Source organism: Onychostruthus taczanowskii, unplaced genomic scaffold (genome assembly GCF_017590055.1).
Source record: "Onychostruthus taczanowskii isolate IOZ18803 unplaced genomic scaffold, ASM1759005v1 scaffold31, whole genome shotgun sequence".
In the NCBI taxonomy this organism is placed as follows: Eukaryota; Metazoa; Chordata; class Aves; order Passeriformes; family Passeridae; genus Onychostruthus; species Onychostruthus taczanowskii.
In genome coordinates this window covers 3,238,536-3,310,624 of record NW_024500461.1, presented here as the reverse complement: position 1 = coordinate 3,310,624, position 72,089 = coordinate 3,238,536, and the positions used below count along the sequence as shown (strand labels likewise).

Genomic DNA, 72,089 nt, shown 5'->3' with positions numbered 1-72,089 from the left:
TAATTATATTTAAACTGTAATAAAATGCAGGTATTATATGGTTTACATTTTTTTCTGCAGGGGAACACAAACTGTAAACTTCTGTCTAAAGTGAGAATTAGGAATTCTGAGTCCCTCTGAACACTAAAGTTGAAAAATAAAGTTACCTGTAAAATTACTCCGTAATTTAGTGGATTTAAAAATCAATTTTCAAGTTAGTTCAGATTGAATTTTGCAGGCTATTCTGCTGCATATATACGTGCATACACCTGTTTAACTATCACCACACCTATTTGGTCATAAACTTTAGATATAAATGACAGATGCTTAAGATGTGTCATTTTTCAAAGAAGCAAGAAGTGCATTTTAATATATTGTCCTCATTTTGAGCTTTTTAAAGCAGTTGCTCTTGGAGAAGAAAGGCATTTACATCAACCTTCTTACTGTGTAATTTTCCTGTGCTTCAGTGTTTTTTTTGGTCATAATTTCAGATTTGTTGTTAGCAACTTTTTCTCCAGACAATAAAATTATGTTTCTCTTTCTAAAAAGCAACTGAAGAGCATACATATTCATGTTGATTTGGATTACAGCAGCTATTCATGCGTTGCAGAAATTACCATTTGTGTCTTAATTTGAAAATACATGATATTCAATGAACCACAGCACAGCTAAGCAGATGGTCTGCACTGATCTGTATTTCCAATGACTAGTCTACACTAATTGCCGTGGTATGGATGCTGCGAGGAGGAATGGATTATAGGAAGAGCGAAAGTTAGAGGAGTGATATAAAAAAACAATGATGCTGGCCAGAGCCCGTTATCAGAGGCGGCTCCCGGGCCCCTAATGGGTACAGCCGGCGGGAGCTACGCGGCTTCACCTCCTTGCTTTGGGCGCCTCTTCGGGCTGCGGGAGCGGCGCAGCGCGGGCGCCCAGAGGGGCTTCGGGGCCGGGCGGAGCGGGGCGCGCCCGGCCGAGGCGGCGGCGGGCACTTACCTGAGCAGAGGCTGCAGGAGGCCAGGGCCAGCAGCACCACGCACACCAGCTGGACTCTCATCCTTGCCGCGCCTCCCTCTAGAAAGTAAAGTCCATAAATCCTAGGGAGAGACGGAGAGAGAGAGAGAGAGAGACAGACAGAGAGACAGAGACAGAACCGCGCCGCTCCTCGCCCTCCGCACGCGTGCTGACGGGCGGCTGCAGGCACCAGACGGGGGACCCAGACCCTTCCCCAACTATATAAGCCGCGGGGTGATGTCACGGCTGTACGGCCATCGCCTCCTGACGAAGCTCCCTCCCTCCCTGCCTCTCCCCCCTGCCGCTGCCCCCTCCCCGCCGCTCCGCGCCCGCTGACGCCACTCTCCGCCTGACGCACGCGGAGCCCCGCGGGGCGCGCAGCGAACCCCGCACTCACGGCCGCGGGGCGCGCCCGGCGCGGCTCTTCCCGAAGGGGAACTATCCTGGGATTTTTTTATTATTGTCATTATAAAAAACGTTTCCGCAGGTGCTCCGTCCCCAGCGCGGGGCCAGGGGTGGGGAGCGACCGCGCCGCCGTCCTCGTGCGGTTGACGCCCTTTTTCTTTCATCTGTAGAACCCTTTGCCTACAGCAAGGGAAGGAACCGCGCACGGGGGACGGCAGGAATGTTAAACCGGGGATGGGCAGGGAATGCCTGAAATGGGGCACGGCAGGGATATAACCCTGGCCATGGGTAGGAGTGTTGCATCGGGCACGGGTAGCAGGAAAAAAGGGGAAGAAACAAAAAGGGAAGTCTGAATGTGTGAGAGATGGAGCAAGATAACGGGAAAAGCCACCTGATAGAGTGTTTCATAGATGCGCAAAAAATTGAGACCCGACCAGGCGAGACTCCCTGTTAGTTCTGAAGAGCGCTTGCCACAGCCACCCGCTGCAGTATCAAGAGAGCGAGCGCTACTCAGAGACATATCTCTCGGGATGTACTTCTCACTGTTGATTTTTCCACTAGGTATCCTTCCTCAAAGACTAGCACAGAGCAGGCTCCGCGCCAGCAGCCCGAGGTCGGAAGGGAGCGGGACACGCCGGGACCCCAGGCGGAGGCAGGGCGGCGGCGGGACGGGCGCGCTCGGTCCCGGGCGGGGCGCGGGGTCCCGGCTCCGCACCGCTCGCCCTGCCCTCCGTGCCTGCCCAGCACCCCCTGTCTGCTCCGGGCTCTCTTTCTGCCTCTCAGCTTCTGAGCCGTAAAGCCCAGAAAAATGACCCGAAGGTGAGGGCAGGGTAACCTCCAATGTGTGAGTATAAAAACGTAAAGCTGAAGACTGGCGTCAGCCTCCCTCGCGCTACTGCTTTTGCTGTGAGGTTTTGGGGGTTTTTTGGGTGTTTTTTTTTTTTTTTTTGGTTTTTGTTTTTGGTTTTCTCTGCTGAGATACAGACGAATGCTCCATATGTTGAATACAGATACAGATACAATGCAGAACATTTCTGTCTCTCTGAATACATTTAAGGACAGATACACGTGTCACACGTAGCAGGAACACACGCTGTGAGTAGATTTTTCTGTCCTGGATGTTCCCTTAACCACAGAAACGTTCCTTAAAAAAGCAAAGAGCAGAGATCGGTGTTGTTTTCCTCCCATACCCTCTGCGACTGAATAGGTGTCGCAGGAACACCCAAAATTTTCGAAATTCTGCCACAAGGAACACCTGGTGAAAAAAGTTTAATCAACTGAGTTTTTTCTTCCCCGAAAAATCTTTTGCAGCACAACAAAATTTAAATTCAATTGTTGCTTTGGTTTATGCTGAAATAAATACACACAGAAATGGAGAGCACTGGGGTGGTATTAGATGCTTTAATAACACGGATTTTTTTGCATGCAATTGGGAACATATCCTTCTGTCCTACTGAGAGAGAAAATAAAAATAAACAAGACCCCCAAACCCCCAAAACATATTTATCACATTTTACGGGCTGTGCTAGTCTACAAGAAAGTTTCAGCTATCATTCATATGCCTGAGAATCCAGGTTAGATGAGGTAGACACTCACACTTCCCTCTAGTCCTATTTTCTATGATTTCCATGATATAGAAAGACCAATCTGCAGCTAATTTTGCTCTGTGGGTGTTCAATAGTTCAGAAAGCTCTATGAATGAGAATCATATTTCATAGATATTTTCTAGTGCCCACTTTCTGTCACAGAGTTCTTCAATAGCCTAATTACCCATATTCTTATGTAACTGGAATTTAAAGGAATGATTTTTTTTCCTCAGGAAGAGACTAATTGCCATTTTCCCTGCCATTAAAATCTGTGATTGCTTAATTGCTGCCTTTTTGGTTTTATTTTTTTTTTTCTTTTTCTTTTTTTTTTCAGAGGTAATATTTCCTAGTGATTTGAAAAGGACAAATATATGGTATGTTTTGAACCATATTTTTTTGCCATTGGTCTCTTTCCATTCTCTTTTTCTTGGAAACTGACAAGGCAGAAACTTCAGTGTTGAAAATCTTCTTTGCTTTCATACCATGTTTTATGTTCTGGATGTATTATCTTCAAGTTCCCTGGATCAGGCTCAACTGAGCTTGGACAATTATATTTTTTTCAGTAGAACTCAGCTGTCATCTGATTCTCAGATACTCCTTTACTTACTTTTTCTACCTCTTTCCTACATCTGTACCTTGTACTGCTTCCCAAAGAATTGTATAATAATAATTTTAACCCTTTCAACAGTTAATTTCCTAAATCACCTCAACTTCAAGTCATCTTCATATCACATTTCTCCCAATGCAGAAGAAAAACTTATAAAGAAAAAGCCAGATCTTTGCAGATCTGTCTCTCTCTCCCTTCTATTTTTAAATATTCTTGGCTAAAGAAAATATTTATAACTATTCATTAGTGCAAGTCAATTTCAGAAGCTCAGTTTATCTTTACTTGCTCTCAGCATGTGATTTAGACAGCCTGTCCAAGCCTATAAATCAGGTCAATTCACAACTATGAGGCACTAGAGATACGGAAACAATCAGGTAAATGGCAGATTCATGGAAGAACAGATACATAAATCTCTATTTACCTTGTCATAAAACTACCATCATAGCATATGGATAACACCGAACACAAAAGCTGTAATCACCAAACAGAAGGAGAGTACCATTCTTCCAATGTTCCTGCAGTAGAAGGTACTGGGGATTATAATAAGGAACTCTCAGTATTGCAGTTACCAGTCTTATGTCTTTGGAATAGAAATAAACACAAAATGAATGGAAGAAAATTCAAGATTCTCAATCTTGCCATTAAATACATTTATGTCTCAGAATTTTAAATTTTTTTTAAATTTTTGAACTAAATTTAGCAGTAGTTATATAAGTATGAAAACTCCAAGGGCAATCATTTTGGGGGTGGTCATCAAGAAAGTATTTCATACAGCAAACTGGCTAAAGATACTCAGAATCTTAAAGTTGATTTTAGTTGTGGTGATTAACCTGCTTTGTCCCTACAGCATTTTAGGTTAACATGCTGGGCAGAAAACTGACTCAAATTAATTTCTATCAGGTCAGGTCAAGGGACAAGCTCAAGCAAAGCAACAGGACAGACAGTCAAGGGAATTCAAAGCACATTTAAATCAAGAATGTAGTCAGACACTGCAGCAGAATTTCCCAAGCATTGTGAATTCTCAGCATCTCTTTTCCTGACCTTAAAAATAAGTCAAGGGGGTCTATTGTGTTTGGTCAGCACAGTGATGCTCAAAATTTGATGGTGTATTCAACTGTTGAAAGTCCTGGAGACCTCCTCTGCTGCAAAGGATATCAGAAAGATTTCAAAAGTAAAAGGCAGATGGTGCTTTACACATTAGATCATTTTTAGTAAGTAAAACATTGAGCATCCTCTCTACTTCAAAGCTAATCTCCTTTAGTCATTCTAGGACTCAATTTTTTAGATTTGTGAGGTTGTGCACTTTGAGGAATCCTTGAGAAGTTGACTGAGTAGTACCAAAGAGCTTACTGATACAGAAAGAAACCCAAACACATAAGCAACTACATTATCGTCTGAATCAGAAGAATTTCTTAATATGCAGCACATTTCTGCCACATTTTAAGGAGCCACAAATCTGTAGAAACTTCCTGGACGTCCAGTGAGCTCACCCTTCGTGTTTTAGAGTTCTGGAATCTAAAACCATGAAAGTGGCATTCTGTGCAGCTTCTCCATATGGGGTATGCATGCATGACAGAGCTTTTTTTGGTGCTGTGGAGTTTCGAACAGTGACACCAGCTCAGTACCCCAGGGAATCATGATCTTCAAATCATGGAAAGCTTACAAGTATCATTTCAACAGAATAATTTGAAGTATCTTTTCTCTTTTAATTTTTTTTCCCATTAAAGCACCGCCATTACATTTCCAGAACTTTAGGATTCTCTAACCCTTCTCATGAAAAAATAGATTCTATAGTTACTTTACTTTATAGTAAAGTATAGTAGTACTTACTACTATAAAGTAAACACAACATGTATGCAACAACACACCAACAGTTAAAACAACTGAAAATGCAAAATTTTAAGACATACACGTACACACACATCTATAACCATTTGGAAATTGTTTAATAGAAGTCAGTTTGGATTAAAAAAGGCCATAAGAAAACAGTATTCACTCTTACTCCTAGTGTCCATTTCCTTTTAATTTTTTTTTCCCTTTTACTAAAATGCTTTTATATGAGAAAGCAAACAATGCAGTTAGAAGTGCCACCACAGTGTGTCATGGGAGTTATGCTTCGGGCACCTCCTCCTTACTCTCACTTCTCAGCAATTCATTCTCAGGCTAGAATGAATCTTTCTCATTTCTCTGATTACACATTTTCCCCAAATACCTAATTTAATATTTTTTTCATTTCTCTCCAGTGAGCTATGAAGATTTTAATTTAGGTTCCAGGGTATAATTTATACAAGAGACATGGGTGAAAAGCCTGATATAACTTTGTTGAGTATTGAATATTCATGTAATCCACTGTTCATCAGAGTGATCATGCTTGGAAATTTTGTGTTATAATAATGAAATAGTTAAAAATTGCAAAATTATTGTCTTCATATTGTTACTCTTGGACTCATAACAATGACTACTGACAATTCCTGAAAGAGCAAAATGAAATTGATTTCAGAGGGTTGACTCTCTTTGTCCCATGATATTCAGTTTTTGTCAGCAATTATTCTTCAGCATTCCATGGAACATGGTAACTGAAGACATAAGTATGCACTGTTATATTACCCTGGTTCAATTATGCCATATAAATAAGAATTGGACTCCACACTCTGCAACTTTTGAAATCATCTCTCCTGCCTCCTTCACAAATTTCTCAAAGAACTGTGATTTTTACTCGTACCCAAAAGAGAATTTACTTTAACTAGTTATTTAAAATCACACAGCCATGAAGAGATTTTGAATTAAAAATACTGAGGAATATTTCCTCTTTGCACAGTAAAGAGGTAATATATTATTAGTACCGTAAATCACTGAGAATGTGCTGAGACCTTCAACTTGATCAGATAAGAGCTCTTCACCAGAAGTCCTTAAGAGATTTCCAAACAACCAGTAGCCTTTCCTTTTTATTTTCTTTTTTATTCTTTTTCTTTTCTTTTTTTAAATAATGGTAGCCTCAAAGAGTCATGGTCATCCTTCCACAGTTCTTCCACTGCAACACAAGCAAATACAAAGAATCACTTAGAAGTGTTTTTTCCTTTTCAGTTTGTTGGTTAATTTTCTTCTTCAGAAAATTTCATTAAGCAGGGCCAAAGCACCAGTCTTAAATTAATTCTTAATATATAAGTTTTTTTGATTGACCATTTATGAGTAAACAATTTAGAAATTGTTAAATCTAATTGTTCTGGATTTAGGAGTGATAGTCAGAAACAAAATATGGATTCAAAGAACTGTGGTTTCAGAACTGTGCCAGCATGCACATACCAAGTATATACCACTTCTGCAACTTCCAGTTTTTTTACCTAAGAGGGATGGAAAGCTTTTATGTAATTTGCACATCTGTGAACTGAAATTTGCATGCATAGTATTTAAGAAATTCCTTGGAGACTGAAAAACAGACATCCCAATAAAGACAAACAAAGTGGTAATAAGAATACATGTTACAACAGCAAACACAGGCAACCAATCATTTGCAACATAAGCAAAAACATCACTGACTAAGAAAGCACCCTTTCTGAAAAATAAAAAGAGGCTTTGCATCTGAAGAATATTTTGCATTTGCATAACACCTTTCAATTTCAGGGCTTCATAAACATGAATTAACTATAACCATGTCTAAACTAGAATGCAGCTTATAAATATAAACTGTTCTAGAAAGAAAAGTTTGTCATCTGTGGCAGCCTACAGCAGCCTAGATTGTGCTGTTAAGGCAATCAGGCAATGCTGAAGAGCTGCAGTGTTTATCCCTTATCAAAGCCATCCAGAGCAGTGCATCCTCCTGGGTATACGTCCTGACAGCAGTTCCACATCTGTGATCACCATCCATACCATAATGGCATCAAACCTTGGTGCACTCACTCCTCTCTCCCCCTGCCCCCTCCCAGCAGAAATATGTTATACTGGCAAGAGAACAGTTGCACTGTTATAACTGCAGGTAAGTGAAGGGATTCAGCGAGCACAGAGCGCTCACACCCCAGATTAACACGCTGATGTCAGCCATGCCTTGTGCTGTAGACATGATCTCAGCTCCAATTCACTGTCCTGGTGCATTGATTTGTGCTGCTGGAGCCATATTTAATTGAGACCCAGAGGGAACTGTTTTCTAATCACCCGATGATGTAGCCCTGATCCTGAAAACACCTCCATACATGCCTAATTTTAAGAAGATGAGCAGCATGACTCAAATGCTAAAACTTAAGCTTGTCTGTATCTGTAAATTTCATGTACCCATACCAAGGGGAGCATGGCTTGTTGATTTAAACAGTGAGGCCTGACTTCCAACTCTTGATTTTAATTGAGATACGTATGGAATACTTTGGGCTTCAACTGAAAATATTTAGCAGTCAAAGATTACAAGCAGGTTTGAAGAGCATTATACTGACCTGAAGGTATCCTGTAGCATTTTGTATTGTTGATTTAGGTAAAACTAAAATTTTTCAAAATCAGGAATAAATACTTAGTGCAGACAAAAACTTCAGTTTCTTCCAGCTTTTCTCCTCGTTGTCACCAGTCTCCCTTGGATAAACAATTGGTCCAGCTGCATTCATGGTAACTGATGAGACAGTCACTGCTAGGGCTAAGAAGTAAATGGTACCTTTGTACTCATGTAGCTACAATGGTCTCTCTCCATAGGACTATATTTTTAGGAGTAAGGTAAAACATGGGAAGTGAATATCTCTGACCCTATTTCAGTGAATATCATGAAAAGAAAAAGGTTTATTTACATAGATGAGACCCCTTTGCTGTGTGAATAGCCAGCTGAGGGATTGATGCAGAAAGAATAATGTTAGAGACCACCCCTATACACCCAAGGGGATTTAGAAGGTGTGAAGGAGTTAAAAAAAATAAGCAGATATGGTGTATTGCTTCGGGCAGGCTTACACAGGTCCATCAGACAGCAGTAACTTCCTACAGTCTGAAGCTTCAGAAGGGGGCTGTCCATCACAGAGCAATGCCTCACTTCAGAGATTCAGCTGTTACTGGAACCCTGGAATCTTTTAGGTTGGAAAAGTTTTCAAGTCATCAAGACATCAAGTCCAACTAACAGCTTAGCACTGCGATGTCAGCCACTAAGCCATGTCCCGTATCCACACATCTTTTAGATACTCCCAGGGATGGAGACATTGTTACTTCCCTGGGTAATATATTTCAGTGCTTGACAACCCTTTCCATGAATAAATTTTTGCTAATGTCCAGCCTAAATCTTCCTTGGCACAACTTGAGGCCGTTTCCTCTCATCCTGATACTTGTTACCTGAGAGAAGAGGCTGACACTCACCTGGCTACAACCTCCTTTAGGGTGGTTGTAGAGAGCAATGAGTCTTATTTTCTCAAGGCCACAGCTTCCTCAGCTTCTTCTCATAAGACTTGTGCTCCAGACCCTTCATCAGCTTTGTTGCCCTTCTCTCAACATGCTGCAGCATCTCAATGTCTTTTGGTAGTGAGGGGCCCAAAACTAAACATAGTATTTGAGGTGTGTTAAGTACAGGACAACACTGACAGTTTACCACTCAACAACGTTTCTCAGGAACGTGGTGACATGGTTTAAACCCAGACAGCAGTCAAGCCCCATCCAGCCCTTCACTCACTCCCCTACCATTGGGAGCAGGGAGAGAATCAGAAGGGAAAATGCTAGGAAACTCATGGATTGAGATAAAGACAGCTTAATAGGGAAAGCAAAAGCCACACATGCAAGCAAAGCAAAACAAGAAATTCATTCACTGCTTCCCATGGGCAGGCAGGTGTTCAGCCATTCCCAGGAGAGCAGGGCCCCATCACACATAACAGTGATTTGAGGAGATGAAGACAATCACTCCAAATGTCCCCCTCCTTCCCCCCACTTTATATACCTTAATATATGGTCTGGATTAACCCTTTGGTTAATTGGGGTCACTTGTCCTGGCTGTGTCTCCTTCCAACTTCCCATACACCCCCAATTCCTCCCTAACATGGTAGTACAGAAAGCAGAAAAGGCCTTGGTTCTACCTAAGCCCTGCTCAGCAGTAACAACACGTCTGTATTATTCACACTGTGTTCAACACAAATCCAAAACAGCCCCATACCAGCCTGTGAAGAAAATTCTTTCCGTGAAGAAAATTATCCCTATCCCAGCCAATACCAGCACACCTAGAGACAAGGAATTGGCTACTATATACACATTTGTTTATAACATTTAGTTTTGATATAATACTGATTTCATCTGATAGCTTGTGCTGGGTGATCCTGCTCACTATCTTTTTGTGTGATAGGACAGTTGTGTTTTGAAATTCTTACAGTGTGTAGACACCAGCATCATCACAAGATAGCCTACAGCCCTGGTATCAGGGTGAGACTGTGTGTATTTCTAACAGTAACTGAGGCAAGAAGAGAATAGTATATTTCTCTGTATGCATAGCAACCATTCCATTTCTCTCTTTCATAACACATTACTGCTAGCTATCATCCATATTTGCAATGCAGAGTATGTCCTTTTGAATATAAACTTCAGTAGCAGCAGTTTCTTGCCAGATCATAATCTTATACAGTTGATTCTATAGTAGTCCTGGTTATAGGTTTATGCTCCCAACCAACTAGGTCCTTTTGGAGTAAGGCCTTGAAGCCATCACACAAGCCTGCACAGTAAGCCACAGTCTGGCTTCTATCCAGTCCTACATCTTTTAGCAAGAGAGCTAGGTTTAAATAGTAATAGTATCCATACATACTAAAATCAGTGGGAGTCAATTATGTAAACGACTTTGTGGATTTGGACTGAGTCAATACTAAGTCAAAAGTCTTTATGCCTTTTACTAAATAACTCTGTTTCCTTTATACTGCTTCAGGAATTATGATACCATCAGCTAGCAGAACAGAGAAGAAGCCAGTGGAGTACATTCCTTTTATTCTCTAGAGTTTAGGTGCCTGGGCCTCAGGGAATAATATTGCTGAAGTAATAATTAACAATTTAGCAGTGAAAAAAACATGTACTTGACCAAGAGGCACAGAAGAGTTTCACAGGAGCAAGTATCCTTCACTGTGAGGCATTCTACCCCAGTCCAACACAGGAGAATATCTTCAGGAGAAGACATATGCCTTGGCATGCGCACCTCTGCTGTGTAAACTGTCTCATTCTCCTGCTTTGTGTTGCTCTGTCAGATGCAAACATGCAGCCCACATGGTTTTCTGCCCTTTTTAAATATTTCTGATTACAGTTGATCTAAAATGCCATCTTTGGCATCTGTGTCAGAAACATTCAGGCATCTGAAATCCACCTAAAACTTTCATTAAAGACCTAGGTTCCTTACTGGAACTAAAGTTAAATCTGTGAAAGAGCATATTTCTCAAGGACTCAAATAAGTTTTGATTGTATCATTAGACTTGAAATAGACAAAGATGCTAGAAAATGCTCTATAAAATATTTTCCCTTTTGGGAGAGTAAGCTTCATATACTTTTTGTTGGTTTTTTGTCTCAAATTGTTTTTATTTAAATTGTTTCATTCCGAAGTCAACACCAGGTTTATTCTTAAGCTAATGTTCTGTGCAATAAATCTGCTTTCTAGTTAGGATAAAAGAAATTCTTTTGTATAGGAATTGATGAACCATTTCAAGAAATTTTCATTGATTTTTCTTTTATTTACTTCTAATGGAGACAAACCACTTGTGATTCACTGCCCCACACACCACAACAAGACATCAGTTTTTCCTAACACATTTGCAGTTGGTCATTTGTGCAAGAAGACTTTGATCAGGCAAAACCCCCACTGATTTCGATGAAAAAGCTTCAAATAAGCACACAAAAATATGAATTTAATTGTCTTCAGGTATTACACCACATGCAGATTCCTACCCTGCTGGTTTTAAGATTTTATTGTTAGAAAATGAGTGAGAGATAGATTTAGAAGCTGCTTCAGCCTAGAATTTATCATATGTTGTTTATTAGAAGATTACTTATACTTCATGATGCCCTTATCACCTTTAAAAGTAATTAATGAACTGTTATAGTGCCAGTATGAGATTAGGAAACAGCAGTGTTTTGCCACTGTGGAATTTTCAGTGATGTTTCCACACTTTCCTAGATGAGAAAAGATGAGTGGAATACAAAAATTTGTTTCTGTTCCTCTGAAAAACAGGCTGGAGGGATGGATTAATTCTACCATTTCAGTAGGGTTTGAGTATTTTTCATGCATGGCTGGAATCTAGCAAAGGAAGAGGGCTCATGTTTTAATGTGTGTCTGGCCCATTTGAGAGACAACATGTGGAGCTCTCTGTCTCTCTGTGCAGGAAGACGAGAACAGGCATGCTGGAAGCTTACACAGGAAAACAATATCAAGGATTTTGGTGTAAAGTTGCAAAGTGATAGGCTTAATGGGTGCAGGTACTGACAGGATCCCAGGGACTGGCATTAAATAAGAACTCCCTCTGTAATGACTGGAATAGTGTACACCTCCAGGGGACATTTGTTTCAGATGTTTGTCTCTAAAGGATGTTCTCTTTTAACAGACGAGCACACTCAGAGGCTTGTTTCTTTCTGAAAATCATTTTCAATTGAAAAGGTCAGTTCCTCTAAATACTGCAAAACCTACTTAAATTACCTAAACATTAGTTCCTCTTGTGAAAGATTAAATAATGACCTAAAGTTAAATAATGAATCAATGGATCCAGCTCAATCGAGCAAAAGCTTTTGCAACACAGCCACAAGAAAAATGTTTCATCTGTGTATGTGTGTATTTAAGGAATCATATCTGACCATGAGTGTGTCAACAGTTTATCTTTAATTCCAGTGGCAATGATAAGAAGCAATTTAAAAATATATCTTTCAAGAAGAGAAGTAAATTCTATACACGGGTTGTGAAGGCTCCTTATCTTGGAGGCTATCTGGTTGATAGGGGGTCCTAGTCCTTCCTTAAAGCTTGCTTATCTACAAATCCTGTGATCATATTTCCTCTAATGCTGCAAGAACTCACACTGATTATCTTTGGGTGTAGGCAGCATAAGTGGCTTTTTTTCAGTAGTTTATAGCACATTATGCAAATTTAACATACATCTATTGGAAGAAAAATGTTTTTTATTTAGAAAAAGCTTTATTAAAGATATTCAAAACCGTACACTATATTTGTATCAGGAAAGCATTTTTGTCACAATTCTGAAAAGAAAAATATTTTGTCTCTCTTCAAGTTCTAAAACCATCCAGGCATAGAAACTTTCTTTGATGTAGCCAGTATCTTTTTGATATGTCTTTCTCAATGGATACAGTTCGAGCTAGGGTTGTTGGAAGTGTACTCAGATTAGTTTTAGGTTTGGTGATAAAATCAAGTCTTGGTCACCAAGCATTGCTGACCCAGCAGCTTGGAACATGGTAGTTCATCTAAACTGTTCTATTTGATTGAGATGCCACAAGTCAGGCAGTTAACACCAAAGAATATAGCCACAAAATTCTATTGCAACATGCTGCAAAAACTATTATGGTAAGTAATAGTATAATGTACTTCACAGGAGGATTAAAAAAAATACAGTTATAGGTAAATCATTTAACTCTGACTGCTGTTTCCAAGATAAACGTGCAAATCTGTAGGAGCTGAGAATTTAGTTGATGTCTCTTAACACATTTTTATCAAATTGACAGTCAGGAAAAAGGAGAGCTGGAGAAAGGACAAAAGGAGAAATAATTTTCATGCTAATTTTCATGTTCCATCCAATCGTTAACAGAAAAGCTGCTCTAGGAGATCATCTCAAGTATCTTGCTGGCATCATGTCCTGTCTCTGATAGGTGGGCACCAGCACATGTTTAGAGAAGAATGTAAAAGCAAGGCAAATATCAGGTAGGCTTTTTTACTCCCAGCATCAGGTAATCAGTGATTCAAAGATTTAGAGCTGAAAGCTTATTTGGACCATTATATTTAATAAACCCCACTACAGACAGAAGGATATTCTGCTCACTTAATTTCCTTCAGCCTTTTATTGCAGACTCTTCAAGTACCTAACTGACGAAAATTTACACCATTACAGAAAGAGTAGGAATACATAAGGGAAGAGAGTTTGGAGATGGAAAAATGGTAAAACCAGTCACAGGACACCATCCCAGCACCTAATGAAAACAAGAGAAAGAGATTAGGGGCTGGATAAAGAATGGGTTGCCTGTGATTGTGCAGACAAAGAACTTGACTACAATCATATCTGGGGGTTTTTGTCTTGCCTATGCTTAGGAGTACTTGGGGCTTTTGGAATATAAAAAACTAGTTCTGTATCTGCAACACTGGATAAAATCTGCTTGCAGGGGATCAAACTGGCTGTTTTGCTCATTATTTTATTAAAGCACAGGAAAACCTTTACATGGAAGTCCTCTAGAAGAGGGCACAGCAGCCAAGGTGATGCTTCATGTGGACCCAGTCTGCAAGTCAAAAGTAACCTGTGAGGTTTAGTGTACTTTAGGCCACGCCAGTAGCTAGTGAGTTGTAGGGAAAGGAAAGGAAAAGAAAAAGAGGTTTGAGATACAGCTGGATTGAGGTGAAAAAGACACAGAACACAGTGATTTTTCTGACTTCTCTTGGTCATAAGATCCATGGTTTTGTCTAATCTCTCTTTTTTAACTATTCCTACCTTTTTCCTTCCCAAAATTTGCAGTCAGATGACAGTTCTGTCATTATTTGCAGCCAGATAGCACTTCTATCTTCAAGTCGTCTACTTAAAAGTACAATCTTTTTATGTGTATTTATTTTAACTTTGGTTTATGATTTTTTCTTTCAGCAGGTCCTTATATTTACACTGTGAGAAATAATTGTTTCATGTTTATTTTCTGCATGATGTAAACTATCATAGAGCTCTTTTAAATTAATCAGATATTCACATTCCTTCTGAGCCAAGAGTCTTATCTCGCTGCTTTCACATATGAAACTATTCTGTATGTCAAGACTCTCCTCCTGCCACGTACTCCATATCCTCCTTCAGATGGGCTACCTCTGTTATTCAAAATGTAGACAGAGTGAAAGTTTACAGTGGCGTAACAACCTTTTCCAATTCATTCTGCATTCCTTTCTCATTAATTGTTAACTCTCTCTGTTTGTTTTGGTTTAGCTTTTCTTTTAACAGTATAGAACATTAACTTAAGGCTTTTCATGGACTGTTCCAAATAAACTACATTTCCAAGATGTGACAGTTAATTTAAAGGTTTGTTTAGATTTCCTTCTGAGTATATTGCTCCACACTCATCAACATGATCCTCATTTGCCATTTTATTATCAGCCTCTAGTCGCCTTGAGTTCCTTATGCAAATCTCAAGTAAATTGAGCAGGGCAAATCCTCAACCTCTCTTTTCTGATTTTCAGTGGATTATAATCCAGATATTGACCTTTCCCTCTTACACTACTGGACCATCTGGTCTAGTGTCTTTCATTCATATATTTGGCTGACTTAAGCAGACACAATATTTATGGGGTTTAAAATGAGGAAGCCAAGGTACCCGAATCACCCTATGCACAGAGCAAGGAATGGGCAATTGTCCTTTTCCTAAGGTAACTTTTGCTGTCTCCATTGCTCACTGCTGCAACCAGAACAAAGTTACACAATGTGGCTGAGCCAATCCAGCTGCTCAGGGCTGCTCAGACAAGACATCTTCCTCCCACATCTCTCTTCCCACATTCTTGGCCTCATTGTCCTGTTTCTCTCCTCACATACCAGATCTGCCAATTGTCTGATACCTCAAAAAGACAATTTAACTACCTAGCTAACAAAAAGCTGTTTATTTGCTTTCCTCTGTCAAGTCCCTTTTTCATCCATTTAAAAAGTTGAATGGTGTAAGCACAAAGCCTGTTGAAAACCAGATTTGGCACAAGGAAAGGGTCAGGAGTCTGTGGCTGGAGAAAGTAGTAAGACCTCCTCACTTTTAAAGACAGTGAGCCATTAAGATGTGATGAAGTCCTTTCTTGTGAACCCACTCTTAGAAGAGGTTAAGCTGCCAAGCTACCTTACCACTCAGCCAAAGGAGGTCTTGCTGCTTCCCCCTATTTCCAGGTTCTCCTTTCTTTCCTCTCTTTTTTCTCGTACTATTCCTGGTTTTGCATGAGCTCTGGATATCACACTGCCTGACTGAACTTTTCTGATCCTGAGGTAAGTCAACTCACCTCAGCAATCAGCCAAAGCAGAATAAACAAAACATTTTTGCTGGGTTCGAATTTGCATAGATTACATCAGTTTACAAGGAGATCAGATGAGATCCTGGAGACTGTTTAAGATAAGCACTGGAGCTGAGTGGTGGGTAAGAGAGGTGAGAAAGGGCAAGAAGGAGGAGTAGAACTCCCATTCCTTGTTGCATTTAAGAAGTTAATTTGAAACTATACCCATAGACTGATATGGTTAAAGCTGGGTTCTAAATCTGAATTAAAGGTGGGGTTTAAAGCATTTCTGTGCTGCAGTATTTTTGCAGAGAAGAATAAAACACTCAGAGTGACCTGTTATGGAAGACAGCAGGTAATACACTAGTGCTTATAGTTTCCTTTCCTTCTACTTTAAATAGAAGAATGAATTGTTGACATGTCTTTCTGAAGATCTCAAGATCCATACATATGCATTTTTTTCAAAAAATGATTCCTGCAAAACAGACTGCTTGCAATTCATTAATTACTTCTCCTAGAGGGAAGATACTGTGATGGAGAACAATTTGGTGAGCTTGGGGGTGAAAAATGTGATGTGGCCAGCTAGTCACCTTCTAGCTTTTTGCATGCAGAAAGTATGATTAGAAGGCAATCATACCCAAAACTTGAGTGGTTGTTGCTTTTTATGTCAATGCAGCATGCCGGGAAGTGCCAGGGCCCTGGTCTGGAATGTTAGTACAATATTCCTGGAAGATCAGAGCTGCAGTTTAAAGAAAACTAAGGACGTGTACATACAGATACAGATAATTTGAGGCACTTTGGAAGGTTAAGGACAAGCTAACTGAACTGTTGTGTCAACACGGCCTACAAAATTAACCTGTCTCTCTGCAAAGTTTTGCTACTATTCTACCCTATCCAGAAACTAGCTTACGTGCTGAGGAATGGAAATTCAAGTTCCTTCTTTTAATAAGAGCAAAATCCATGCATTTTTATGTGGTTTTGAATGTTTTTCTACAAACTAAGTAGGTCTTTTTGCCCCCTATATTACTTCTCTTTGGGTTCTACAGATTAATTGAATATTGGAAGAAAGTACATGTAGTCACTCCTTTATGGGGTACTAAACATCCCTTACTCTTGTTTTTAGGAAAGGGCTATGTTCCTCATTCTTAAGATTCTCTCCTTTATTACTCTGTAAGACTTTATCATACACTCACATACTTTCATCCTGGTTTTGGCTATACTAATTGTGGAAGTGCATAGACTGAAAGGTCTCTTTTTCCCTCAGTTGTGGGGAAAATATTTGCTTATTATGTTGGAGTCCTTTCTATAACTCTTTGCATAGCTGCATGAATGTAACAAACATTTTGATTTACTTGTGTAGAGGGATACACATTGCATATATTTGGTTGAAATTGATTTTGCATTTGCTAGAGGAAGAGGAACAATTTACATGGTATTTTAATTTTATTTTAATTTTTGAATAAATTAAAATTGTGGGATGACTCTTCAGAAGTAACAAAACCATCTACAAATATCTTCGCGTTCCCATTTATTTTCATAATTAAAAGTGAATATTATTTTGTAGATAAAGCTATTTCATTTTAACTTCCCAATACAAATAATTACTTGAATACTAATTACTTGCTAGGAAGTTCTACATTGATTTGATTTTTATGCCAAATATGCCTTGAAAATCTCTTAGGTACTGGAAAATTTTCCCAGTCCTTTGGATATAGGAAAATTCCCTCTTTGTGCCATATATAACCTGATTCAAAGCAAAAAGAAAGAATTCTATGGACTTAATGTGTGCTTATCTTCATAATGCTGAAATCAGACTATTTCAAACCTGTCCTGGCAGCAGGATAAGAAATCTGAAAGTTATTTTATTTCAGGTTCCCTATTTTTTTGTGTTATTTGAATGAATACACAAACAAGGCTTCTAAGAGGCTCCAGTCCCTCTCTTTGTAGTTACAGTTCAGAGAATTCAGAGGCGTGGGACTGAACTGAAAATATGTGGGGTATTCCTAGAGCTGCCAGTAATAGGTAAACTATGAAACGGGCCTTTGCTTTGTTTTCTTCAGGAAAATTGAATTCTTGAACAAGGGAGGAAAGGGGAAATTTAGAAAAATACTTTTTTTCAGATAAGCTCTTACTCTGGAAGGCTTCTATTTAATCATTGCCCCTGGTTGATAAAACAATTCCCTATTGTGCTGTACCTTTGGGCAGCTACATAAAGAATCTGCCCAGCAAGGGAAAAAAAAAATTACTTACATCTAATGTGTAGCTGTTAAATTACTACAGAAAGGAGAGGGCTACGTTGTGCTAGGGCTGTGGACAGAAATTCCCACCTGCCCTGGGACTTTCACCCGCTGGCATCGGCCTTTTGGGCACAATGGCTCCTCTTTCCCCTGCTCTGCTCCAAATTGGAGGGCGGGGGGGTGGGAATAAAAGAATTTTCCTTCTGAAGCTCTACTCCAAATCTCTCATTCCCAGAGGGCTGCTGTAAACAGGAACCATGGTGTGTGTTCACTTCCCTTCTGGCAAAGCCAGTTTAAAATAATAACAAAAAAGGTCGTGGAACAGCTTAGTACGAATCCAGTCTTTCATGTTGCTGCCTCGCTTGTTCTCTGCTAGGCCACATTTTCGAAGGTGCATTCAGTCGGTAAAGGCTTTCATGCAAATAGCTCGTTTACTTAAAAGTCCAGGGAGAGCAGAGGGGCCACAGCGGTCTTTTTCCCTTCATCTTCCCCGTACTCGTTCAACACCTCGTGAAGAAGAACTGAGGTACTGAAAAGGCAGATTATTATGCATTGAGAACTGGTGTGGCAACTGTAGCTTGTCCTTCATTAACGCGAGTTTAAGCTGAGCGACTTGACCTGAAGTGGCTGGAGCCGCCCGGGGAAAGTTTTCAGAGCTTTTGTGCGTGTGTGCGCGCTTTTACGGAGTTCCACACGGGAGCAAAGCCCCCTCTTTCCCATTTGCTGCCTGCTGCCCTGAGGGTGACAAGGCTGAAAGTTTAGCAAGTTCTGTGCATAACTCCACATCAGAGGAGCAAGTGCGTATTCCCCCCCTCCCTTTTCCCTGCTTCTAAACACCTCCTTCAAGTTCGCAGCTGGGCAGGACTCCAAAGGTGCAGCAGCAGCAACAAGCTGGAGTTCAAAGTTAGCAGTAAATTGCACAACTTCCAGCTCATCGCTACGCTCGGTGACTATTAACAAGCTGGAAGGCGCTCAGGCAAAAATATAGGGGAGAAGGGAACACCCTCGAATTGTTTGGGGATCGCTGATGTTATGCCGCTGGGATCATGGCTCCTTTTGGAAGGAATTTATTAAAAACCCGGCATAAAAACAGGTAAAGTGCGTGGGTATGTGGAGGACAAGGTAGGGCGCTATGGGATGAATGATTTTTTAAACTTTTTGTCTGGTTGTGGGGGCAGGATGTGTTATCCGGACCGTGCCGTTCTGGGCAGCCGAACTCCGGGACTCACCTGCGAGCGGCAGCCGGGCCGGGGCAGCGGAGGGCAGCGGGCCGGCGTGTGCCGAGGGAAGGGGCTTTTCCCTTGCCCCCTTCCCCCGGACCTGTCGTGCCCCTCTTCGCTCTGGCTCTTTTGACTCCTGGGCAATATTTTCCGTGAGCGGGAGGTAGCTCTTCCGGACTCGGAACCTTCCCCGGCTGAAGAGGGGCGAGCAGCGGCGGTGCCCCGCGCTGGGAGGGTGAGGCTGCCGGGGCCGACAGAACCGGCTGCGAGCCCCACGTTCGCGTCCCGTCGGCGGCCAGGGGGAACCCGGAGCTCTTCCCCCACCCCGGCACAAAACTCGCCGAGTTTCTCACAGGAGGGCCGGGCTCCAGGCCCCGCGCCTTAGCCCCGTTGCCCTGGATGGTAGACCGGCAGCCTGCAATCCCTTCGGATCAAGCCCGTGCCTTATCTTGTCCGCTGGCTGTCAGCCTGGGAGGTAGGGGAGCATGGAACTCTCAGCCTGGGGAGGCGCGGGCGGGTTGGGGGGGATGTTTTCAGTTTTTGTTTAGCCTTTAGTACAGGATGGACTTGTATTGTGTATACTTTTTTTTTATTAGAAAACTCTTCAGTGGGACTGCTACGGTCCTTTGGTCTGCTTGTGCGAAGTTTCTTTATGGGGACTTTGTCCCTTACGCTGTACATGCTTCCACATGCCCCACACGCGGGCTGCAAAAAGGAGAAGGAGGGTTATGTAATAATGTCAGGTGCTAGGGTGGTACTAGATTTTTTTAAGAGTGAATTTGCTTCAACCCTATAGAATGTACAGTGGCTGAGCCCATGTAGCTAAAGCTGAACAGGAACAGGTCACTGGAATTTTGCTTCAGTGAGAAACTCTAAAATCACTTGTAATCTCATCCCCATTTCACCTAGTGCTCTTCAAAGAAATTCAGTTTGTATTTAAAGGAATGCAAAGGGTGATCTTTTCTATGAGGAATATAATTAAACTCTAAATAGTCTTGTAAAAACGTCCCATTTCTCTTCCATGTTTGGCTTTTGGTTTGCACATTTGATGTATTGAAAATTATTGGGGGGAGGCCTTGTGTTTGCTGTGGTTGTGTAAAAATGTTGTTAGCATATTATATTGAAAATAAATTATATTGTAACAGTCAATGTTTAAAAATTGGATACTATTTTAGAATTATTAATATTGTAGTTTACTGGTTAAACAGGGTATTTTGGTAATGTGTCTGAAAACAGCAAAACTTTGGTATAATTCTCATGTGGCCATTTTTTGTTTAAAAGATATAGAAAGGTGGACATGAACTTTTCTATGAAATTGCTTTCACATAGAGCTGGAAATTTATTACTCTTAAAGTGGAAGTTTTGTTCCTACAGTCACTTTCCTGAGTAAGGATTAAATCACAAAGCACAGTTCCACTGTGTTCAACGGTGAAATTGTTTCTCTTTTGGGAATTTACAATATCTTCACACTAATTGCATCAATCTCATTATGTTTGCTGATGTGACATTTTATTCCTCAGGAAAAGAAAGTCATAATCCAAAGCTTTAAATAGGCAATAAAAATTAAAATACCAAAACAACCTTTACTGGTTCATCTAGGACTTTCTGTTAATTTTATCATCACATCCCCAGAAATAAATAAATGCCTCTAATGTCTGAAAGGCTTTGTGGCAATAAGAAGGGGCTGTGTGACCACAGAAGTGCAGGGGGAGGGGGTCCAGAGCAAAGCAAACTAAATACTTCCTAAGATGCGTCATTATCTATTCAGATATTTAAATTTCTGCATATGTTACGTCAGCTTTGATACTGAATTTTGAGAACTAAACTTTGCTTATGCAGTTAGTAAAATGGTTTTGCAGTATGATTGAAGAGCTACGTAATAATTATTTCTCACTTTAATTGTGGTGAACTCATTTGAAACCTTGAGAAGTGAGCTTAAAATCCTTTGCTGTGTTTAGGCTGGTAGTTGGAGAGTCAGAACTTTTGGCTCACGACTTTGTCTAACTACCTGTAAAGGAGGACCAAAAAGGGACATACACAAATGTATATCTTTAACCTGCTGCTGCTTTGTAAAATAGGCCTAGTGCTCATTTGCATTTCTGGGAAACTCAGCTTTTTCCTTTTTCTCTGGTAGTTCTTAATGGCCATTTGCTACATGCAAATATAACTCCTGAAAGTTGTAAGATAAGCAAATGAGGAATAAAATCTCTGTTTACATGAGGACATAAAGCTAAGTTGAGGTAACAAAGGTAGGTGGAAGGAGAGCCAGAAGGAAAATGAAGGCGTTACAGTCATTTGCTCAGATAACGAGATGACACCACTGTAATTAGTGCTTGTCTTGCAGCATTGCCCAGAGGTTCCAGATCAGGTCCCTGTTTAGTAGTAGGCTCTTCACATCCAGATTGTAAATTGTCAGTTTCTGCCCCTAAGACCTCAGAGTTCAAACAAAGCGGTTACACTAACTGAGTCTGTGTCTGAGCGAGAGGCGAGGGACGTTGTCCATTATGTCACGAGTCTTTAGAGAAAGAAACTAAGATTAAACCTCATGCTGAACTACTGTTAGTATTTGAAAAGTCTTCATTCAGTATTACTCTCTTGGGCTTCTGAAATGTCACTAATACAGAGGCAGCACAAAGCCCATGCAGCCTATAGATCACTTAAAACCTGGTTTGATTTCAGGGGAGTGACCTCTAGGATTGTGACTCCAGCATATGTTTCTTGTCAAGAAAGACACAAAAGTGATATTTCAATATATTTTTCAAGAGCTATAAGTAGTTTTTACAGTATTCTTTGTCCTTCTTTGACAGCCAGAAGTAATCACAGTCCCCAGAATGTGTATATGCTTGCACTATGTCCCCAGGAGAACAATACTTCCAAGACACCCCACCCAGTTACAAATCCAAATGTGTGCAGCAGGGACAGGTTGTACCCTCTAAGGCAACAAAGGAAAAATGAAAGTTTCCTGCAGGACTAAGGCTTTGCAACATGAATAAACTCAAGAGGATTTATTTTTATGCAGATCTCTTAAAAGATGCTTACTTTGAGAGTGAGGGGAATGCTCAGCTCATATCACACTTCAGAAGTGTAGTGAGGGCAGAAATGCTTAGCTGAAGGTGGAGGAAGCAAAAAGGCACTGAGTTCTTTGCTCATAAGGTCTAGTATTGATCTAACACATTTCTCTGCACAGAGACAAAACAACTCCCTATCCAAATATGAGAAATACAGAACATAGACACTTGCAGTGTTTAGGTACCAAGGTTTCACATTGTATTCGATTTCCTTGTTGCTAAGCAGAACAGGAATTTATGCTGCATTGATTTTCAGTGGGATTAAGACTTCTCTGCTCTTGGCTGCTAGATTTGATCACTTTTGAAAATGGGTCTTCAGGTTTATCTAAACACTTCAAGGATATCTGGGTCTATGTCACAGTGAGAAAACTGACCTCATTGCTATTTCTTTCATCTCAACCACTTCCTTGGGTTTGGCACATAACCCTTAGACAAAATTGTTGAATCTCTACTGTTTCATTCATGTTGTAGCTGGGATCCTGAAAGGGAGAGGGTACAGATAATCCATCTTGATGCTGTAGGACTGTCCTGTTATGTTCAACACCTTGAGAAACACGTTTTGCTAGTGTACTTCATGATGATCCTATGTTTACTACAAAAGTTTTTACGCTCTGTTGGCATGCAACAATTCTGAACCCAGAGTGGTGTTTCATGATTAAACAATTGTGTTACAAATCTGTTAATATTTAAATATATTTACTGGTTTTGCTTTTCCTTCCTGTATTTTTTTTCTACCTTTTACTTTTTACCTGTTTACCTTCTACATTTTACCTGTTTACTATTTTCCACTGTTTTCCACTTCTACTCACTGCCACAGGAGTTTTAGTGGTTCTCTGTAGGAGGGAAGACTTACCTTGCCTACTCTTTAATTGTGCTTTTCTTTAATCAGCCCATTGCTGGTTCAGAGGTAGAAAAAAACCCCATGTATCTCCGTTCAATGTTATGGATAGCATGTATCTCCATTCAGTGTTACGGATAGAAGAGGGAGTTCTTCCTGTCCTGACAGTCAGAGGCCCCTCCCCAGTGAGAGACACATTCAATTATTCTCTCAGTTTATATATTACAGTGCAGGGTAGTAAATTAGATTAGAGACTTCATCTATCTGATACTGACTTTGCATTTCCATGATCCCTCCCTTTCTCCCTCCCTCCAGTAGTTTCTCATTGCATCTGGTTAGTCCAGTGATTTGGGTATTGCTCTGAACATCTCTTCTGCTCTACCTACGGTTGAGTACACCGCTGTACATTTTAGACCTTGATGAAGTAAATCTGAAAATGCTCAGCATTGAGGTTTGGACTGGTAAAACTCCTGGAGATCAGCTGTCTGAATGAACTGTGTATGACCCACACTGTAAGTCTTATGGGATCATGTGAGATGTCTAATACTTCTCTTGGATAAGCATTCCTGGATAAAAGTCTATATGAAGCTATAAAGGTGCTTTTTGATACAAGACTGCGAGGTATTTGGTATGTATGTTGGAGAGGGTAGATAAAAGTTTTAGAATCACTGGTGCTACCTGTGTTAAATTTTTAGATTGAAAAGATGGTGCTTGTTTTGTAATGGTAGAATGCATTCTTTTTTACCTATTTTTTTTAACTTTTCCCTGAGTGTGAGATATATTAGTGAATTATCAAAGAAGTTGGTCCTTTTTGAGCCACACTTCGTACGTTATAATTTATTTTCTGGTCTTCCTTGGAAGTTTTGTCTCAGGGGTCAGAATGGTTGCACACATTTTCTAATAATCTTTGTACATATTTGTTCACTTCACTTTCAGGAAGAGCTTTTCGTCTAGCAAAACACTAACCTTATTTCTAAAGAGTTAATTATCTACTATTCCAGGAGGGCAGGCAGCAATTTCATCCTGAAGGAGTAAATAAGACAAGTAATAGAAGTGTAATACTACACCATTTAAGAGCATGACTTCGGTTAAGTTGAAGCTAATCTGAAACACTACTATAGTGTAGAGTTGGGCTGAGACATACTTTTCAGACAAAACTCCCGGTTTTTTTTAGTAAAATATTAAAAAGAGGAAAAATCTTGCTGGTCAGTGATCATTTTCTATTTTACTGTTGAAAAACTAGTATTGTGCATGAAGAAAGACACATTGCTAAATATGTAATTAATTCAGTAGACAGAAGTAAATTTTTAGAGTTGGGCATTTTTAAAAATTCTATTAACTTTAGTGAAAGTCAGTGATAATCACAGAGTAGTACCTCTGCTCAGAAAAAAAAGGTTTTTTTGTTTGTTTTATATGAGTAATAATAACAATATAAAACTCTGGTCTGAAACACTATTATTTGAAAACATTAACATCTCATATGCTGTACAAGCCTTAATTAGTTCATCCAGCTTCTATATTTAGTATGTTGGTAAATCCTTATTAATAGTCACAGAAAGGATGATGCAATATAAAAATGTTAAGACCACGCATTAAGTGAAGTCTAAGACTGAATTTTGGACATGCTGGTACCCAGTTGTGTGCATAGGTAACTGGGCTGTTATTGTCACTTCCATTGTTTCTCTTACGTGTTATGATACTCTCAAGATGATGATTTTCTGTCTCCTTCTCTACAGTGTTTCCGTGCTAGCAATTCCTCAGGTATCACACAGGACAAAACAGATAAAAGAGTTTCAGGAAGCCTTGTCCAAAAGAATAATTCTTTGAGCACTTTTCTAGAATTTGACTCAAATAGGCTCCAGGATTAACCACATTGCCTTTTCCTGGTTTGACCTAGCCAGAATTACACTTATGGTGCAGGTGTTGCAATAGTGGTAATGACACCAATTTTTTTGTGACCTCAAATGCACGACAAGATTACATAGTTTTCCTTAGCAGTGATTTGGGTGTTAGTATTTACATGCCTCAGGAAAACAAGTAGGACATGACTAGATAGTGTAAAATGTGTAGAAGTGCAGACTGTGAAAGCCAGTTAGTGGGAGAGGTAAGAATTAGATCTGTGAGTTCTTTTATTCTAGTCCTTATGCAGTCCACTAAACATAGATGCCATGCAGGAAAGTGAGATTACACTGTGGATTGTTTAGGTTTGATTTTATGTGATTTTTTCTGAGGAATTTTTCAATTGTTTAAAATTTTCCATAATGTTAAAAATGTCTTGTAAGGAGTGTTTTAATGTCACAGAAAGAGAAATAAAGAAATTTCATGAGCATAATAATATATTTTGAGGTGGTTTTGTGAAGTGAACAAAAGAAAAGAAAATTACCTGCAGAAACTATAAAAAAAAACCCAAAAAAACCAGAAAGAAAGGTTCTCAGTGGTAATGATAATAAATTGTCATGTAATTGTATATAATAATATGATAATAATATGTCATGTAATGTGGTAATGAGCAAAAGACATCAAACTTGAAAGAAAAAATTCTAGTGCATGTTTGGTACATCTCTCATGCACTTTATTTATACCCTTTATTTGAAGATGTGTTTCTCTTTCACCAGCTTTCTTGTTTCATTCCCACTCCTTTCTGCCTGAGTGCATTTTTCCCTATGTCAGTTTGAGACATTTAAATTGTAGTTTAAATGGTTACTAGACATGCATTTTTGAGCATCAGCATTAGAAGAAGCCTGGCTATGTTGTAATCGTGGAGGTGATGTATACCTCTGTTTTTCTAGATTGTGGTTGTTTTTTTATGAATTTTTTTCCACATTAATTAGTAAGTTGCAGAATAATCATAGGAGAAAAATGTGTTTATAGATATGGTGTTTGCTGTGAATATAATATATAATTTCTTTATAGTGAGGGTCAAAATCATGAATCTGATTAAGTTACTTTCTTTATTCCTTATCCCTATTCGCTCTCTTTCATTGATCTAAAGAGTTCCAAGTTACAAATTTCCCATCATAATGGTAAATAGAATCATCTCTATTAAAAAACAGAAGATTTTATTTATTTCTCCTTTTAATAACACAAAAATATTGAAGCTTAAATATGCAAAAGCATAATATTCTCATGTTCAAGGACAAAATCAGGTTTATGAAAATTTAATAATCTGTTAGCTCTTGTTTTGGTCAGGTATAAATATGTTTACCTTAGTTTAACTTGTAAGGGTGTATGACCTCACTGGAATAATGCAGTTGAGTGAAGACTACTAATTTTTAAGAGAGTCTGCCCTTGGGTCTTGAACACGCAATTTGCTTTGTGTTAATAGATTCCATCGTCCATGTAGAACATCTTACTTTGCTTTCCCCAACCTCCTTCAGTTCAAAGGAATTCTTTCTACAGAGGGTATTTTCCACTGTGAAAGCACTTTTAAGCTACAACATTTTTCAGAGCAACAGTTGGGACACTGTTTTGATGACCTAAAGTACACCTCATTTGCTATAGGAAGTTATCAGATTTTGCTCACTAATCAAAGAGTGGTTTAGTGATATTTATAAATGTGGGATCTTGTGCTGATCTTGTTCAGCTGCTGATGTTTTGGTTGGTAAATTGATGTTCTGAACTGCTGTTTCTTTGGACATTAGCTTTTGACAGACTTCCTCTGGACTGATTGCTAAGGCACTGGATATCCTTTTTTAACTTGATTATTACCTGTATCTCTCAGGGCCACTTTGTTGTTAACATCCTGCTTTACTGAAAAGCCCTGCACAAATTCAGTTTTCTAATGACAATCTAGGTATTGACTTTACTGCACTTTCCCAGACTCCTGGTACTTTAAGGATTAGGTAGATAACTAATAATGTTTGTTTACCCATGGAAGTCCCGACAGGTATCTGACAAAAATCTAAGTTATTTTTGGAACTGCAGCTGTGGATGGTCACAGTACTTTTGCTGACACTCATACTGCTCCTGAGATTCAAAACATAGTGAAACAAAAATGTCAAGCTTCTTCTTACTCTACTTGAGCCTACTGAAAATCTAGGTATCTTGTCATCTAGGTACTCTTTGTAGTTAATGGATACATCTAAACACTTCTGGAGGGCAATTCATTTAGTCTTAGACAGGCTGTCAGTATGGGATTAGTCACCCTTTTGGAGGTGCCTATTTTATGCCACTGATTACAGAGGAAGGTCAGAAAATTATCTTTGCACATCTACATTTTTAAATAGCTTAAGGTAGATGATATGAGCACCACCCAATCACTTGTCATGGAGCATGCTCAGATTTGTAGAGTAGCTTATTAACCATCTTTTGCACCACTCATTTTAGAAATTAAAAAGGGAAACATGAACGGAGAGGTGAATTACAGGTAGATTATGTATGATTAAGGGAGAACCATCCTAATAGCATGGATGTCTTCCCTGACCCTGCCACAAAATTCCTATCTAGTTTTGGGCAAGACACATAAACCACAGTTTACAGAACTGGTTATTCACTGTGTACTCCTCACTTGCTAATTCAGTGTCCTGTAAACACTTTTTACGTAAGGGCTGAGTAAAGGAAGTTTATGTGGATATCAGTTCAGTTAGAGTGGGAATTTAAATGAGTGAATAACTTTGGTTTGTAAAAGGGAGTTTTTTCCCTACAAGAGTATGTGGAGATAAATTCTGTAATGCCAGAATTACAGAATTCTGAAGAGCAATTGAATACCTCTTGGTAAAGGACATATATCAAAAGTTTAAATTTTGAAAAGTGTCCTCTAAAAGGGTTGTACCATAGATAGGAGAATGGAAAATGTACACGTATTAAACAAATGTAAGTTTTATGAAGGTGCCTAAATGTAATTCCAGTCATCTAAGACAATTTTTAAGAACTTTGGATGTTTAAATTCTGGTAACATTCCTCAGCCACTTGTACTTCTAGTATGTCTTACACTGCTCCTGAACACCGTGCAGTTTGTCCTTCCATCATTATGCATTTTTCAGGAAAGTCTTGTGAAGTTATTCTAAACTGAAATTCTTGCAGTATTTAATCTTAAAACTGCTTAATTTTCTGCTGGCTTAAGTTACAGTAAGGCAGACAAGGACAAGGATTAGTGTTGAAAGCTTCAGGGAGAGAAGGGAATCAGGTTTTGGGTTGCTGTACTAATTAATATTTCTGGGGTTTTTTATGCAATGAACATTTGAACATGATCTAACAGCATCTAGGTCCTGCCCTTTTGTTCATGTTTCTGACTGGTTCAGTTCAGTTCTTGCTGAACTTGCTGGTGTCAGCAAACCCCATTGTGAGGAGTTCAACTCTTTTGTAGTATTTTCTGTGGAAGTTGAAATGTCCAAGTGAACATTATGAATTTCAGCAGCAAGGGAGATACTTGAAAGTTATAATATTTAGTGTCTGCAATGCCTCAATATGTTCCATGTCTTGACAAAACTGAGTACTTTCTCTACATGCATTTAAGTGAGGCAAGTGACCAGTGTAGCAGAGAATGAATCTTTCTATGGATACACTGAATCAAATTAATTTTTGTTGAACTAAGTAGCATGGAAATCTTTAACAACATGTGAATTTTTTCAGTACTTGGCTGCATGCTAAACATATTTCTTTGTGCTAAAGCATTTATGCCTGGTAGGCATATATTCAGTATGAAAATTAATTCATGACAGCATGTTTTGGATGTCATCACAGAATGCATATGTATACCTCATGTACTGTCACAGATGTACAATAAAATATATTATAAACCCCAAATTATTGTATATATGAACAATACATGCAAAAATAACCACTTCTGTAGATTGCATATTTATGCATCTACATATTACAAATCTTGAGTACACACACCAGCCTGTCAGAAGTGACAAACAGAATGTGCACATGTCGCAGAAGAAAGCTAAATATGTGTATTTCTCCCAACATGACAGAGCTGTTCATGTGGCAGAGGGATGCATGCCTTCATCCACCTGTCACTGTGGTAACCACTCAGCTTATGAAGTACCTTCTTAAAAGGCCTTTTTATCCTCCCTGAGCTATGAAGCCATCTCAGTTCCTCATATGTTGAAAGGATCGCCACCTGCAAAGACATTTGGATATGTGAAATAAAGAAACATAGGATTAATTTGAATGTTGACTCAGTCTGACTTTCTCTGAACTAATGACAACAAGTAGTTTGCAGTGTCTTTCTGGTGTCACAGCCTGCTTGGGATAATCACTATCCTGCCATAGATGCGTCTCACAAAACTAGCACCATTATTTCTCGGGCCTGCCTTGGTCTTTGGTCACTGTCACGTGCTTAGCTTCAGCTGCGCCCACTGCAGACTTTTGGCCTGTATCTGCTCTCCCTGTCCATCACAGTTCTCTCGCCAGGAGTTGCCACCTTTTCAGCTGCATTATATTTTTGAAGTTTCTTCCTAAACTGTTCAGTCACATTTGGGTGGCTATCTTAGATGGTTTAACAAGGTTTTTATCTTTATGGCTTAATTCATCATGACTCATTGGAGATCAGACAAGAAGCTCAGCTCCAGTGGGAGGGTTGTGATGGACAACTGACATGGTTATGAGCCTCTTCCAGCTGGAAACACATTATCTGAACCCATTATGTCTGTCATAGAACAGGTTTTGGGCTTAAGTCATAATTGTTCAAATATTTTAGGATTCACATGGCTTTTATCTGAATCACATGGAATGTCTTTCCTCTGCAGTCATCTTCCTTATGTTCTCACAGCTAAAAATTGGGAGGGGATGGGGGGCTGCTAGGCTCCATTCTCTGTATCTCTCTCTTGTCTACACCTTTCTTCATTGCATTAATTTCATAAATTTCCCATTACTCTTGGTAATCATTATGATCCAGCTTTAAACTTGCCTCCAGATAGGAATTCATCCCTTTTTGCCTTTCCTGTCTGTATTGCTCAGCTGGCTAGAGCTAGTTTTGCAATCTCCTCTGCCCTCTTTACGCATATCCATTGCTTGGGAAGAGCACAGTTGGTGAGGTTAACATTTTATTTCATTTACTCAGTAGCTTCTTTAGAGAAGATGTGGTTGTATTTCAGAGACCCTATCAGCCTGTGGGTGACTAACTACATATTGAAGCATTCATTGATAGGCAATTTTAGAAAATTACTTGAAAGCATAAGCTGCACAAATCTCTCAGTCTGACAATGGACAGTAAAAATGCTTCAGGTTTCTTTTTAAAAAAATTATGTCCACTCTTCTCATTAGCATAATTATTTATCTAGTACTCAATTTAGCTCTTTAGAATGAGCATTTATATAAGAGTCCACTTCATTATCTCATCTTTTATTTTTCCTTTCAGCTCTTCAAATACTGTAAGTAATGGAACACATTTGCCACTGAATTGTTTTTCAGAAAGTTTGAGGCAGAAATTTGAAAGAAAAAAAGAAAAGAAAGAATTGATGTAAATTAAGTCTTGCTAGAACATCCTTTGAGGTGATGTTTTTCAAAATGATTTAATGAAAGCAAATGAAATGGGAAAGATTGTGCAATGTAGTTTCAGAGGGGGGTGGTTCACTCTAAAATTGATAGCAGTACATATAGCAGAATATTAAAGCCCATACTGTCTTTCTCACTCCTAGCACACTGCAGAGAGATACTCAAACTGTTTTTTATGATATACAGAAAAGCTGTGTTGACAAATCATTAGATTTTAAGAAGTTAGGAAAGGGTAATGATTGATGAAATTGTTGAACAGCTCTAAAGGCTTGCTGTAGCACTAAGAGCAATCATAAGCCCTTTTCCAATCTCCTGGCCATTCTCTACTGTTCCCTTTGCATTGCTGCTATTCTTGCTTGACACCATAGAACCCAGATGAGTATTTTTCTTATTTTGTTTCCTGAGTCTGAGTTTAACCTTAGGATTGTCAAAAAGAAACCAAATCCATCTGGAAATTCCATTCATTACGAATGAGGAGAGCACTTGTCTCACATGGTGCCACCAGAACCAGAGAAGAGGTGCAAAACCTGCAGAGCATATTAGGATTCGTAAGAAGGTAACCATCCCAGCCTCTTTCAGATCCAGGAGTATTGGAAAAGTAGCATGAAGTCTTATTATTCCTTGTCTGTATCTCATTCCATTATTTAACTTGCCTTATTATCATCTATCTACATATAGTACGCTTTGTTCATGTTTTGGCAGCTTGGACCCAGCCTCTCAATATTTTGTGTTTGTTTCTTCACTGAGAAAAATGTCAACAAAGGCAGGGGAGGGAAGCAGTACACTTTTGCCTTTCAACAAAAGCTGAACTGAATTTCATGGAACCACAAAAAAAGAAAAAAACCAAACCCAACCAAAAAACAAACCAAAACCCAAACCAAACAAAAAACCCCTTCATACTCTCAATGCTTGGAATTCCCCTCACTTCTTTGATCTTAAAAGCTCATAAACAATCAGGATACTTCTAAAAGGCTATTATAAAAATACTATTGGGAGAAGTTAGATAACACAAATTTCTATGAACCGTAACAGCAATTCTATAGTTTAGAAGCCTGTGTTCCAAATGAGCTGTAAATTTTTTTGCTTCCTCTGTACTACTGAAAGTGATGGAGTTTTAAACACGTTCTGTACATTATTAATAGGAGCTCCATATAGTTTGTAAAGTGTAGCCAGTGCTTAAATATGCATAGGCACTTAAATTAAACACAGAAGCCATTTAAAGCATTGTATTTTTGCAATATAGCAAAGTTCTTGTGGTAGATGAAAAGTACCAGTGGCATTTTCATGTGTTAAGTAGTGAGAACTACTCACTGCTCAAAATTAAGATGTAGCATTTACTGTATTGCTATTTCTAAACTTCTCATGTTGCTCATTAACAGTGAAGAATTTGAAAATGTCTGTCTTCCCATCCCCCCCATCATGATCTCAAGAATTACTATCCCTGAATATGTCAGTGTTTGTTTTGGCTCTGGAGTTTTTCCTGGATCTTCCATTCCTGTATAACAGCTGCTTCCTCAGTAGCAGTTGCAATATACATATCAAAGCATGTTTTCCCAGTAAAGTAAATTGTTGATGTTACTGTTACTCATCTTGGAAAATATTTTGGTGGACAGCTAGTTCTCCTCTTCTTTTCTCAAGCCTCCCCCTCCACTGTGTTATGCTACTCCAAATACAGGCCTGGTATGATAAACGTGTTACCTGTCATGACATTTTGTGCACACGCCACGCTTGTTGGAATTCCAAACATTTTTTTGACTAATACCCACTCACCAACCTTATGACTTTGACTATACAATGGAAAAATGATGACTAGTCTGACAGGAAGGCAGATTTAAAGCAGGTGTAATTTATAGAGAATGTGTACCTTTAGGGGCAGAGGAAAATTTCAGAGGTAAGACAGGAGGAAAGGGCAGGGGCAAATGCAGTCTCCACTGCAGCCTTTGCACTTGCCGGTGATTGGAAGTGTAAACATGGGCAGAGCTAGTAAGTGAAGGGGAGGACCTAGTAAAATTTCGGTCAGCTTTGCTGAACATCTACACTCGGCCCTTGCAAATGAGGTTTTGCAAAACAATATTGGTCATTGTAGCAAGACACGGTGTCCTGTCATTATTAAAAAGAGCAGCAGGGGAGTGTTCAGGTTAATCCATCATAACTGTTGCTCTTATCTGGTGAACAAGGTGTATAATTCCTCTTACAGTATCTCTTAGTTCTGTCTTTCTGTTAGTGCAATATCCTGAGTTAGTGCAATTTCTTGGCTTATTTTCTATGTAGCACAAATTCTGCTATCCATCCACTTAGCAGATGATAGAATTATTGCTGTCACCCCTTGTTGGTTCTTCTTCTTCGCTGCTTTAGTTTCCTTTTTATCTGTTTCAAGTACTGTCAGGGCTTTTTTCCTTTTTTTATTTTTCTTAACAGTTGGTCCCTGTTCAGACACCTCTTTCTAAGCAGTACAGTTATTAGAATGAAGCCCAAGATTTCCCATGGGATTTTTACCAAAGTCTGACATTTCAATTCAGCAGCAGTCTGGTTATTTATGAGTTATTTGCAGTAAAAGAATTATCAGAATTATTTTCTTTAAACTCTGTCATACCTTTCATGCTTTCATTCTATAAAAAATAATACTATTCCATTGCAATTCAAAGTTATTCCACTGAAATTTGTCACAGAGCACCAACATAGTATAAAGTGTTTAGGTGAACAGAAATTTCAACTACAGATCTTTGCTGAATTGTAATGTATGCAATTTTGCACAGTAGCTAAGGTGATGGCTCTTCTCTGCAATGGAGATGAAGGACCTACTTACAGTTTTAAGTAGATAAATTTTAATTCATATTGGACATAATTTGCAACAGCTGTTGGTAATTAAAATGCTTCATAGAGCCTTCCTGACAGTATGTGTATCTTGCTGAATTAAAAATTTATGCCTTAAAAAAAAGAACAGAAAAATGAACATTAAATTTATATCAGCGGGAAAAAAAGTGTTGTAACTAGCTAGTTATAAAAATAGACTTTCTTTAAATTGTTTTATTTTTCAAATATCTGAAATATTTCAATTAGAATATCTAAACTACTGTGTATATGTGTATGTTTGAAAAATATCACTGGCTCACAAGATGCCTAATTTTCTTTTATTTTTAGTAAATGCTTATTTACATATCTGTAAAGGAGGAAGTTTTATCATAGAGCAAGATTAAATGGATACAGAAGCAGATGGTAGAGAGAAATTTATTTCTCTGTATAAATAATAATTATTTTGTTTTCAGAAGTTCTGTGGTGTTCTTTCCAAGTCTTTCTGAGGCATTGGGACTACGCTGATTATCTGTATCAAGAGCTTTATTCTCACAGTTAAAGTACCAGTTCTGTCTTGCCATGATACCCTTCAGGTGACCTTTTCCCTGACTTGCATATGATGCAAAGGCGAAGAAGAAGCAAGTTTCTGACACGTTATGTATGGAATTTCTGTGTCCTGTATGACATGGATATTTACTGTGTCTCCATTAATATTGTTTTTAGGGACTTGTGAAGGGGAATGGTAATGCAGTTAGTTAATAGGTTCGTTTGAATCCCTAAGGCTTTGGAGTAATTCCAGCTTCTCTGGGTAGTGAGAGAGCAGCTACTTCCTCATTGCTGCCCTTAGGAAACTCAGAAGCGTGTCATGTACTTGGGCAGGAGGCATACCAAATACAAGATTTGGCCTTTATTGCCTTTACAGAAGGGGACAAAAAGTTAAGAGAAAAGGTGGTTTAAATGTGGATAGTCTGAATAAACATAAAATGGACTTTCAACATGAGCCATTTCTTCCTGAAAGGTTGACATACTTCTGACCCTAGTTTTCATATGGACTGTGTATTCTCTATAACTTTAGTGTTTAAACTCATCATCAAAAGTCTCTTTGGATCAAATTAAGTTAGTTTCTTCCACGCAAGAACTGCAACACATGGTCCCAGCAGCTTTACCTTTTTGCAAACTTGACAGACAAAAATCACAAAAAGCCAAAATATGTTTTGATCTTTTCTTTCATAATGCTCATCTATTATCTCATATGTGCATATATATACACACACACATATATATGGTAACATGCTGAGATTTTGAAGAAGAAACAATAAAAGCAATGCAGTAAAAGCAATAATGCAATAAAACAATAAAAGCAGTGTTATCTAAATGTATGTGATAATGTATGTATTTTCTATGCTTTGATTTCATATTTGGTTATTGACTTCATATTAGGTCAGAGGTCTGGTAGAAACAGCATTCCCACACCATTTCCACAAAATCATTGGACATTAGGAAAAGTTTCTTCACTGAGGATGTGGTTGGGTACAAGAACATCTCTTCAAGGAGTTGGTCGTGGCACCAAGCCTGTCAGAGCTCAAGGATCTTCTGGATGGTGCTCTTAGTTACATGGTTTAATCTTAGGTAGTGCTGTGAGGAGCAGGGTGTTCGGTGTTGGTCGTTGTTGATGATCCCTTTGAGTCTCTTTCAATTTGAGATATTCTGTGATTCTGTGGCTGATATTTGCCCTTATATACCTGACATGTAAGAGTCACTGGCATCAGAAGCTCTCAAATTACACGCAGCATGTGCCCTATGCTACAAATATAGGCCATTTGTGTCAAGTAGGTAATATTGTAATAGTAGCTTATTATTTCCAGCAAGTAGATATATAATTAAGAACCATCATATTTTTGATTGATATCTTATCTTTGATGATAGTTATAGCTCAGATCTAAGAGATAACAGAGATTAATAATCTTGGCACTGAGATAACAAGGTTTTTAGAAATTGCATGAAAACAAGGCAAGTTTTTTCTAGGCCCTTGTGCATGGAAGAAGTATCTGTGGGTGTTGAACAAAGACCATAGCACAAACACATACTTCCAACAGGCATATGTGTGTGCCCCAGCAGCATGCTCAAAGACCGCTTGAAAACACTAGATTATTAATTGCTTAGTGTGTCTTTTTTTTTCCCAGGAGGATACATGCCATTGTGTCACAACATTTTCAAAGGAAGCAGGTGGCTCAGGCACTTGGCTTAAGGAAGAACAGAGGGACTGCTGAGCAGCAGAGCCCTGCCTGGGTCTCTCTGAAAGTGTTGCATTTCTTAGTGGACTCCAGGAAAGCACCTAGATGGCAGACCCTGAATCTCTTGGCAAGGACTCCACTGCAAGTAGGCAGCAGCAAGATTGTGTCTTAGAGCCTTTTTTTCTTCTTCATTGAAGAAAGTTAATTATTCGTGGTGGTATCTTGCCATAATGTAGGGGTTTGCTTAAAGTTTAGAAGCATTTTGATCTTATTTGGGAAGGTCTGGGCAGCAGCACACCTACGTGCTCTGGTCAGCTGAGCACCCACCACAGCAGTCTGTCAATTATAAAACATGACTATCATCTGATTTTTTGAAGACTTTTGATTTTTTTTTAGGCTGTGTGTGCTATTTGAGAGGGCTTAGGCTGTCATAGAATAAAACATGATTTTCCCAAAAAATTGGGGAAAAAGTGACTTAAGATATTTTACACAAATGACTTTCTAGCATGAGCTCTTTGATGGAAAATTTATAAATGATTAGGAGCTCCATGCATTTTCAAGGAACAGGTTAATGTATTGCTTGGTGTGCGATTATTTCCACCAACTGACATTTCTTCCATATAAATTATTTCAATGACCGGGAGGAGACAACTAGTAAAATTTTTTCTCATAATCTCAGGTTTTAATTCCTTTCCTAAGTATTTAAAAATCAGTTCATAATTTTGATTTATTTTCACAGAGGGTATGTCAAGAAATATGGTAATATTGAAAAAGGAGTTAATTTTTTTTTTTTTTTTGACGGGGGCAGTCTAGAAATAATTTATTGCAGTGAAGAGAGACAAGGTTTTTATCTATGCTTTTTTTTCATAAAGGCAAAATATTCTTTTAGTGTCCATTATATTTCAGAAACACTGTATTAAGTTGCTAACAGTATGATATGGAAGTGATCTAGTTCCAATAGAATGTTTGCAGAAATTAGTCTAGGAAAAGAAGTATCTTGAACACATGAAGGTAAAATTCTAAAAAGTATGGGGATCCCTTTATTTGATTGGCATGATTGGTTGTAAAACTGGTATACTACATATTTAGGGAGACTGTTTCATGAAGGGAAACAATTATGTTTGATATGTATATTTTTGAGCCAGACATACCTTAAAGTCAGTGAATATCAAAAGTGCCCCTTCCAGCATTTAAGCAATCTCATATTTTGACTTCGTGTGACCTAAGTAAATGTTTTTGTTTTGTCTATACATTGCTGGAATGTATTACTTTCCCCTAGGCCTGAAGAATAAATTAACAAATTATATATCTGACACACAACACTCAGTTTGTGCTGGTGTAATTAAGACTGTGTGAGGTCTAGAGTATGATTGGGATGGGGTTTTGGGTCATCTTTAAGAGAAACAAAGAGCAGAAGGCATGAAAATAGCAATCAACCAAGCAAACAAAAAGATGGGAATTGTACTTTTGACCATTATTAATTTTAAATTCCAATCTGGTCCTAAGTAATTAGTGGCTTTGTAACAAAAAAAATACAGACTTGCATGTTGCTGTTATCATCAATACTTTATAATCTGGGATGTATAAGCAGAACACTTCAGTAATCAATTCAAAGAAACAGACTTCAAAACAGAACTGAAAGCTTCAAAGCCTGTTTACTGCAGCGTTATGTTTTTGAAAAAATATAAGTTGCCTAGCTAGTTTTGAAGAAATTGTTATTGTGGTCATCAGGAAATCCAGACATTTAAACTGAAAAAAAACACTTTGGCTGTTACACTCCTATTAACTGCTAGATTATTAAAATGCTTGTTCTTTATTCTTTTGTGTCCTTTACAAAACTGCAGGACTGAAAATTCAAGGAACCTGTAAATATGAGAAGGTTGCCTCTCTGTTAAAATGACTGTTTAAAAGCAGATCTTGTTCCTGAAGATTATTACTTTTAGTATTGCATCTCAGGAATAAAAAAAAAATGAAAAGAATTTCTGTCAATGACCAAAATTTATTCAAGACCTCTTTCTTAATATTGAAATGAGTTAATGGATTACCTTATATATTGCTGGCTAAATGGAACAGTCAAGGTCTAAACTAAGTTGTGAAATTATTATGTGTATACTAAATCAACTGCTGCTGTAACCATTCTTTTTACATTTCTCTCAGATAAACCAGAATCTGAATTAATCTCACATCAATGAATCTGATTGGGTTAATCTCACCTGATCTTAACTACCTGTAAGGGAGCTGTTTGATTGAAGGTGGCCACATAAGTCTCTTGTAGTTAATGAAAGAGAGAAATAGCTTCCTCTGGTGATTGTTCCCAGTGATCAAAGATGGGCTAGGCAATAGGGATTCTTCTAAACAAAAGATGTTTCCTAGTACTGTCATCTTCTTGCATCCTGAAAGCAAGTTTTTAGTAATTGTTATTCTGTGACTGACACACGATGTTTCATTTTTTGTTTGGAACTACCTGAATTAACTATGAAAAAAGAATTATGCAATACATTTTACTTGAAAGGTCCATGGTAAGGTTCCAGTCTGCCATTTTTAGTGGAAGATAATAAAAAAACACTTTTGATATTTTAAAATATATTACAATTCCATGGCAATGTAAGATTATAAACGTCTGGCTAATTCTTTTTGCTTAGAAGTAAAGATCAAAAATTGAGTGGAGTGACTAAATAAAAACTAAGATAATATATGTTGGGACAAACAGAAAAATTAATGAAAGAATTTGTACTTTACCATGTTGCTTTGATCCAAGAATTACAGAGATGTTCAGAAATTCTTTTCATTTCTTCTCTCCTTTTCTGTAAAATGGGACAGTGTAATTAAAATATGTAGGTATATACAATATACGTATGTATTTGTAAGTACTTATTTTCATGTATAAGCTACTTGATTTCTTTGTGTACCTGCATGTGCATACATTATCCATTTGTGATACTAAGTTATATTTTATAGGCAAAATAAAGAACAATCCTTCCCCAAGAAGGCTGAATGTAAAGTCTGGACAGACAGGTCCATCATAACCGAAAAAATTACAGGGGGCGATAAACAGCTAGAAAAATGTTGAAAACAGTAATTTAAAGATGTTATTTTTACATCCATGTTGTTTTCAGGGATCCTGTAGAGATTGCTTTAAAATATACAGTGTTTTTCCATCAGAAGTTTGCTTAACTCCTGCTGAACTCTGTGGGAATTCATACAAGAAAGTATAGTGAAAGTATTTATCAGTGCAATAATGATGGGATGTCTAGGGGCTCTGCAGATTTATCTGAAGATTTGCTAATAGCACAGAGAGAAACTGACCTCATGAGAAAACTTGAAAGGAGCCAGAAGAGACAGTAGGCCTCTGCTTAATCCACATAATCAGTTACATATTGAAAATATTAACTAGGAGAAAATATGCCAATCAAACAAAACCAAAAAAAAAAAAAATAGGAAGAGTTTTGATTTGAAAACAAATTGCATAAGACACTCAGAGGAATGCTAGAAGAGAATACATTTATTTCCTGAAATGTATTTCCTAATTGCAAAAGAAATCAGGAAAGATACAGCCTGAATTTACTGTCTCAGAGTCCCCAGTAAGGTATTTGTTATATTTTTATCCCTCTTTTTTTATTTTCAGTACTTCTATAAATTTAAATTCAATGACTGGTAATATACTTGCATTTGTAAATCAATTATTTAGATATCAGTAGCGAACATGGTTTGAGGCACTGTATCTTTCATGATTCATTTTGCATAATTTTATGCATAATAAATGATTTGTTGCTTTTTTTTTTCTTTTCATATCTGTAATGTAAAGCAAATACTGAGTTATTTTTAGTCACAACTGACTTACGTTGCAACTGGCGATTTACCTGAATTTCACTTAACTGTCAATATACCAGAAAAGAAGTATTGTAAAAGTATTGTAAATATTGTAAATCTCATAGGACTTATGGATACTGAGTTTTTAGTGTGTGACATACTTCACAGTAATGCCATTTAATCTAATATGATACTCCATTCCTTCCCCCCAACTTAAACTTGAATGAAAAAAAAAAACTTGAACTTTCTTTGTGCCACTTTGCCATTTTCTGTGTCTGTGATATATGCTTTCTTATCTTGAGAAGTAGTCTATGAAAACATTATTAACTTTTTGAGCACCAGTTTCAAAAAATAATTACTGTAAAATGCTGGTCTGTGAGGGGAAGCTTTTGGAGAGGGAAAATGATGCTATTACTCAGAGTCATCTACCAAAACACACATTTTACAGAGAATGTTCCAAGACCTGAAGCAATGTAGTTGGACAGTGCAATAATACTAATAAACTTGCACTTGTCAGTTTTATTAGTATTCATTTGCAGTTGTCTTTCTTTTAAGGATTTTTGCCTCCTGGTCAGAGTGGCACCTAGAGCTGAGTCAATCATAGTTCAATTTATTGGATTGCAGTGTGTCTGTCATGTTGTGTAATAATTAGGAAAAACGAACAAGCTGGATTGCTTTGCTAATCATAGGGTGTAACTGTAATTAAGCCAAATAAAACTCCATGCTTACTACAACTCAGAAGACTAAAAAATTTCTGTGCTAAGTAGTCCTAGATGGAAACAGATGCTCTATTGTACCTTTTGACTATAGTATGAATAGTTATTTTCCTTTTCAAGCTTTCTCTGTCAGACTAGGTTAAACCTCATTCATTCAAATTAACTGCAGGGGATACTAGAAAATCCAAAGACATTTTTTTCCTCAGGGAATTTACTGTTTTATCACTTTATGTGAGAGGTCAAATCATCAGGTCTGGGCAAGAAGAAAACTATTCAAGTGGAGTCTTGAGGACAGGAATATCCAGGCAACTCTGCCAACACACGGTAGTCCAGGGCCAGATCAGGGCAAACTGAAGAATTAGCTGTAAAGTGAACTTAAACCTCTGGTCAACTGAATCGCTGTCTAGGCACTGGAGCTACATGAGCCATAATGGGATCTCAGACACCTGGAGTTAGATATCTCACTGTATAAGGAGGCACCAGGTTAATAGCACATTCACTGTAATTCATAAACAAACAAGTAAATAAACAACTAAATAAAACAACTTTTTTCCTTTTCTTGAATTTCTGCATAATTTCAAATAACAAAATGAAATGCAGACCCATGTATGTATTCTCTTTCAGCTGGTATTCTCTCACAACTCACTGGAATTCAGGCTATTTGGTACTTCAGGAAGAGCAACAAATTTCTTGACACTTAGTGGAAAAAAAAGGAAAACAATTGTTTTTATGCTTGTATGGGTGCAAGTGTGGCAGAAGAGCTATAGATTTATCCTATTGTCAGATTCATTGGTGGTGTTCAGTCACCTTTCATCAGTCCATCTATGTTCGGCGCATTCTTCCCTTCAGAAGCCGTTCCTAATAGCTTAGAAATGTCTGTGTAGTCTTTGTAATGAGAACAAATATGAGGATCCGGAGGCTATGCTGTCCTAGGTCAGTCTGAAAGTGTAATGCAGATTGCCAAAACTTAATACACTCTTACTATGTATACAAAACCAAGATTTGATAAAAGACACTTTGTGAGATTCCCATTCAGCTGGAATAGTAATAATATTAAAGCAGTCATTTAAAGCTGTTGCTTAATCCAAAGACATTTCTTCATGCAATTTAAGCAAGTATATTGTCTTGTACAACAATACAGGAGTTTTTCAATGTGTTAGTCATATCAGAACTATAGTAATTATTCATACTGTCTCTGTCATTGATACGTAATTTATACTTGGTCTCTTCTTGTTTTCCAGATCTCCCAGCAAGGACATGGCTTCAAATGAAAGAGAGATTGTGGTTTGGGTTTGCCAGGAGGAGAAGATTGTGTGTGGCCTGACAAAGCGCACAACTTGCTCAGAAGTGATTCAAGCACTGCTTGAGGAACATCAGACAACATTTGGAGAGAAAAAGGTCCTTTTTGGAAAACCGAGTGATTACTGCATTGTAGAAAAATGGAGAGGCTCAGAGCGAGTACTGCCTCCCTTGACAAAGATTCTGAGACTTTGGAAGGCGTGGGGGGAAGAGCAGGCTAATTTGCATTTTGTATTGGTAAAGTCAGATGCTTTCCTCTCGTTTCCATTGTGGAAGACAGCTGAAGCCAAGGTAGTACAAAATGTAGAAAAGCAGTGGGACCTCAGTCCAGCCAACTACATGAAGATGTTGCCAATAGACAAGCAAAAGAAAATCGTGAGGAAGACTTTCCGGAAACTGGCCAAGCTTAAGCAGGACAGTGTTCAGCAAGAGAGAGACAATATGGAGACACTGATTCATCTGATCATTTCTCAAGATCATACCATTCATCAGCAGGTCCTTAGAATGAAAGAACTAGATATGGAAATTGAAAAATGTGAAGCAAAATTCCATCTAGATCGTGTGGCAAATGATGGAGAAAATTATGTCCAGGACTCCTATTTAATGATCAATACAAGTGAGGCTGAGCAGCAAGGGAGTAGGCCAGATGATCAAAAAGAGATGCATGACTATTTGAGCAAAAGTGAGGGAATTTTACAGGTTGAAGAGAGACTGAAACATCACAAGCAATTAATAGAGAACCTGTGTGCTGAAATTGAAAGAGAAGTACACGGTATATGCATGGAAAAAAACGGAGAGTCCGTTCGCACAGAAGGAGCAGCTAATGCTGAACTGGAAACCTCAGATTTGGAAAGTGTAAAATATGAACTGGAAAAAAGTATGAAAGATGGTCTGAGAATCAACTCATACCTGAGCTGCATCCAAAAAGAGCTTACATACAGGGACTCACTGCTTCAAAAGAAGGAAAAAGAATATGAACTTCTTACAGAAGAATTTAATTTACTACATGTTAAGGACAACATTGAAACTAGGCTTCAATCAAATGAAGAGCCATCCAAGGGCAGTGGCATCTCCAGTAACAGCATTGCTGTTCCTGACTTTGTTCATAGAGTGACTAATCTGGACATAAACGATACAGACTCTGACACTGGAATCAGCTCTACACACAGTCAGGACTCTGAAATAACTGCAGGGGACATGGTACTGTTGTCAACATAGTTGAAAACAGTTATGCATTTTTTTAAATTGTATTTTGGAGGATATTTATAAGAATTAGTAAACCTGTTGTCTTGAAAGTTAAGCTCTTCAAGGTATTAAAGCTGTGGCACTGCTTTAGCAAAGGTAAAGGGTGTCTATTTATGTCCTTAGTAGTGTACTTGTGCTAGAATGCTAAGTGCTAGAATGGGTTAACTGGTAATAAGTGCAAAGTTGTTGACTTTGCTACATCAAGACAGACTCTGTAATGTTGATACTCAGTGAAATGGGAGAATTCTGACTGGCTTGGACCAAAAGTTTGGAGATTTCGTATGCTTTGGTCTTTGGGTCTGCTCCTGCATCTCCCTAGCTTTTTAGGAACGTGAAGTAGAGACTAGATAAAACTAGACCAAGAGCTAGATTTTCTGCTCTGTTACATTAGCTTTATGCAGACGGAGTTTCCTTGCTATGAAACTGCTGTAAAAGATTATATAATTGAGCATTTCATCTGTTAAAAAATAGTTTTTATGATAATGTAGAACAGAATATAATTTCATTTATTCTGTATTTTTAAATTTAGTTTATATATAATATCAGGATGATATTTTTAAAAACTTCAAAGTCCCATTTTAAAAATTACCTTCCACATATGGGTTTTTAATTTTGATTCTCTTTCAGCAGCTTTTATCTGCTTTTAAGATCCCTAAACCCCCTACTTATCTGTTGTTACCCTGTAGTTGCCCCGGTGATGTTTAAATCCACAGAGTTCCTGCCAGCAGGCATGTCAGGACTGCTTACGTCCTGCTTGTGCGAGACGCTGAAATCCCAGGCTCACACCTAACCCTAGGGGCATTTTCAGCAAGACTTTCTCCTGCCTATCTCACCGGTTGGATCCAGTGTCTTAAGCCGCCTGAAATCATGACTACCAAAAAAAGCATAGCAGAAGCAGCAGGTAGGAACCAGACATTTTAGTCTCTGGCTAGACACCGTTTCCCAATAGCTAGCTAGCAACTATTTTCATATAGCAAGTAGGTTTTCAAATCCCATCTCGTACTGTTTTGGAGCAGGAACCTATAAATCCTTCTTCCTCAGTGAGGACTTTGGGGTAGCACTAAAACTGATCCACTTTATATAGTTAATAAAATATTGTGTTTCTTTACCCAATAAAATATTGGGTAAAAAAAAAAAAAAAAGGAAGGAATGCAAAACATGAGAATTTTACAACTATGTGGTTGTCAGTTTTTTTCATTTAGGATATAGTAGTTTATCTCAAACCCTTCTCCAGCATATTGCTGTAAGTGCAAAACAAAGCTGTAGAATTAAGTGTCTCGGTTACCAAACAAGATTTCTAACTCTCTGCTAGAAGCTTTGCTAATGGAGAGCACGTGCATAATTTCTGGGTAGCCATGTTCGTATTTTGCAGATCAATCTGCTTAATACTTTTGATTAAAAGAATTGAATGGAGAAATAATTACAATATTTCTGAATAAAGTTCAGTTCTGCAAAATTCAAAGCAGTCATGGAATTAACAGCCTACAAAGTAAGCAAATGGACAGTACCTACAAGGTGTAAATGTAAAATTCTTTCACATACACTGCTTTCTTTTTCTTTAACTTCCTTATCGTGTCTGTCAACCATGTGCTTTCTAAAATGGCCAAAGTGCTAGGACTGCTGATTAGCTCATATTTAATGCAGAAAAAAAAAAAAAAAAAAGAAAAAAAAAAAGAGAAAAAGTCTTTTCTGAAAAGAAAATTTTTGTGGTTTATTTGTTGGGTTTTTTTCCTCATCCTGGCTATTATAAATAGTTTCTGTTTCAGCAAAGTGTGCTAGTTGCCTTAATATATTTTGTATTGTATTTTTTTCATACAATGTTATTTGAATGCTTCAATAATAATGTGTAATATTTAGACTCATCAGCTCCTGATGGAAACATGTGTATGAAATATATTATCTTATCTTTGTAATAATTTATTAACGCAACTCTGCATCTTTTGACCTCTGTGGTATCATTCTAAAATGTAGTTAAGCCCAGAGCTCTGAATGCTGAGAGTAGACTAATGTATTCTATGAGTTCTTATGAGTTTAGTTACCAATAGCTACAATTTCTATTGAGTCATTTTTTTATATATAATTACTTAGAGGATAGAGAATTGAAACAGAGTAATATACACAGCTGTGCAGGCTAGTACAAGACCCATGGGGGGAAAAATAAATTTCCACTCATACTCTACCAGATTTATTTTGCTCATAGGAACTTGTGTGGGTTCTCTCAACTGATCTTTATCCACACTTGGTGGTTGATTGTACCTCCCCTGCAGCTTCTAAGTCTTAAGAGTATCACTGTGTTTTAAGAAGAAAATAGGTAAAATAGGTTGAAAGAGAGTATTTCTAAAAAAAAAATAAAAAATAAAATAATATTAATAATCCAGTGTTTCGAAGCATTTATTTGAAGTTTGTACTTTGATATCTCAAATAAACTTTTTTTCTTTCCAAATTTAGAATGTTCAAGATGATTAAAGACTGTGTGCACTCTTTGCTGTTTATCTGCTTCTAGACTTTCCATATATTTGTTTGGCCTGGTTTTTAGGATGCTAAAAGTATTCTTTATGAACCTTTGTGCTCCTTACTTTCTCCTTTGTCACAGCTATCTATATTTTATTTTCGTTTAAAATTCCCATCATTTAAAATACACAATAAAAATCTTTGGATCATTTCCTGGCATTCCATTAATCCAGTTGGCATATCTATCTTCAAATTTGGTTTTATTTTACAAAATTTTATATGGACTATGTAACACTTACTGACAAAAGGCAGTTCAAGTAAGTTCTGCATAAGAGGAGAGACAAATTCTATCTGGGGAGTGGAAATGTGAAATTTCAAAGTAAAAAGAAACAAAAATCAGAAGGGCAGCTATTTCCTAGAAGCATAACATTATTTGGGTTGGAAGGGACACTAAAGGTCATCTTTTCCAACCCTCTGCCATGAGTAGGGATGCCTTTCAGTACACCAGGTAGCACAAAGGGTGCATCCAGCTTGGCCTTGAACGTTTCCAGGGATGGGGTATCCACAGATTCTCTGGGCAACCTATTCCAGTATGTCACCACTATCACAACAAAGAATTTATTCCTAATATCTAATGGAAGCCTACCCTCTTACAGTTTGAATCCATACCTCCTTATCCTGTCACTACATGCCCTGAAGAGCCTCTGCAGTTCTCTGTAGGCTCCCATTAGGTTCTGGAAGGTGCCATAGAGTCTCTCCAGAGCCCTCTCTTCCCCAGGATGAACAACCCCAACTCTTAGCCTGTCTTCAGCCCAGAACTGGATGCAGCACACTAAGTGGAATCTCACAAGAGCAAAGGAGAAAAATCCCCTCCCTTTACCTGCTGGTCACCTCTTTTTTGATGCAGGATGTGGTTGGCTTTCTGGGCTATGATTGCATGTTGTCAGGTCAAGCTGAGCTTCTCATCTGCCACCCCCACCAAGTCCTTCTTTCCGTGGCTAGTCTTGATCCATTCTTTACCCAGCCTGTATTTGTGCTTGGGATTGACCCAGCTTGGATGCAGGACCTTGCACGCTTGGCCTTGTTCAGCTTGATGAGATTCACATGGGCCCAGCTCTCCAGTCTGTCAAGGCCACTCTGGATGTCATTCCTTCCCTCCAGCACATGCACTGCATCACAGAGCTTGGTGTCTCTTGATCAGCTTCTCATCTGTACAAGGGCAGTCAGAGCTCCAGCTAGTCACTGACATAGAGCATGGCATCCCCTCCTTGTTTCCCCTGCCAGACTTTCCTAAAGAGCCTGTATCATTCCAATCCAATGGTCCAGTCACAAGAGCCATCCCACCGCGTGTTTGTGATGCCAATAAGGTCATAGCACATGTCTCTAGCTCCTCTTATTTCCCATGCTACATGCACTTGCATACAGGCTTTTAAATTGAGCTCTGGATGAAGACTGTTTTCTGACTGAAGAGGCAGCAATTCTTTTGTGCTGCTCTCCTGCCCAGCCTGTGATTCCTTCCCAGGCTCAGGCATGTCTTGCTGGCACTGGCATCAAACTGGTAATGGTGGGATGGGTTGAGGTTCCTCTCCCTCCACGACTTTAGTTTAAAGCTCTCTTTACCAGCTTGGCAAGCCTATGACCAAAGGTGATCTTCCAATTACCTGACAAATGTTCCCTATCAGCCCTCAGCAGCCCAGTTTTCTCAAAGTTGGTGCCATGGAAGAGCCATGTGTAAGTGTAAGAGCCCTGGCTATGGCACCAGTCCTCTAGCATTGTTGGTTCACCACATTTGACCATCCCTTTCACACCCCTGCCCTCTGACTGGGAGGACTGAAAGGAAAAGTGCCTGTACTCCACATTCCCTTACCACCACTACCAGAGCTCTGTAATCCTTCTTGATTGATACAGAGCACTGCAGGTTATATCACTGCTGAAAACACAGTCCCCCACATGGGCACAGCTTTTGCAGGCAGATCTGCTGCCAGCCCCTAACCCAGCAGATGGGTCGAGACACTTTCTAAAATCTGAGATCTGCAGTGCAGCCTCTCCTTTCAGCAGCTCCGTCTGAGGGCAGGATTGGTCACCACCAGGTAGACAGTGCAGCCCTTCCAGCCAGAGCACAGCCTTAAGGTAGTGCCCTTGGCCTCAGCAGATGGTTACAGAAGGATGCCCATTTGCTGGGTTATGTGAACTTCCAGTCGCTCCACACAGCCAGTGGAATGCTTCTTCTTCAAAGAAATGTCCTTCCACACACACCACTGTGCTATGCCCAGTTTGTCTGCCCTGGTCACAGTGTTCCTGCTTTTTTTTCAGCATTAGAGGAGTATTGTCATGAAAGGTGCCAGACCCAGCCTGTATTATGACTGCTTTGGGGTGGGATAGACTAGTCCATCATATAAACTTAGGCAGAGACCTTCAATGACTGGCATCTGGGCTAACATTGCTGAAATGAATGGACTTGCCTAATACAAAGTTCTCTGGATTCTGCATACATGAATAGTCTCACATACATATTTATAAACAATATAATTTCAGCAATTTCCAGGGAACAGTGTATACCCCAAATTCATGTTTCTGACTGACTTTATTACGTACTTTTACAAATTTGATGAAAGCAGATGAGTCAATTTAATTAACTGCTTCAGTTCCTTGATGACTATTTCAAATATAAAACATAATTACCGTTTGGTCATATAGAAATTTGCAGTATTTAGTATCCATTTATGTTCATAAAAATTACTGTATAATTAGAAAATTATTGTCTTTATTTTCCTGCAAAAGTGAGAGTTCCCTAAGAGCTTTTATCTCTTCAGACTCTTAGACTATATATTTGTTTTCAGGTTGTGCATTCAGCAGTTGTTCTACCGGCTGACATGTGTTCTATATGTACATACATACCTGCATACATACTTACGTACATATGTATTACTAACAGAGATTCAATTGTATGATACTGACAGATTGAAATTCACAGTTTAGAGCTTGAACTTGCAACTTTAGACTGTTAAGATAGGCTTTACATTCCACTACATGCTCAGAATCATTATTTGCTGCATATTTCCAACTGTGTAAGGACATAAATAAATGTAATTTAACAAATCAGTATTTCAAAGTCATATAATTTCTACTTCTGATTGCCTAATCTTTACTTTGTAGAAAGATTCAGATCCATGCACTTAATCCAGCTATATACTGCTATATCTAGTGTTAAGCAAATAGTAATTTGAATAATTTTGTGTGATTGCATTAAGTTTGATTTGCAAAACTTTGGCAATGGTGGGACTACAAGGGTGGCTTCAGTGACAAACTGCAAGAAGCTTCCCCCTGTTCAACAAAGCTATTTCCAGGAATGGTACAAGGCATGGCTGCCAAGGCCTCTGGGATAACATTTAAGAAAGAGGGAAAAAAACTGCTAGGCAACAGTGACTGGAGAGAGGAATGAGAATATATGAGAGAAACAACCCTGCAGATGCCAAGGTCAGGGAAGAAAGAGGGGGAGGAGGAGCTCCAGGTGCTGGAGCACAGATTCCCCTGCAGCCCATGGGAGGGTCCATAGTGGAGCAGATACTCCCCTGCAGCCCATGGAGGATCCCACTAGAGAGTAAGTAGGTGCATCCAAAGAAGGCAGTGTCTCCTTGGGGTGTCTGGATCAGGCATCTGGCGGGACCTGTAGTCCTGTGGAGAGAGAAGGCTATGCTGGTAGGACTTGGGTCCCATGGGGACCCATGCTGCAGCAGGCTGTTTCTCAATGACTGTAACCATGGAAGGAAGGTTGTGACCAAACTGGAAGAGTCTTTTCCAGTGGGAGAGCCCATGCTGAAGCAGGGGAAGAATGAGAGAAGGAAGGACAAGCAGAAACAACGTGTGAAAAACTGCCTGCAACCCCCATTCCCTGACCCCTTGCACTTCTGGGACAGGAGGTAGAGCCAAATCAGGAGTGACGTTGGGCCTGGGAAGAAGGGAGGGTGGGTATTGTGTTTGTGGGGTGCCTTCATGGCAGGAAGGAATAATGAATCTGACTCCATGTTCTTAGAAGGCTAATTTGCTATTTTATGATACTGTATTATATTAAAGAATACTAAACTATACTGTACTAAACTAAATTAAAGAATACAGAAAGGATACTCACAGAAGGCTAAAAAGATAAAACTCGTGACTCCCTCTCCAGAGTCTCGACACAGCTTGAACCTGATTGGCCAATAAGTCAAAACAATTCACATGAAACCAATGAAACAATCACCTGTTGGATAAATAATCTCCAACCACATTCCAAAGCAGCAAAACACAGGAGAAGCAAAGGAGATAATATTGTTTTCCTTTTTCTCTGTGGCTTCTCAACTTCCCAGGAGAAAAATCCTGGGCAAAGGGATTTTTCAGAAAATATGAATGTGACAGGTGGGAGGCAGGTGTTTTAGGATTTAGGTTTTACTTCTCATTACCCTACTAGGATTTGATTAATATATTAATATTTTACTTAATAAATTAAATTAATTTCCATGAGTTGACTCTGTTTGGTCCACAACAGAAAGCTCTTCTTGTCCTTCTCCCAACTCAAGAGCCTTTGGCTGTGTTTTCTCTCCCCAGCTCAGCTGAGGAGAGGAGGGGTAGAGAAACTTAGGGCAGCTAGTGTCCAGCCAAGATCAACACAACACAGGGTGGCATATATTTTCTTTAATCTTATCTGAGCATTCCTTGTTGAATTACTAGTATTCTTGTGACTATTCATTTTGTTAAAAACAAACAAACAAACAAAAAACAACAGCCAAAAAAATATTTCAATTTTCATCCCATGAAACTCTGATTTTGTAAAAAAAAAAGATCTTTGGTTATGATAAGCATTTTTATTTACAGTGCATGTCAAATATGCATTTTAGAACAGAAATCTCTAATCCAATGGACTTTTTCTCTAAACTTACTTTAGACTATCTCTTCCTGTCTCACCAGTTTAATTACCTTGAATATAAATTACTGTATTTTTCCAACAGTGACATCTCAAAATTATTACACACATAATATTTTTCTTTTCCTACAGTTGTGCTGTTTATCCTTCTGGGTACTTTACTATGTCATTTAAAAGACATCTACACTATTTTGCCCTTTATAACTCCCAAAAAGAAATTGCTACTTGTTATCTTTCTCAGGGCTCTATCTGACAACATAAATACAGTTCAAAACAAATGCTACTAAATTTTCAATGTCTATAATAGAATGATTTTTCCGTATATTAAACCCATTAATTTTTCCTGAAAGGATTTGAAATGCGTATAAGGGTTATATTATACTGCCTTTGTGATATAGTATTTTGTAAAATGTAATGGTCTCATTATGAAGTTTGCTATTGATGTTTGTTTTTTTTTTCTTTTAAATTTAATAAGCAATGCAGAATACATTATGCTATGTCAAAATCTCAAACTAGACTGTCCATGACTGAATTTATTATCTTCCAAAGAGAGGATTGGCAGTGTTTAAAGTACAAACATCAAATTTTCTTCCTAATACTTAACAGATTCTAATATATAGTTAATATGCCTTACATCAAATATAGCATTTCAGACAGATGATTACAGACTGATTTTCTGACATTATATTTGTAGCTGCCTTGCACTGCTGGCAGATCAAGTCCAACTGGAATCCAGTTACTAATTTTAATGGGAGCTGTGCATATGTTTTACAAACCTCCAGGTTTAGTTCAAGAAACCTCCACAAGAACGGCTAGCTACATATGTCTGGGTAGTGTATTGCTTTTTTTGAGTTATGAATTACATGCTTACTTTTTTTGCTACATATATTTTTCAGGTTAAAAAAATCTGGCTAGTATTCCAGTCAGTTTTCTATGATTCATCTGGAATTTAAGTGGATTTGCATCAATTATTTGTTTAAAAAAAAGCATAATAATTAAATTTTCAAAATATTTACAGCAAGAATTTGGAATTTGCTGTTCTTGTCAGCTGAATCCACATAAGAGTGGGAAAATGTAATCTCTGTGCATACAAATGCAGGGGTTTGCTTATGCAATGACTATATCTCTGTTTTGCTCTACTAGCTTGTTGGTTGAAATTTTAAAATATTTGAAAACTCATGATGTTCAATTCATTCCCCAACATCCACTTTTCAGGAGATCATAATTCTGGGTAGAGGGGAATTATTTTTTTTTTCAAGAATAACACAGTGATTGTCTTGCTAGCATGCACTTAAAATAAAATAAAGTGGTATTAGCTGGTACAAGAAGTTCAGTTTAATCTATACAGTGTAATTCCAAGTATTGAGGCTGGATAAATCATATGATATTAACTATGGAGAAAGTCATGCAGTCACTTGCTATGATTGTTTCACAGTGTAAAACTATTTCACAGTGCAAAAAGTTAGAGTATATGAGATCCAAAATTAACTGATTCCTTTATCAGTGCATTCCTAGGAATAATACCTGCCAACAACTCTGTTACAGATTATAGGGGGAGAGAGTTACTCAGGAAGTTATTTAGTATAAGGAAGTAGTTGTTAATACCTTTCTATCTATATTCAGAAGTTTTGCTAGGCACAGAGAGGGACCTTCTGATTTAGAGAGCTTTTGTCGTTCATGACCTAGAAGTAATGGGGACTCCTTTTGTATTAGATTATAGTGACAGAAAAATACACATGGTAATTTTAATTCTTTTGAAAATTGCCACTGATTGCATGAATGTAAACATTATTTGCCCAATTTTCCCATTCTGATTTGATTTTTCTCCGTAAATTACCTTAAATAATTGCCTATCTTATGTATTTTCAACTCTACACAACATTTCATTGTGTTCATGTCTGCAATTTTTTGAGTTATTCAGTGGTCAGATCAGATTTTATTAATAATGTCTTCCAGTGTCAAATATGCTTTTTTATCTTATGTCAATTCTTGTTTTTCTTCAGAACAGCTATATTTCAAGTTCTTGTTTTTGGGTTTATGCATTTTTTTAAACTGTAGATTAAATAGCTTCATATTTTATTATGCTCAAATGGTCACAAAATAGATGTACATACTATCTTGAAGGAGGTTGCCACTTAAATCTCAGTTCACCAAGGTGATTAACCTTTTAACAGTTTGTATAAATTAAATTGCCCTAACTTTTGGTCTTCTTTATGTATGAAAAGAAAGTGAATCAGAAAATGATTTTATGTAACATAGGAATGTCTTCATTAAAATATTTCCAACATTATCTGTATTTATGTAATAATGAATTCTGAAAGCAGAAGAGTTATATAAAAAAAAAAAAAAAAACAAACTGCTATTTCTTTTCTGGTATTTCATGTCAAACAGGGCCAGGTCAATCATAAACCCAGGGCTGTATTGCAGTCACACATTTCTAGAATAATAGATTAGCAATACAGTTTGGCTAAAGTTCACTAAACTCTTTTAGTGTCCTTACATCTGAGACCTTGTAAGAGTTGTTATGAAACTGTTACTGATGATGACCTCAAGGAACATAGCCTGCATCTTAACATTTACTATTTTCAGGGTGGGTTGTTTTTGCCATCTGGATGATTATTTTACTATGCAAAAAATTCAGTTCCCCCTTTCTTTGGGAAGTACTTAGCATTAACAAGCAGACCTTGAGTTGTTTTTCATTTCTCTTTTTTTTTGAAAAAGCAAAATTATATAAATGAATTTTAGCTCAAGTGTTCCTTAAAAATACTATTATTCCTTTCTGTACAGAGTAGTCACTTATGTGCTGTTGCTGCCTTCAATATTCTTTTCCAAGACATTTTTCATATATTTGGTTTTGATGTCTAAAATTACAGGCTGAGGGTGTTTATAGTTAAGTCAATATTTGAGCTATGCAACATAGGCATTTAGAGAAAGGCCAAGTCTTGTACTTGTGTAACTGTTTCATTGCTGTAAATTCCTCAGTAAGTGTTGCACTTTTTCATATATTGAAAGAGTGATGCAGTAGTTCACATTTGTGATATAAGCCAACTCAGTGGACTAAAAGAAGGAAAGAATATTTTCATCTGTTTTCTAAGAGCAGATTACTATACCAATATTTCTGCACAAAAGCACAAGTTAGTTGTGATTCCCTGTTAATTTTCCACAATTTAATAGCATTAGCTACCTTACTGCATTTTCTTTTTTTTAAACATAATATGGGGTTTTATACACTATATATTGACCAATATTTATGTTGGTAAGTAATAATCTTACTGTTTGTTTCAATATGTGCTATATTAATTAACATTTGTTCTTTCTTCTGTTTAGGCTTTGACTCTCCCAAAATACTATTTTGACTCTCATCAGTACACACAGATTTAGACACCTTGGTTTGTTAATTCAGCTACTACACTATTGAGATAAACTTTGTAGCTATACTTTCAAACATCTGTTTCTAAGGCAAGCACATGATTTTGACAATTACAGATAGATTAACAATGAAAATGGAAAATGACCAACTCATAAAGAGAATAAATCTTATCTGTAGGATTTAATTTTGGGAGAGGTTAGGGGATTTGTTCTTTTCTTTCTTAAGAGTCAAAAGAGTATGGAAATAGATTCAAGGGAATGGACTTGTTGTGGCTGTTGCATTTGCACGTATCTTTGTCAATTTGAAGTTTCCCTGTTACAACACTAATATTTCTGGGATCCACCATGTTGAGTGCTGCTCCGTGATCTCGTGTCTGATTCAGTCAGGCAGGCTCAGAAGTGACCAGTTGTGCCTGTTAGTTGAAGTCCCAGTGTGCTTTACGTAGAAGTCAGTAAGTTTATGTTTGGCAGACGCTTGGCTCACAAGGAAGATAGCTGGCAGAAAAACCATGGTTTTTCTCTTAACACATAATCTTCTGTGAGTGAAAAAGCACCATCATCACACAGTGCACTGTCTGTTACATCCCATAACATACCAGATAATTCCTGCCTTCTCTTTTCTGTGATCTGGGACCACTTTTGTGAGGCCTGCGAAAGGAATGAATTTAAGTGTGGTTTAGCATTAAACAGGGTAAAAGTAAAGTAAGGGTTGAACTGGAGCCAGCCATAGTATAAAACCCTTAAAACATAGTTACAAAAGGCCAGCAGACAAAGGACGTATGCAGAGATAGAAAGCAGAATATTCTGTTCCTTGTTGTGGGTGTGACAAACTCTCAGGCCATACTCACCAGTATCATATGGCAGCCCTGTATTTGGTTTTGGTTCAGAACAATAATTAGAACCAACTGGTTTGCAGTGACAGTAATCATCCATTGTCAAGGAAGAAGGAAATTCATCATCTCCAGGATTCCTTAAATTGAGACAGGATGTTTTTATGCTCAAGTAAACCACAAGTTATTGGGCTTGACAGTATTCCCTTACAATTTAAGGGAAGATGATATGTTCCACTACAGGAATTATTGGTGAAATTTTATGGCCTATGTTAGGCAAAGATCAAACCAGATGATACTTATGTCTTAAACTCTGTTCTTAAAATTTACAGCTGCTCAAAAAAACCCTTGTAAGCAAAATAATGAAGGGAAAGAGAAGGACTGAAACACCAATCTGAAATGTTTTCTTATAATAAAGCACCATTGTTTCCAGGAACATAGGGCATTTCTGTCTGTTTGGAACTATTACGTCCCCAGACTTGTTCATAGACAGGGCCTAACCAAAAATCTCATCAACACAAAAAAAAGCAAACTGTGAGTTCTCTAGTACTTTCTCTTCTGGCAGTTGAAAGAAATATTGCCTACACCTCCGCAGTGTGCATCACTCATGTCAAGCCATGTAGAGATTTACCTGCCTGTGCAATGACTGTTTGTGCAGACAAAGAAATAGTGTCTTCTTACATATAAGAAACTACTTTCAGGACGACTGAGTCACTCAAAGTTGTGAAGTTTCTGTCAGAGCCAGAGAATAAATAGAACTAGGCATGAATCTATCATGCTACTAGTGTTAAGGCATTCCCTTCTATCTTAGTTTTTGCCATTCTGTCTCACAGAAATGCTCATCATGGAGCATTTTAAGAGAGGAAGAGAAGAAAAAAGGTCCTAGGGAACTAGACTGTCGAAGTCCTGGTGCTCAGTAAATTTTTTCTGCTTCCTCTTGCTGGAGCTGTGATACTACACAGGGCTCAGAGAGTGGGAGTCTTCAGTGTGCTACACTTTAAAACAGACAAAAAGAAGATGGAGAGAATAAATGAATACCAAGGGAAAATAATTTACCATATGAAATAAGAGAAGGGAAGCAATTTCTGCCTCTTTTCTGAACCAGTGCAAAAGATAGAGAAGGCAAATACCAAAGACAAAAGCTATTAATTCTATCTTCTGCTTCAGTTTTTAGCTGTACACCTCATCCTTTTTAGAATTAATTGTAAATTTTCAAATGAGTGCAACTTTAATTTTTAATTCTCCATTCACTACTTCTGTTTAGGTTTGGGACAGTTCTGCTGCTTGGTTTTAATTTATTAGGGTTAAAATTTGACCTGATTCAGTCTATTTAAAATTTCCTTCATGTAATCATGGTCAGGTTGCTTTAACTTATTCCTATAAAACTGTACCTGCAAAGGTGACTTTGCATTTTTCCCTTTATGCATTCACTTTAAGTCATGAAGCACACAGACAGAAATGGTGCAATTATGTTTGACTTGAACTTCCAGTTACATAGCTTAGTAAATTCTCAGAAGTTGTTTATAAGGTTATGGAATAAGAGGTGTATTACATGTGCTTGGAGCAATATTCAAAAACATGAGAACACACTGTGATGGTATTGACATATACCCTTTTACATCACATAAGTATTGATCTTCTTTCTTGAGCTTGCACAGAAAAAGGGAAACCTTGTGTCAGCAAAGGAAAATGAGTTCTTCATCTTTTTCATGTTTCCAGAAGTTTATATACCGTGAATCCTTCAGATGACCCCACCCCAGAAAACTGTAGGAAAAACATCTTTCTGTCCCTTCTTCCTCTCAGCCCTCTCTACATGTCACACTGGTGATGTCTGGAAAAGGATCTAAGGTATTTCTCAGAATAGCATGTGAAAACTTATCCCTGATTAAGAAAAGTGACAGATCAGAAAGCATAAAAGATATCTCTGACCTAATACCTGGGTATTATAAAATATTTGAAAAAGTAATATAGGATGAGAAATCTGGGGTATTTGATTATCTCTAGTCACCAAAGCATGGAATTTTAGCAACCCCAAAATCATGATTTAAGATGCATGATGGGACTGTGGACAATGGCCATTGGCCAGGAAAAGGAAAAGATTAAGGACTGATCTCTCGATTTATTTTAACAGAAATATTCCCTCCTACATGGTGTTCCTCACTCATGGTTTGCAAAGCATTTTGTGAGAATCATTTCACCAGCAATTACTTAACTGAAACTCATTTAGCATCAATACCTGATCTCACTTTCTTTGCCTTACCTACTGATACTTCTAATATCTGTATTGGAAGAAAAGAGCTTTTAGTTAAAAGAGTCAAAGTGAAGCAAAAGAAAGCAAAAACTTTTCCATAAAAGTATAACTCTTTTGATCTTAGAAAACAGGTGTTACCAGAGTCTATCCATCTTTAAATTATCTACAGAACTTCATTGGGACAGTAGGTTCAGGTGCACTGAACTGCAATTCACCATGGATTGTTCAGGTTTTAACACATGAAAGACTCAATACAATGACAGCTCAGTCTCAGAAAGTTCAGATAATTGTGTTTAATTGACAAAAGTAAGATGAAGGATCTCATTTAAGTTGTGAGGTCACAATAAGTAGGAATGCTCCTGTGAATTTTTCTGCTTTAGTTTCAGCAAAGATAACAGCTAATAAAATTCATATCGTCCCATATGAGACACCCTCTAATTGCTGCACTCCATCAGTTGTAATGGAAAGTGGATAATTTACTATACAGCAAAATTGTTAGATTATTGGTGCAAGTGTGCTTTTTTGATAGCACCCTCTGGAAAGTAATTTTTCAAATGGCCTTTTATTAAATAAACTCTTTTGAAAACAGTCTGCTTTCCTGCAGAACTGTGGATCTCTGAATATACACACCCATGCTGGGAAGCAAATTACATGTAAAAGCAGAACATCTGCAATTTAAGCTCAATTTATTACTTACAGAATAGTTATTTCATACATAGTTTTATGACTTTTCTCACTATTTAAATATACCTTTCCTTGCCCAACTTGACAAATTATTGGGAAAAGAGAAGTAAAGACAAAAAGAAGAGCTAGGATTGCTGCTTTGATAGTCTCTCAAAGCCTAGATACTTAGAAACTGTACCATGAAGCCTGCAAAAGTCATGAGACATTGAAAAAATAAGAAAGGTTTGTTCAGGGGTTGTCAGTGGGGAAACATGATTTAATTTCATGCAACTGGCAGGGAACTTGGTACACTTAGTTCTAAAACAGGCAGGACTGACATTTCGGCAAAGATTATGTTGAATCTTCAAGAAATTTCAAGGCTGATACAGCAAATATGGTAATGATTAAATGTTATATGATGCTACAAGCACCAAGAAGCAATTTCTCTGCTATTCTGTGTTAAAGTATCATGTGTTTATACAGGATGCAACATAATGCTCTTCCAGTTTAGGATGCAAGTAGTCCAGAGCAAGTAATTTATGAAATAGTGTAATTTGCAGGCCTATGCTGTGGACCTTTTACTAAAAATGGAAAATTCTGGTAGCTTCCCCCAAACACTTTTTTTTTTTTTTAATAATGAGCTCTTTTTTTTTTTTTTGCATAGGCTGTTGGGGTTTTTTTTAATAAATCTCAGAAAATTTGCATGTGACTTAGAAGTGTAAAATTTTGCAGGAACATTGACAGTGAAGTAATTTGTAGCAAACTATTTCTGTCTGGAGAAAGAATTAAGGAGCATAAGGTATTTTATAAATACATCAAAAGAAGAAAGTGCTAGGGAGAAAACTGATTCAGGAATAACTATCCAAAACTAGTTATGGCAATGCAGATTTCTAAGAAAACAACATTTTACAGGGGTGAGAAGAAAAATGGTAAGATACTGAAAAATACTCAGTCTTAAAGTCTGCCTAATCTCCTCAGCTGCTACTCACTTTAGACATATCAATCTCAACCCACAGAAGGAAATTTTTCAATAAGAAGGTACTGTGCAAAGTTTTACATTACAAAATCTGGGTCAGTTGCAATCCAGACATCCAACAGAGCAGGTCTCCTTTGAACTCTTTGAGAATGGGTTTTGTACCACAAAGAAATGAGTAGAAAGAAGGTTGCACCAGTACTGAATTTTGCACCACACTCTCTTGCTAGCACTAGGATTGGGAGGTTAAGGGAGAAAAGGGCTCTCTCAGCTCACAGGAGGGTGAAAAACTGTGTAATGTGGCTGGCAGTGCCAGTGACCAGGAATAATATCACTCTCCGGTCTGGTTTCCTTCTAGAGCTCAAGCTGGTATTTCTCCATCTGTGGAGACTTGTACTTGCTCTGTGGCTGATCCCATACCCCAGGTAAGCTGACCACTGAGTATTGATTACGTCTGGAATAAAATAACTCTCAGATTTACAGCCGGTTGTTGCTTCCTCATGTGGAAGTCTCTGTTGCACAAAAATTCTCAGTGTTTACCAACTGTCATTTTCCAAACACAATAGCAGAGGTTTTGCCAAGAGCACAGGGGTTGTGCAACAGCCTCTCCACTACATTTGTAGTACTGTTTAGTTCTACACTGAAAATAAACTGTGGGTATTGCAGTAGGAAGAGCATGGAAGATTTACTTTAAATTTTCTGCCTTATGATGCATCATCTGGGGCATGGTCAGGAGTTTCCTGCTGTGGCAACAAATGACATAGAATCTGCTATTGCTTTCAAATATAATAGGTGCTCATGGCATTTGTTATCAACATCTTGAAACATTTTCAAACCAAAAGCAAGAGACAAAGGTACTAATGTCAGAGTCATTGACACTTGTGACTGTGACTTGGGTCTATTAAGCAGTGACTAGGGATATGTTCTGAAAACTTCCCTTCTTATATGCTAGCTGAACAGAAAATCCATGTTCAAGTGCCTGCTGAGGGGGCTGAGATCTTTTGCAGATACATACTGGGACCCATATTGGACCCACAGGAGTGTGGGATAGATTCACAAGCATGGTTTTAGGCACACAAAAGTAATGTGTGGGTGTGTACTGGGGAAGATGAATAAGGGAAAAAAAAAGGTAAAAATGAGAATGTCTGAATTTCATAACACACAGCAGCATTTTAATTACATCTGACCATTTCAGTGACAGCTTTTAGGAAAGCAGAGCTCTTCTAATGGTTTTCATCTTGAGGGCTTACAATACTGTATGGAACATGTTAGTATTACTATTTCCTAGGTAAAGCTAGGCAGAAGAAGAAAATGGAGTTCGCTAGGATCACTCAGTCATTCAGTCAGTGAGAGAATTAGGATTTTTAAAGGGAACACTTAGTTCTAGAAGAGTCTTCTTTACATTATTCTCTGTCCATTCCTATTTAGATGAATGAAAAGATCCTCAGTAATTGCTGTGACCAGTGGTTTTTAACTCTGCCTTCTTTCAGGAAGATTTTCTTCCATCTAACCCAGAGAACACAGTAAATGGCAAATATAACAACATATTTTAGAGATTTCTGGGATTGTATAAAATAGCAAACAACTACTTGTACAGAAACCCAGCATTTCAAAGCTAAAACTTCCTTTTTTTTAGTAGTAAAATTACTTTATCCATTTTTAGCAACAAGCCTATGTTAAATGATAATTTTTAACATTTATATGGAAAAAATACAGTACTGGCTTTCCATTTTGTCAGTGTGCAGATACTGTATATGAAAGAAGATTTATGAATTTTCAAGTAAGATAATAAAAATAGTTCTTCAATCATTAACATCTGGTAGATTTAAATAGTTTCCTATTTTTTTAATATTTTTGTTATATCTGCATGGGGATTATGGAGGCATAATTTTTATTTTAAAATAAACTATTCAAGAAAAGCACTTCAAACCATGCAATTTTATTGAAAAATTAAGCATGCCAGGGTTAGTTTCCTTTCACAAGACGAATTCACTTCCTTTGACTTCTTCCATTATAATATGCAGGCACCAATCACATTAACATAGTATTTTTCAGCAGGACCTTCCTTTATGTAGTGCAGGTACAGTTCTTACCACATAATGTACCCATGTTTCAGGTATTATTCTCTAGGCTTCCATATATAGCCAGCTGCTCTATGCGTTGCACACTATGAAGACAATTAGGAAACTTATTCATTCCCTTTCCTTTCATTGTGGGAAGCATCCATGGAATCAAAGACACATAAGATTCACAAAAACTTACAAATTTCTTCTTAAAAGTCACTCTTGGAAGAGGGGAAGCTGATGCAGAAGGAGTTTAAGGTCAAATATTTCTCTTAGTATTGCATGTTAAACATGAGTTCAGCACTTGACTCATGGCAGTAATGTACAGCCCTCAATGATGCAAAGTCAATGATACAAGGTACATGTTCAAAATCCTGACCTCCAGTGATTTAATTTACATTTCAATGAGTCTCAGACATTAGGTTGTCAGGAGCAAAAATGGTCCAGCTGGAGGGGGAGGGAGGGAATACAGCTTTAGCACCACAACCACACGTGATGCACAGCATGGGGACGACATGGGATGGTACTCTTAGAAAGACAAAAGATATATCAAGCTTCCACCTACGGAATCTCTGTCTGTTTAGGAGTCAAGGAATGCAAGATCACTAATTGCCCCTGAAACATCTATTTCATCATCATGTCAGAACCCCAGATTTTCTTATCTTTCAGCCAATGGCTTAGATGATTTGCTTATGGTGAGCAACCCAAGGTATTTAAAGTGAAAAAAAAAAATCTAACCAAGTCAAATCTTTCAAAGCAGCCCTATCAAATGTGTAGCTAATTTTGGTTTAGACATTACGGTGCAGTTAAAAGTAATTAGAAAAAGAATAGCAATGAAAAAAGTCCCACTTGCTTGTCCACTGTGTCCCTAAAGACAGGTCCTGGCTGTCTGCCAGTCAATCATGCAGTAAATGACACCGTCCCTACTGGTCCTTCCATTATCTTAGTGACATCCATTCTCTGATCTTTAATAGTGATTTATGCTCCCAGCTCCTTGCTGTTTTACCTCTTTCTTATTCTGCTTTTCTCTGCAGTCTCCCTCACCCTCTATGGTAGGGAAGAAGGCATGCAAGTTGGGAGCAAATAAATAATACCAGCTTTTCTTCAGTCTTGTCAGAACTTCTAAAAATAAAAAGGACTGCTCTCTGAAATTTCAGTTCTCTGTAATTTTTCTGAGTTTTCCTGCTTGGTTTACAAAAAGTCTCTTGCATTGTTTTTTATTGTTGGTCTCTGATTAGTATACAATTCCTATTCCTCTCCAGAAAAAGTTTAGGTGGCAGTAAGAATTGCACGGTCAAAATGGAACAGTTTCCAAGACCTGCCGCTGAATCTGATATTTCACAGGCAAAATAACGTTCTTTTTATCAAAGGAGTCAGGAGGACAGTGAAAATTTTTTGACGAAGGAATTGGGGGAAATGAGTTCTGTGATGTGGTTTCCTATTGATACATGTATGGGTCACTCAAGTTGAAATATTTATATCCTTTACTTTAACCAATGGAATAAGAAACAGGTTTCACCAGAAACAGCTTCCCAAAGCTAATGAAATCTCTTCATGGGCAAATCATAGAAGAGAATGAGAAATTTTGCTAATGGCTTTTATGGGCATTTGCCTACAAGAGGAATGAACAATGAGCTTATGGAGCTCAGGGCTCTGCTCCAAGCTCCAGGGAAGGTGGTGCTGCAAAAGCACAGGCTGTTCCAGTATTACAGTCCATCTTCATGTCCCAGCTTCTCTCTTTCCCAGTCCTGCATCCTTTCCACTCATGACTTCTTGTACCAGTCATATTGTCCTTCTCATAATATTTTATCTCCAGCTCCTCAGGCTTGTCTTTTTTAAGGACGTTTCTTCATTCTCTCTCAGATTTTCCTTGCAGTCTTACTTTGGCCAGTGGCAGTCTAAGATTTCTTTTCCAGACATTCCCAGTCACATTCCCTGGTTTACCTGTCCCAGTCTTCTTGCCAAGTCAGTCCTCAGTCTTGAAAAGAGCTAAATAGTTTTGTTTGGATTTTTCCAGAAGAATTCATCCTGAGGCAGCTATGAAGCATACGGAATTTCAGCCTAAATGGTTAAAATCTGGCAACGTTTTACGCAACATGAAAGAAGGGTTTTAATAACAAGCAGCACCACTAGCCAAATCTGTATAAATCCTAATCTGTTTCCCTTTGAAGTCAATGTTAAAAAACCCCAATGGGACCATTAATTTTAAAACTTTAATACAGTAATCAAGTAAGCACATGCTTAAAGCACTTTTGTGGATTGGACAGCAATTAAAAATGAGAATGTATTTCAAGTCACTATGAACATGAATGCACTATTTGCATTTACTACTTTCACTTCCGTTTTATGAATGTATCCAATGAAATCTGAAAAGTTTGTCCTTGAAATTATTCGTTGAATAATGTGTTCACAGGGGCTGGACTTCCAAGCTCACGGAAAATGAAGAAAATTGATAAACTGATGTTTCTGCATCATTTCTGTAAATGTTCCACTACGCTCTTTGTTGTGGCTGCTTTGGGTAGCAGTATTTCAGTTTGTAAGGATTTTGAGCATGTGTTCAAAGTAGCATGGGAGAGAAGAGCATGATCTTTTCCTTTGTTTACATTTATTATTCCAAAGAACATGAAGGATTCTTTCATGTTCTCCTATGGAGTACAATGCTTTGAAATTCTTATGCAGGGCATGTTGCAGTCTAGTAGCCTTTGGCAATATGGCCAGGATACAAGACCTCACAGAAAAAAAACAAATGTGAAGAAAATAACTGATGAGACTGGGGGAAAACAAAAAAGGCATAGGCAACATGTCATAAAGTTGTGACATCCAGACTTTTTCAGAGTTCAAAACACAGAGCTGTGTGTGTCTCATGTATTATGAAGATGCAGTCTCCTTTTGATGATAAATCACTCAAAACCCTACAATCCCCTCTGCACATCATATTTCCCAAACTAACTTTCAGGTCATGTATAATAACAGTGAAAATTTCCCTCTTTTTAATAGAGATATGAGATCTCTAGCTGTGCTATCTGTGGAGTTTGGCTATATTACCTAGAAAATCATCCTGAGCCACATCTCATAAGGCTGTTTTGAAACTTTTCAAATTAAAAAAAAAAAAGAAAAAAAGAGTAAAACAAACACCATCTTAATTTTGATTCTATCACATTTACCTCAGATATAATTCTTTTATTTATGAAAGTTAACATGTCATAATCAAGATAACCATGAGAAATATGTTATGTGAGCAGGGAAACAGTGCAAGTAGTATCTAATTTTTTTAAATTTTTCCCTGCTGGGAAATTCAGTTTCTCTGCTGCCCTTTGGAAATAATGAACTGTCTTTATTCTTTATTCTAAATTCATAGTGATTCTTCTAAGTAGCATAATTTGTAAGTGTAAGTAATTTTCTTTACTGTTCACTGCTGACTTCTTCCAGGTAGATCTTGAAGGTTGAATGACTTGTTTGTGATGTGACTTTCTTTCTGGAAAATGTATTATAAAGATTAGTCTTATTCATATTGGTGTAATTAAAATCATAACTAGATCCAAAGGTGTTGCTGCTTGTTGAGTGTCTCAGTTTCTCATTAATCAGAACCCAATTCTCTCTAGAGCTCTCAATAAAATATTGGTTCATTCTTTCCTGCCAAAATAAATTGCTTCCAGGTTAAGTTGACCTAACTATAATGGACAAATTGTTAATTCATTTTTTTATTCCGGTTACTCAAGTATCAGGGTACAAATTGGATTACTACCTACCTTCTCTAAACTGACCAGCTGATTTCTGATATTTGCACATATTTTTTTTTAATAGATGTAAATTTCCTTCTTGCTTTTTTAAAGGACTGTTTTCTCTGTTCTGCTTTGAGGGTTTTTTTATTATTGCCAGTGCTTCCATATTCCCACAAACAATTGCTCTCTCGTACTGCAATAAGCTTCAAATTATTTTCCTAGGCATGTAGTTGCTCCCCTCATAAGGTATCTGGACAAAGTTGCACAATATTATTTTCTTCTTTGGAAAAGACCTGTTGGGATTCAAAAGTGTTCACTTTCAGCATTGTTCCCAACAGTGTTTAGACAGCTGTAGATTTTCGGCAAGACTTTTCAGTCATCATTTGTCTCTGTGGTAGAATTAAATGAAGTAGTTTAAAAAAATTCAAACCAAAACCCTAGAGCCATCCCAGTTCATTTCTTTGCTCCCTCCTCTCTCCACCCATTTTTTTTGCCCTGAAGGTTTTTCCCAGGCATCATGATCTTATATTGCTGTGATTCTGCATATAGCTTATGCTGAATAGGAAGAGGCCTGCCTTCCTTACATTTTTATCTTGAAGGGATCATGCTGCCTTCTGATTAAATGATTCATCTTGGAAACAGCATATGGGGGAAACATAAGTGCTTCTTACACCTTTTAAGGAAAGTTTGTCCTAGCAACAGATAAAAACAATCAATTAATTCTCATGGAAATTTTAAATTAAAATCTTTACTCATATTATATTATACAATCTTATGCAATAACTCAACAAGAAAACATTAATATCAAAATGTCGTCACAAAAATGCAGGCAAATATATAGAAATTTATTTAATATGTAGTGTCCCATTAATTTGCAGGACATTTACTGCAGTGCCAATAGGCAGAGAATACATGCTTTGGGATAGATATTGTGGAGGCACCTTCCCTTTAGCCTGCTGTACATACACATAATTCTAGCATCTAATGAAGCTAACCAGGGTTCTTAAATTCACTTCTCTAGGAGCAAAAGGCCAACATGGCACATATAGATCACTCAAAGATTGTATATAATATTAGAATTTTAGAAAGGTAGAAAATAATGTAAATCCTCTAGTAAGTTAGTCTATATAAAAGTATTTATTGCTTGGAAGGACAGAAAACTTGATCTCACAGTAGTACACAAATGAAATTTTTAAGTAAGGAAACAAAACAAATTTGAAGTCTTCAAAACCCAGATCCTGAAAGATATTTAGAGTTAAACTGGTGGAAATTAGGCCCTGAAATTTATTTAGGCTAACTACTATGGGCTTACATACCCAGCTGCCTCCAGTTTCAATACATATACCTCTAAGAAGCAAGGGCTATAAGTTTGTAAGACACATATCTTACATTTCCAAACAGTTTGCATCCATCTATACATAATGAGGTACATGCAGACTTGTCAGACAGGCAGAGCTAGGAAGCACAGGCCAAGACAGAACATATCCTTTAGAAGCTCCCAACATTAGCAGGATAACACTGCAAAGATGAGTGCTGAAAACATCAAAGTAATGTCATTCAGGTGAAAGAAACACCTGCATAATTTTTCTCTCAATGGGAATTTGAAATACATACAGATCTTAATATGAGTTCAAGCATGTTCCTTATTAGAGAAATTTTCCGGTGAGGAAAAAGAAAATACCCCAGGAAAAACAAGCAAGAAAAGAAAAAAAAAAAGCCCACATTGTTTCTATTAGCTATCTGAGCTTTAAAAATATTTGTTCACTTTAAATTTGTAAATGAAATTTGTAAATAATACTTTAATGATATAATGAAAACTTACTATATAGAGAGGATACAAAATTTGGTCTGGATCCCGTTTGTTCTTGGTTATGTCTCAGGAGTAAAAAGGAATACAGACTGAAAAATAAATATATAACTAACATAGAAACATTGTATGAGATACCATGGGCAGAAAACCAAAGCAAGAAAAAAGAAGGAAGTTTAAAATTCTTCAGTGAGAATAGTGATGGGTTTATATGTGTATTCTGTCATCAGAGACTGAACGCTTTTCTACCTGTAGAGCCCCTGTACTTCTGTCTATCACAGCCTCTGTTCAGCTGATTTACCTGGAAAATCTGAGTTTTTTTAATATTTTCTATAAGCCAGTCATTGGAATGTTGTTTAAATATATATAGATAGATATATATATAGATATATATATATATAGATATATATGTACACACACACGCACACACACACATACACACATATATACACTTAGTCTCTTGTTAAATTTTAAAAAAATTGTTGGCAAGAAAGCTCTTTATTGTGTGTCAATAAACACAGCATAACGCCAGTCCTTGGTGTTATATTCTGCTGTTATACTGTGTTCTCAGAAGTAGAAAGAGTTGAAAGGGAGAGGACTGTATTAAATGAAAGTGTCATGAATGTGAATATATTAAGAGAAAAGAGAAAACTGCAAAAAAGAAGAAAAAGCTGAGGAAATAAGAAATCTATATCTCAAGAAAAATCAGATTCCAAATGAAATTAATTTTAGCAAGTCATTTAAAATAAAGCAGGAATTGGCAATATGCATTTAAATGGTTTCAATTATTGGCCAAGCAAATTCATAATCTGTCGGTTACTTTTCTTGACATATACCTAAAAATCACCCTTAGAGTTCATTATTTCACAGTAAGGTTAAAGTGATGTTAAACATCATCCAACTTTACAGTTTGATATGAATATTTCTTATATATGAAAGTTAGAGTTTTGTGGTACCCTAAATTATGCAGTCTCAACTTAAGAATAGCATCATGTGATTCTACTTTTCTTGAATTATCATTATGACATTATAAATGTAAGTTCTGACTGCAGTAACTAAAACAAAAATAATTAAAAAAAAAAACGGGTTTAGAATTGTGTTTTCAGCTCTGTTACAGCTGAAGAATTCCTGGAAAGTCAGTAGATTAAATTCAGACCACTCTGGCATTGTTTTGCCCTTCCTGTGACATTCATGTATAAACGAGTGAGAAGTAGCACATGCAATTTCCTGATGTTGGGTTACAAGATACCTATTGTCTGTACAAATGTGGAGAAAAACAGTCAATACTTCCTCTTCTAGAAAAGTTAATGCAAATATATATATTAATATATTATACAATATATACCATGTATGACAAATATTGTCATTTCTTAATATGCAAATAAAATGTTGTTGCTGTTATTATGAATTATTACTATTGATGAGGTGTTGGTGTATGTGGCCTTTTCCTTGGGACAAAGCAGCCTGGGTGCAGCCCCTTTGGGGTTTTCTGGCTTTCCTGTATGAGCTGTAAGCTGATGGGCTCTGGGGAGCTGCTCAGAGCTGGGGAACTGCAGCACTCTGAGCGAGCTGGGAGCTTTCCAGCCTTGGCAAACTCTCCTCCTTGAAGACTAATATTTTTCAGGAGCCCTTGAGGAAATCTGCCAAAAATTACTGTTGTTAAAACTCTGTCCAACCTTAGTAACTCTCTGGAATATTTCAATCAGATCTCAATCCAGATATCAGGGAAAGGAGCTTCCTTTGATTAACAATGGTTGGACTTTACATAATCTACAGCAGGAAACTCCATCCCTTTCTTCAACACACAAGTAAACAGAGCAGCAGCTGCTGTTATCAGCAGCTCATGGGGCTAACTTTTCAACAGTCTTTTAACCCAACATTTTCCAAACAAATCTTCAGTCACACAGAAATTATAAGGAAAATAGTGAGAAAACTGTGAGAAAAAGTTTAATGTCACCAAAAGGAAAATCAATAAAATTACTGGTTTCTGCTCTGTTTTAAAATTTTTTTCAGCCCCTATGACATGGATGGTTAGTAGTTATACTTTGTGGACTAGCTTGTGCTCATTAATTTCATTTTGAGAAGTATGTGTGTTTTAGCATATTTTCTGATTACAAAGTCTAGCTCTTCTAAACAGCCCAATTCTTGGATAAGGTTCTTCAAACCATAGCTCTCTAACATCCTGCAATGAGCTGCATTTCACCAATCAGCTTTATTGTCCTTACAAGTTCTTTTTCAAGTTTCCATGTAATAATTGTCTTGTCTTAGTTCTACACTTTTAGTGACTGTTCTTTCAAGAGATATTTTATTAGTAATGTGCTCTATGAAAATTATCTCCAAGTGAAATTACCAGGTAAAAGGATGAGAATACTTAGTGTGTTTGTACATTTAACTATTGCAAAGTCCATTTAGTTTTAGGTCTAACATGTAATATTTATTTTTAATAGTTAATACTGAAGCACTTCTAAGTTCCACACTAGTGTGAAATGGTACTCAGGAGCTGACAACACAGTCAAAGATGAAAATCAGTAGGAACTAGACATGCTAAAGCCAGTTGAAATGGAATGCTAGTTGAAATGGAATGCCAGTTGAAATGGAAGCCAGTCAAAATGTGTGTTAGGGAGAAGCTGTTTGGAGTCACAGGACAAGAAAACTTACAGGTAACACTGCAAAGTAACTTAGATAAAGAGCAATGGACAGTGTAATTTATCCTTTTCTACACTTAGTAAGCAAAATGTACAAGTTTTATTCTGCAATCTTTTGATTACCAGAAAAACAAAGAGAGAAAAAAGAAGTAGCATGGCTGTCTGCCTCTAATTTCAAAATTTTATACAAGCTGGTTACAGATGGGAAGATTCAAATCGCAGAGCACTGAAGAACAACCACAGGAAAAATGCCTGCTATTAGCAAAATGTTTCAGTTTGGGTTCCAGCTGCAAACTGTTTTCATGGAAAAACGTCCACATACATTTGAAGAAGCATGCGGAAACTTAAAATCCTTTGTAGGTCCTACTAATTATTACTAATTATTTTAAAGGGAAAGGCCTTGCTAATTCCCTAACAGAAACACCGACGAGCTACTTTAATGTCCAAGAATAGAGGAATTCTTCAGTTAGTGCTGAGGAGAATGGGTTTAATGAGACTAATGATCCATGCACAGATGCTAATTTCTTGCTGCCAGAAGCCAAACTGATTTCAGCTGTAGCATTCCTCCATTGGGTGATCCTGGCCCAAAGCCCAGCAAGCAGTCAGGGACCAGCTTCACTGGCCTCTCACGCCAACAAGAGCCTTCAGATCGAATTCTCTCTGCTATGGCCCAGGGGTGTGCTAGAGAAAGCCAGGAGTTGTTAATATTCTGCAGCCTGGCCTTAGTGAGCTGTGGAAGGTAAGTGGATTATAGACAGTCAGTCAGTTTGACTTCAGACCTGACAGTGAAGACACAGTGACTTCATCCTCCTCCCAGTAACTGCTGAATAGCTTCCATGTGTCCTTACTCACAGTTCAGGTGCAGGAATTAAATATCACAAGAGCCCCGAGGCTCTTCTGTGAAACTTTTCCAGGAGTGAATTTGTTCTGGTATCTCAGAATTTGTTCCTGTCACAGAGGAGAGGCTGATTTAGGATTTAAATGAAGCCTGCAAGATGTCAGTAGCGGCTTTGCCCTTTGGCTTCTCTGTTCAAGAAAAAATTCACAGGCTGTACAAAGTCTGGCACAATGCTGAATTTTTTTTGCCTGTTGTTGCTTTCCATTTCATTTTGCATTTTCTAAAAATAGCTTCTTATACAGAAAGAAAAAAAAAGAAGCAGAAATAATATTTTTAAATCTCACTCATAATTGTGTGTTAAAAAGAATACAGTAGATGCTGCATCACATAAATTGGCAATGATTACTCTTTTTACAATGGATTATGAACAAAATTAATCTTAATATTCTATATTTCTGCTTTTTTCTCTATTTATCATAGTTCAGAAATAGCAGGCATTATTTTATCAAGGCATAATATTCTAAATTACCTACAAATTAATGACTATTTTTATTCTAGTAAATCTGCTGGGTTTATGGTTTTGGGGCATTTTGTGACCCTACCTGTCCAGTCCCCTTTGGATGATGATTTGCTCACCTGTCAGTTTTGCTGAAGACAGGACATACTCAACCTGCTATTATTCAGCATTAATGATCTGTCTGTCCATTCTAGGCAGAATGGAAAGTAATGCTGTTTTCTTCTAAAATGGCTATCTACATTCCGAGTGACAGCAAAATAGTAGTGGAAGAAGAGAAAAAAACCCACCAATCCTCTTGCAAGTCCATGGGGATTAACTAGGAGAAGGCAGGGATTTTTATAAAAAAAAAAAAATAAATCACCTCCTTTATTGGATCTCCCAGGAGTTGTAGCACTATTCATCTTTGAGGCTAATGAAGTTCCCTTGTGAATCGTGCTGTTTGAACTATGTGGGGCATATCTTGATTAGCATATGTTTCTTCTAAAAATATATTTTGAAACCCCTGGAACTTGCCATTTGTTTGAAAGTAATACTAGACTTTCAACCTTGCATCACTGATTATAGGAAAAAAAATTTACTTTTAATCTTTATGGAAGGACATCTGGCTTTGTCTGCAATTCCTCTCCCCAGTGAAAATTTAGCCCAATAATTCCCTCCAGAAAACAGTCAAAAAACCCAAGGTTTTTCAATGTGAAAGTGAAATAGAAAACTTTGAGCTAATACTTACTTTAATATAGCCTAATTTAGGAATTCCCAGGGAGCTGAAATTTTAACCAGAATTCTTAGTTTATGTTTTTGCTTTTATTTTTTTTATATTCAAGTCTCTCTCTTAGGGTGTCTATGGTCCTGTCTTTAAGGACATAGGGGTTACAATGTCAGCCCTGGGATAAAAAGAGTGGCATCAGTGAACACTGCCAGATCTTGTTCTAAGAGATTTACTGTGTGTGTTGTCTACCCCATCACTATTTGAACACCAGACTCAAATGGACAGCTAGGCGTGTGTTGTGCCTAACACTACATGCTCACTTTAGGATTTCACAGCACCCTGATTTCAAAGCATCCCTATTTTCAAAGCATCCTGATTTTCCTCATTTGTGAGCTCCATTCCTAATTATCATGAAATCTGTAGAGCCAGTGAAAGTGTGGCTACCTGTACTTCTCCCCAGAAAGATCTTCAGCTTGATTTCCACTGGTTCAGAGCAACTGTGTTCTGGTCACTGGTCATCCCTGGCAGAGGAGCCATTAGCAGAAAAGCACACAGTGGTTGCTCTGGACGTGGCTCAGTGAAGGCAGCTCCCAGGGTTGCTGCCAGTGAAAGATGTGTATGTCACAACTGAACACGTTCTATCTCCCTTTAGCAACCTGACCTGCCTTTATTCATCAGCCAAGGTGAGGCAAGAATGTAAACACAGAAGGCATTGTCTCTTGACATGACTAATCTTTCTTTTGTCCTGATCTAAACAGCTTTTCACCCTACCTGATGCATCTTTTCCATGCCCTGAAAAAGGAAAAAAATTATTTTCTTGCACTGCATGTAGATTAGCACTTTGGAAACTTGACTAAAATGGTACTGCAACAATCTCTAACTATATTTGCAGATGGTTTTGTTGCAACCGTATTTTTGAACAGTTTATATACATATATGCAAAAAAAAATGTTGTGAAACATAATTCTCTTTGACCTGTATCTATTAACAAATTTGAATGTAAAACAATACCCAGGAGAGTATTATACAAGATAATGATATATTAAACCATGGGCTTAATCTTGTAGCAAAACAAGACATGAGTCTTTAATAAGATATAAAGCATATACTGCAGTTTCATCATCTCTGTCTTTCAAAGAGGTGAACTGTAATGGAAGATGAAAGTCTATCTTGCTAATACTGTTTCTAAAAATTATTTAATTATCACCCTTCAGTGACTTAATGTACAAAGCTTCTCATACGTTCTATTGTTTCTTTTAAGCAAAAATTCTCCCTTTTTTTAAATTTTTTTTATTTTTTTTTAATTATTTTTTATTAATTGAAACACCTTCTAAGGTAATCACAGATACTGAAAATCCCTCTCCTCTACACAATGTCTGATTTTATTCCAGCATTTTCTGATTATATGGACTAGGATTGCAGTCAGCAGTTTCTTGATACTGGTCATTGTGAAATGGCCTTATTTAACTGTCTAGGGCATGTTATGCAATGTTCATACACCTCACTTTCCTTCAAAGTATCAAATGTAAAGCACATCAGCACTCTCTTATGACTGTTTATGCAACTGGAGCCTTCTAGATGCTTAAGGATCATGGTTGTTTTCCTATGCTGAGGCATGCGGGTGACTGATCATGTCTCAAAACTGCATTTATAAGTACGTTACAGTATTTTCTTGCTCAACAGTTACAAAAAGATACTTTTTGTCAGACTGATTTTACACAATGTTCTGTAGAAAATTTTGC

General features: G+C 37.7%; 2 protein-coding genes across 5 annotated transcripts in view; one reads left to right on the top strand and one right to left on the bottom strand.

Moving 5' to 3' along the window:
* Positions 1 to 1,413, bottom strand: part of NTS (neurotensin) — a 12,743-nt gene extending 11,330 nt beyond the window's left edge. Inside the window, exons 1-2 of one of the 2 annotated variants that reach the window (XM_041409793.1) lie at positions 1,388 to 1,413; positions 973 to 1,050 (exon numbers count right to left, since the gene is read on the bottom strand). In XM_041409793.1, the coding sequence (XP_041265727.1) occupies positions 973 to 1,033 (61 nt within the window). In that variant the 5' untranslated portion in view covers positions 1,034 to 1,050; positions 1,388 to 1,413. The other variant, XM_041409794.1, reaches the window with a different exon arrangement.
* Positions 1,414 to 18,284: 16,871 nt separating this feature from the next.
* Positions 18,285 to 45,055, top strand: RASSF9 (Ras association domain family member 9). Of its 3 annotated transcripts, XM_041409847.1 has the most exons (3): positions 18,483 to 19,039; positions 19,125 to 19,641; positions 41,310 to 45,055. In XM_041409847.1, exon 3 carries the CDS (start codon positions 41,326 to 41,328, stop codon positions 42,583 to 42,585), a length of 1,260 nt encoding a protein of 419 aa, XP_041265781.1. In that variant the 5' UTR covers positions 18,483 to 19,039; positions 19,125 to 19,641; positions 41,310 to 41,325; the 3' UTR covers positions 42,586 to 45,055. The 3 variants fall into 3 exon arrangements, with proteins under 3 accessions (XP_041265779.1, XP_041265781.1, XP_041265780.1); XM_041409845.1 differs by lacking the exons at positions 18,483 to 19,039; positions 19,125 to 19,641 and adding an exon at positions 18,285 to 18,472; XM_041409846.1 differs by lacking the exon at positions 19,125 to 19,641.
* Positions 45,056 to 72,089: the final 27,034 nt, after the last annotated feature.

Excerpts from the sequence above, each read along its gene's own strand:
- RASSF9 (XM_041409845.1), top strand. The coding sequence starts at position 18,294 with ATGTTGCTGCCTCGCTTGTTCTCTGCTAGGCCACATTTTCGAAGGTGC. Across the intron at positions 18,473-41,309 it reads CCTCGTGAAGAAGAACTGAG|ATCTCCCAGCAAGGACATGG; the intron begins GTACTGAAAAGG and ends CTTGTTTTCCAG.